This window comes from Amblyomma mixtum, chromosome 8, assembly GCF_055824585.1.
Source record: "Amblyomma mixtum isolate Tamu chromosome 8, ASM5582458v1, whole genome shotgun sequence".
Taxonomy (NCBI): domain Eukaryota; kingdom Metazoa; phylum Arthropoda; class Arachnida; order Ixodida; family Ixodidae; genus Amblyomma; species Amblyomma mixtum.
Window position 1 is genome coordinate 83,296,207 of NC_143019.1, and position 63,573 is coordinate 83,359,779.

Here is a 63,573-nt window from a genome sequence, read left to right on the forward strand (position 1 = left end):
AAACTTACGGTGCATTCATTACTCGGCCAAAATATTCAGAAAAGTGAGATGCGGGGAAAACACTACAGAGGGTAGCCTGGGGGAATAAATAGTTTGCATAGAAGGGCTTGACTTCTAAATAAAGCAAAGCGCTCTCTTTAACACGTTTTTCGTGTCGGAGGACATGATAATCATCTTTTATCTCAAACCCGCAAAAATAATTCGCGTATCGGCCCGCAGTGCTAGCCGAAGCGAGCACGACTAGTGTTGATTGTAGCGCTACCTGTCCACCAGCGCGAAGCGCAATCCCGCCAACAAGTTGCCGTAGCACTTAATATGGCAGGTAGAACAAAGAAAGTCTTCGTGACCACGCGTGGCGTCTACTAGTTCTTGGGTTCGTTGCAGGCTGTCTGCCGTTAGTGTAAGACATAAAACTCCTGACTGTAAAGAGATGGTACCTTATAGTTTTGCGTGATGCTGTCGGCATTCAAAAAAGGGCGCTTGCTTGTATTTATTATCATTATCAGCGAAGTGCACGCCAGAAGAAATGGGTGCGTTCATTACTGTATGGAGAAAATTCTCTATTTTACACAAACGAAGTGTGGGGGAGGAGGGGCCCGTTGATTACGACAGCATGCTCAATACGGGACTAAGCACAGGTAATACAAACAAAAATTAAATACAGAAATTCATTTAGCGCATTTGTAACAGTTGCAAAAAAATCATTAATAAAAAATTTGGGCTCACGGTGACGACTTTCATGTTAAAAATCCCAAATGCAGAGAAAAGTGGGAATTTGGTTTATGTTTCTTACTGCCGATTTGCAGTGGCAATCCAGCTCCCTAGTTCTAGCACGTCGTGAGGGCCACATGTAGTCGCCTGGAAAGATTAGCGTTACTGACCGGCGCCGGACAGCGTCGGGAGCTGCGGAACTTGAAAATTTTGAATTCTTAATCTACTTGTTCGCGTTCAAGAACTTGTACGCGCACGGGCGCCAAATTTCCGTTATACTATATATTAACGCGCTAGCGTTAAGGGCCCTGTGTCGCAGAAAAGCCGATGTCGCAGTCGGCGTCAGCAGCGCGGGCTGTGAGAGAAAAACCTCAGAAGCATTAATCGAACCAGGGAATCGAACCAGGGCCAGCGGAGTGCGAGACGAGCGCGCTAACTACACCGCCACGTCAGCTCTTCGTTTTCCTTTAATGATATTTATTCTACATGGTTATGTACAGAAAGGATATATACACATATATATGCGCATGTGCATACACACAAAAAAACTATTTTCGGAGCACCGAGGTCGGCGCTACGTGGCACAAACATGATAGAGCACATAACAAAACTAAAAGGCCGGCAACGATACAAAGCGCATCAGGAGAGGAAACCAATCCGGTAAAAAGTCCAATTCTTTGTAAATGTCCGTTACCTGCAGCAACAATCGCCTAAAATGAATTCTGGGCGAAACAACAGGTTCAACGCTGCTGTTTTGCATGCGCGTTTTCCAACGGCTATGAAGTCCAGTCAGAAGAATCGTATCATAGAGTTTGGAGTCAGGTTGGGAAACAACAAGGTAGTGCACACTGTAGGAATTTAAGATAAAATATTTTTGTACCGTCCTCTGCAACACATCGCAAAACAAAATCATGTCTTTGCATTCTATAAAACAATTTTATTCGCGGCAGCAGCGCGCAGCTGCTGCCGCGAATAAAAAAAGAAATAAAAAAGTGATGATAAATAAGAAAGCAAAAAAGAAGAAAAAAGTAAAATAAAAAATAACAAGGAAATAAAACATAAAAATAAATAAAGAAAAGCTGAGCATGGCGGCAATTGCACCACCTCGTTTCAAAGCGGGCGCTCCTATCCATCCATCCATCCATCCATCCACCCACCCACCCACCCACCCATCCATCCATCCATCCATCCATCCATCCATCCATCCATCCATCCATCCATCCATCCATCCATCCATCCATCAATCCATCCATCCATTTATCCATCCATCCATCCATACATACACACACACACACACACACACACACACACACACACACACACACACACACACACACACACACACACACACACATACATACATACATACATACATACATACATACATACATACATACATACATACATACATACACACATACATACATACATACATACATACATACATACATACATACATACATACATACATACATACATACATACATACATACATACATACATACATACATACATACATACATACATCCACCCACCCATCCACCCATCCATCCATCCATCCATCCATCCATCCATCCAGCGGTTATCCGCAACCTCGGCCGCCGGCTTTGGCCGCGTAGCTCGGAGCTTCTGGACAATCATCCGTTAGCGTCAGCCGCTCGTTTTGGCGACCGAGGCACGCATAAATCTCCCAGCACGTGAGGGCCCTCGTGTGGTGAGTATAATGCCATGTAAAACAAATGGGCATAACTTTGATAAACATAAGCTTTACTAAGAGCACTACCAAGACGCACCACCAGCCAAACCAGGCGCAGCCAGGGCTATTGCTTTCGCAACGGACCGGGCTTAACCAAGCTAAGCCTCTGCCAATTTTTTTCCTATCCGATTATTACAGCATTCTTGAAGGTCACCTTCATGACTATACTTCCGAACTTAGTAGTTTCTTCCAATTTTACTGAACGCCCCAGTTTACTAACCTTTATGCAGGAAGTTTATGCCTCCGTGCGTTTTTTTTACTTTTCGGTTCTCAAATGAGCACTTATATTCTCTTTCGCGCACGAAAGCATTTTTTTAGAAATTACACAGCGAAACTCTACTGTCAACACGTAGCTCGATAGTAAAAACATATTTGTTTCTTCCATAATCCACCCCGCCAGCTCGATCGTTTGGAATGAAGAAAGGCGCGTGTAGTGAATACGGTGTTGTCTTAGAAGGGTGCTTTAGAGACATGGACTGTGGTGTATATTAGTAATTATGAAAATAGAAATTACAGAAGTCGCGTTTAAGCTAGTGGCAAAGTACGTTCCCGCTTCTTTTCCTGTTCTCTTGGCGCGCACGCAGCGCCATCAGGCGGCGCCCACTAGAACTAGTCCCTCCTCCTCCTCGCTATGTACGCTACTACCCCAACAGATAGCGCGCGACGGCAGCGCCTCCTAAAGTCACTGGAACTCTGAAAGTACCCCAACCAGCAACGGGCAACAATGGGGTGTTGTTCACAGAGATGGTCCAGCGCGGCGAGTGCGTCGTCTGCTAGACGAAGAAAGTCTCCCTTGCGGCCGCCTTGCTCATCGGTTTTGCGCAAAAATTAATCAATTAAAGTATTCATGATTGAGAGCTTAGATGAGGTGAGGGTTTCGCAAGCTGTGAAACCGTCGCACGACATCGGCGCAGCCTCTCGTATTTTTGAGCCCACGGGTGTGAGCTAACAACGCAAGAAGCAGGCTTGTCCTATCGCTTCCGCGAGAGGCTCGCAAATGCATATTTTCGGGACCCGGAAAACTTCAAAGCCACCAGCGGGATATATCAAAACCTTTAGTTAATCGGTTCACATGGAGGAAGGTGCACAAAAAAATGGTAGGATGATTTATTAGTTAATTAGCGCCCTACATATCGAGAAAACAACAAAATAGCACGGAAGTAGATATAGTGAATGGAAGGGAAAACGCCGTGGACGGTAAAATAGCGAAAATAGGCAAAAGAATGAAATTAAAGTTTGAAATGAATTGAAATGTATTTGATGAGTGACAATAAATCGAAAAAAAATTGATCGGCATAGAGTAATTAGTTAATTAATTATTTGAGAGAACTATCGGACGGTTAAATAGACTGGACAGGGATATAGTAAGTGGACGGGAAAGCAACCACGGCGCCAATTTGAAAGGCCCAAATGGTTGATCGAGATATAAGAAGGTCTAATCAGTGCAAATATAACAATATTTTATGAAGGGATAATATATAGTTACGCGAATTCAGCATTTAAATTAACAAACAAAAAAAACAATAAATAGAGGCAAAGAGAGGCGACGACTGCCGATGAGGTGTCGCTGATTTCGCATTCTCCCAATGGGGCTCGCCGCAGTAATCTATAATTTCTTCAGGGTTCGACGTCCTAGCAATTATGATTGGTTCACATTCAGTACAAGCAAGATGTGTTTGCAGAGCAATGCAATATGGTCATATATAAATGAGTAGAGGGCGAGACTAGCCCAGTACCGTGTGCAGAACGCTTTGTAGTAGAAGTGTGAATGGTGAAGTAAAGGAAACGTACTAATAGCTTGTAGTCACCGTCTTGCAAACCCCAAGAATCTGTCCAGTAACTTCTCTGAGGTTTGTTATTGTTCTTGATAACAAGCTTCTAGGCCTTCTTTGGGATTGGTGATTACAAACATTCTGAAAGAAAGCTTTGACAGTTTGTGGCGAACCTCTGCCAGGCCAGTAGAAAAGTGCACCCAGACGGGGCATAAAAACGGTGGAGAGTTTGGCGCTTTTGCGATCAGTACTGTAAGAATTACTGGTTCAAACAATGTGCGGAAGGATGTGGACAGACGGTTAGCTCAGCAGGATTTCACTGTAATCACAGTGTACCTCAGCGGGGCACATTTGTGTGGAATTTGCCTAAGCCGCGATGAAGCTGATCAACCGAGTTCAGGAATTGAGCGAACATGTCTCACATCCAGATATATGCATAACTGGACGTAGAAAGTCGTGAGTGCGCGTTTAGTGCCGGAGATGTTGTCTCGCAAAAATGTGTTGGTTTTTGATTTCTTGAGGGAATGGAGACAAACTAGCGACGAAACCAAAATGATGAAAAACTTGTGTTTGCTGCTAGAAAATTAGTGCTACTGCTCACTTCTTGCGTTCGTAATCAGCATTAATAAAGAGGCGCTCAGGGTTCCCTGCTGCGTCCTAGCAGACAATGCCCTCAATGGTTTCTTGCCCATATTAGTCACGCAGAGAATGTATATAGTAACATATCCTGTTTTCGACTTTTCACTTTATAAAAAATATCCTCAAGACGGCCCCAAGTCTTGCAGCTGGTACTCTACAACGATATTCTTGCTCACCTCTGGCGGCGTATCTACTACTTTTCTAATTTACACAATAGCCATTCAGTGCTAAATGAACCACACACATTTTTATAGCTACATATTAATGAAGATTCACTCGCACTACGTACGCTCGTATTTTGGATAATTTTAGTGAAAGATAGCGAAGTCCCGGGGTTGCACAACATAAGGTCTTTGCAGAACCCCACATTCGCACGGGCAGACTAACTTAATTTTTAACAGTTTCATTGTGTAGTGCCCCAAACGCTTTCTATATTTACCCGCAAGCCTCCAGACCAATCCATTTCGCGTTCAGGGCCCATAGTGATCGTGACAACAGGAAAATGAAACTGTTTTGATTTCGTTTATAGTTTGCTCAAGACAGGCGTCACTTCGAAAAGAAAGCAAACAACTGCCTTTCTTAAGATAGCGAAGACCCGAAAGCAGCGGATACAGGATTTCCTCGAGCTCGTGGTATCTCTTTCGTAAGAAGCTCAGGACGTAGAAACGGTTCCCAGCCCTCCCTCACACCTCCTCTGCCTCGCATAACATCGTAACCTACGTGTCTCTGCGGCGCGCGTGATGTCTTCGCGCTAGGCGGGCCTCACAAAGAAGCACTGTCCCAAGTCGCCTCGCGCCATCAAACTCGAAAGGCCCAACTCCAAAGAGAGGGATATAAGTGTGAGTCTTATGGGACACCCTGTTTTGTGTAACTGGTACGCGCATTGTATGCAGAGTTCAGGCAGAGCAGATTCTTCCTACTTACCGGGACGGATAACTGTACAGAGGTGTCGCGCATACGTAGCTCCCCTGCAATTCGCTCTTTCTACGCGGACCCCAGCCTGTTAGAAAAAATATATATCTGAGCTTCTAAACTCCGACAGCAAAGTTTTGGTGGTTCGACCGCAAAAACAGGTAGGGACTTTGATGACTCTCGTCCGGACTACTCCTGTGGCACATCGTGAAGCTACTAGTTGCTGCGATACATACCTTCGTCGCCAAAGGATTAGCTGGCTTCTTGCTAGTGCCTTGACTAAGCTCTTCTCTTCGTGCTTGTGCCAGACGCCCATATTACGAATTTCCTTCTAGCCCGTAGGCATCCGTCAAAAGCTCAAGACATTAAACCACTCAGAATTACCTGGAAACATTCGTCGTCAAGAATGGCTACCATTCGCGTGGTTGCCCTAGTCTGCACTCTAGCCGTTTCATGCATTGCCGCATATCCTATGCCCAAGCTGCCCCATTATCGGAAGAAACTCATCAGTACCTGTCCGGTGCTCCAGACCTGCTTCTGCTCCACTTCGGGGGCCGGAGCTCGAGTGACATGTCGTGATTTGCCGAACGGTGCAAAAATCGAAGCAGACATGACCATGATGAAAGGCGTCACTATCAAAAGGCTCACAATTAGAAACGTCTCAGTCACCGATCTGCCAGCCGAGTGGTTTTCCAATCTGAAAATTTTTTATCTCAGTATCGTTCGTTGCCCTTTGCGCGACATCGGAGAAACTGCCATGAGTTCGGCTACCAAACTGTTCAAAATATACTTGAAAAAAACTACGCTGAACAATCTTCCAAACGGTTTGAGCGGTGCTAAGGGCTTGTATCATATCAAAGCAAGTGAAAATACCTTCAAAATTCTGGAGGGTTCTCTGTATTTGCCTGACTTATGTTCGTTGGACCTACGATACAACAGCATTGAAGACGTAGACGACCAATATCTGACTGGTTTTACCAAGCTGGAGGTCCTGTTGTTGTCGCACAACAAGATCCAGCACCTCTCGCCCATTCTCTTCAAGAAATCAAGAAATTTAAGAGACGTCCGACTAGCCAGAAACCGCATTACGGTAGTAAATTGCCTGTTTGACGGCTTGGATTACTTAGAGGTAAGCCGACTGATTTTTTTCTCATTATTTCTGGTATAGTGTATAGTGTGGAAATTTTATGTATAGTGTGGAAAGTTTTGTTATCTAATCTTACTCGGAGTTACAACGAGCTTGAATTCAGGACCCCACCGCGTCAGCTTCGAATGCAGCTTATTGCATAGTTTAGTGTGGGGCGCAGGAGAACTTTAGAAAACATCAGGTTTAAACAAGGGCTTAGTCAAGTACCCGCTCCGATACTCAGTGCTATCTTTATCATTTCTGGGAGGGACACTTTCTTGAAGGATTCCTTGGCACAGTGGCTAAGGATCAAACAGAATAAGTGGAGCGCTGCGCTTGATTAAGTATATCTTCTCTGTTCCTCTGGATCGGCCCACGACTGTGGTTCCATGAAATCACTGCTGTGCATAACATAAGAGCTCTGTACGTGGAACACAATTTGAAAATCAGCCTATACGCAGTTAGAGGGTACAACTAAGTAAACAATATTCAGCACAGTTAAACACCACTTTTGCCACGAAAGTAAAAAAAAATTCTATTCATATAAGCGCCGCCGAAAGTTTGTTGCACACAAAGTATGAATTGAAAAAGGAGTTTGCCCTTTGTCAGAAAAGTGACATAGTTATTTATAGTAAGAACGAAATAAATCGAACTATGTTGTTTACAAGTCTGGCAATCAAAGTGACTCAGGTCAGGTCAGGTCAAGCACTGACTTCCATCAATCAAATGATCAGGCGGACTTCCGTAAAGGATACTCGGAAATAGAGCATAGTCACAGTATCAATCAGTTGATAGAAAAATGCGCAGAATATAAGCAACCCCGATATATAGCTGTCATTGATTACGAAAAAGTATTTGACTCAGAGGAAACCTCCGCTGTCATGCAGGCATTGCGGAATCAGGGTGCAGAAGAGACTTGTAAAAATACTGGAAGATATATATAATGAGAGAACAGCTACTGTAGAATTCGATAAAGTCTGCAATAAAATTCTGGTGAGGAATGGCGTCAGGTGTTCCGAGGCCTAGAATGGGAAAGTTGGCGATAAGAGTTAGTGGAGAATACCTAAGCAATGTGCGATTCGCTGATGATATTGCCTTGATTAGTCATTCAGGACATGAACTGCAAAGCATGATCCGTGAGTTATACAGGCAGAGCAGAAAGGTAGGTCTAAAAATTGACATGCAGAAAACAAAAGTAACGTTCAACAGCCTTTAAAAGAAAGAGCAGTTCTCAATTCGTAGCTAAGTGCTGGAAGTGGCAAAAAATACGTCTACTTATGATCTGTATCAAGAGAGGAAAAAATCTGGAAAAATAAGAATCGGATGGAGCGCATATGGCAGATTTTCTCAGATTATGAATGGCAGTTTGCCAATGTCCATCAATAGAAAAGTGTAAGAGAGCTGTGTTCTACCGGTACTCACCAAGGGGCTGACACGTGGAGACTAGCGAAAAGGGCCCAGCTTAGGTTAAGGACAACGCATCGAGCTATGAAAACAAAAATGATAGGTGTTACGTTAAAAGAGACCCCTAGCGGGCAGGGTGGTTAAGGGAACAAACCCTAGTTAATGACGTCCTAGTCCAAATCAATAGTATGAAATGGGCTTGGGCACGGCGTGTAATGCGCAGTCGAGATAACCGCCGGACCTTAAGGATAACGGAGTGGATTCTAAGGGAAGGCAAGAGTAGCAAGGGGTGGCGGAAAGTTATGTGGTCTTTTCAGATTAAGAAGTTTGCCGCGCACGGTGGCAGCAACTTACGAAGGACAGGGTTAGCTGAATAATTGGAAAGACATGAGAGAGGCCTTTGCACTGACGTGAGCGTGGTTAGGTTGATGATGGTGATGGTCATAGTTAAAACCGGCTTCTCAATACTGTGCCTCAGAGGGTATGCACCCCTAGCATGCTAACGTGGAAAGATTTCGAGCCATGCTAAACAAATCTCAGTCAATGCTCTGGCGTGCTCGTCAGTGGACTTTAAAAAATCACAGTTTATTAAAATCAATGTTTAATCCTCTGTACCTCATATCCAAGCTAATGCGCAGATTCGGAACGTTAGCCGGCATGTACTGTGCCATGTTTTCGAGACCTTTGAGTGAGCCTGTTCTCTGGTTGAGGACTGCGTGACAAACAAGGCATGCCAAACTCGAAAGTCCTGCGCCAGCAGCGAAGCTGCATGCTTTTCTCCTTTGATTGATACCGTGACAGACGAATATTGTTGCACGACGTATTGCATGCTAAACTTGATGGACAAAAGTTCGTAGACACACACACGCGCGCGCGCACGCACGCACAGACGCACGCACGCACGGCAACGTGCGCTCACACACACACACGCACGCAGGCACACACACAGACTAGACTTCTTGATTTCAATTGTGACGTGACATTTTTGTTGGCAACGCAACTTTTATACTTCACACAAAATGTAACAGTAGGGAAGAACGAAACATTGTTATGGCAACGCTATAAATTTCTGCAAATAAATCGTATGCAACAAGAGACTCAAAAATATTAGTTCCGAAATTTCACAAAGTGTGATGTTCGAATCCCCGAAGAAGATAACATACGACGTTTTTGAACCCGATACGTTTTTCCATGATATGTAAACTTTTTGTTATGTCTTGTCTACTTTGACTAAGCTGCATGTCCGGAATTGCGGTGAACAGCTGTTTCAGGCCACATGTTTCAGTCTACAAGCAAGCCTGGCCCTTCTGAGTCGTGTTCTCCTTTTAAAACATTGACCGAGCCCGTGCACTACCCTAGAAGTGACCGCGGGTTTAGAAAAAAAGAAGCGAGTTCTATTATGGCGGTAGGCGATGGAAGTGAGCTCTTCCTCCTTCGATGGCGCATTTCCTGGGACGGCACTTGTTGTTCCATGCTATAGCTAAGGTAGGATATCGGCGGATCACACTTCATGGCTAAGGTATCTGGAGAGGAGTTTTCTTGTGGAGCCCGGGCTGGTTGGAGGTAGCCAAAGACAGGAGACATTTAAAGCGGAGGAATCATAGGGGAAACCTTCTTGCATTTACTGTGTTGGCTTCGAGACTCGGTAGTGTAAACATTTTGTATACGAGAGAAAATTCAACATATTGTAACGTAGAAAATCAGACAGCCATCTGGCACAAGTACTATCCGAACCGATTAAAGCTATTAGGTTATTTAATTCCAAGCAATATACGCGAGAAGCAAAAAAAAAACTACTATGCGTTACTTTGTTCCAATGTTTATTGCTTTGTTTTTCCGGCTTGGTGAAGTTGATTTCGGTGGCGTGCTGCTCTTGATTATTTCACTGAAATTCTTTTCAGAAAATCGACCTGGAGAGCAACTTAATAGCAGACATAAATGAACTTGCCAAATCAAGGATGCCAGGCCTCAAAGAAATCAAGCTCTCGCACAACAAGATTGACGTCGTACCTAAGTTCGTCTCATCAAATTCCGCTATTGAAGTGATCCTCATGAACGATAACCAGATACGCGTCATAGAGCCTACAGCTTTCAAAACTCTCAAAACGCTGCGTCGTCTGGATCTCAGCGAAAACAAGTTAAGTTACGTAAACTCGTCTGTTTTTAGCACTGAATCAAACTTGGAATTTCTAAACATGAAGGGAAATCAGCTGACGAGCGTGACAGAGATGTTCACGCACACACGGCGAATCAAGGAACTTAAATTATCTTCCAATCGCCTAACTCGCATCACCGATGCGCTTAGATATCTCGGAAGCTTAAAAAAGCTATCTCTCAGGAACAACCTCATCAGCCACGTTCCCGACGATAACTTCAAAGACAATACGGACCTTCTGGAGTTGCACCTGAGTGAAAACCACATTCAATGGGTTGGTAGGAACGCGTTCCGGGGGCTTGTAACTCTTCAAGGCCTGTATTTACGGAGCAATCGGTTGGTTTCTCTTAATGGTTCCGCGAGACATCTCGTAAATATGAAATACTTCGATGCCGCCCTCAATCGAATTCAGTACTTAGAAAGGGGTGAATTCGGACGAAACACGTTCCTCGCCTACATCTCCCTGATGGGAAACAACATCACCAGCGTGAAAGGCGCCTTCACAGGAACTGTGCACCTGAGGGGCCTCGGCCTCGCAGGAAATCAGATTGCTTTGCTTCGCCGGAGGGATTTTCCGCTAAGCATGAAAGCTGCACCAAACGTCACCCTGGACCGTAAGCTGTCACATTTTCTTACCTCTTTCTAAGTTGTGCTGTTTCTTTTATTGTTCGTAATTTACATCAATGATTTGCCCTATAATGTCGACTCAAAACTCACATTGTTTGCTAACGATTGCGTCGTATACCACACCATAATCAACCAACCTTGGCGTTAAACTTTTCTCAAGCTTTTAAACTCCGACAGATTTATAAAATCTGATTTTTAAAATCCGATTTCGAATAGATATTCACATCAAACAAAAAATTTGGGTCCTTTCCTCAGAATTGGCATTCCGATTCAACCTTGGAGCGCGAACAGAACATAATAAAAGTCATTCACATGTAATCTGCAGTATTAAGACTGAAGAAGGAGGTTGCGTTGCTGAGAAGGCAAAGGATTAAACGCAAACTTCAAATCACAAATTGAGCACTGATGAACGGGAAATCAGCCGAAAAGGGTCGAAAATCGGCACGCCCTTAAATTCAGAGCTCTGCCGCTCGTGCGCCTAGGATTCTACATTAACCTGAGTATGTAAGTATTGCAACTGGTATTGATATCTTCTAGTGCAAAAGTTTTGGTATTTTTGCACCTTGGTTCAGTTTATGGTTTATGCTCCAAAGTGACTCAGGTTATGAAGGCGCCGTAGTGAAGATCTCCGGAAATTTCGACCATAAAGGGTTCTTTATCGTGCACTGACATCGTACAATACACGGGCCTCGAGAATTTCGGGGACATCGAAATTCGGCCGTCGCGGCCGGGATCGAACCTACGTCTTTCTGGTGAGAAGCCGAGCGCAATAACCACTGAGCCATCATGGTGGCTTTCGCACCTCGGGTTCATAAGGCAGAACTATTTTAGGACAGGTAACACGTGGAGCAAAACGCGACGATGTGTCTTCTGGGGAAGCTGAATTAATGACAATGACATTAGTGGCGGTGACATAGAGATTCGCCATCTTTAACGCCGACGGTGGTGCCTTGTATGGCACTCGAGTGCTCTCGCTGATGACACATACAGCAGCCGGCTGCGTTCTAGCCAACATTAGGCTATGATGAAGGCGAAAGAAATCTCATCAACCACCATAACACAGCGCCGCTGAGTAGTAGTGCTGTTACTGCCAATCTAACACTCGAAGCTTTCATTTCTAGGAGAGGGGCAATAAAATGTTCATTAAACTAAAGCCTTTCATTTCTACCAGTATCATCGCTATATTTATTATGTTTCCTTGTTGCAGACAACCCTTTGCTATGTGACTGCAGATTGGCCTGGCTTGTACGGCGCAACAGTGAAGTGCGCTTAACGCGGAAACCGATGTGTCAGAGCCCACCGCGGATGAAAGGAATCTGGCTCCGCAGCTTGAGAGAGGCGAACTTGAACAAATGGCAGGATGACTGTGAGCAGGGTTGTAGCTGCACCTGCCGTGATGATGGATTCGGAAACCAAGACATCGTCGTGAACTGCTCGTCGGCGGGCCTGAACCGGTTGCCGAAAGTGTTGCCTGAAAACACGACTCATTTGGATCTGCGGGACAACCGCCTCGAAGAGCTTGATGCCTCTTTCAAAAACCTCGCTCCTCATGTGGAAGCGCTGTCTCTACAAAACAATCGGATTTCAAGCCTGAGTGCGAGCACCCTTCCCGGCGAAGTGCACTCACTCGATCTTAGAGGCAACAAGCTGAAGAAACTTCCGCATGGCCTGGTTTTGGAGCGCAACCTGACTTCTTTGTGGCTATCCGGAAATCCATACCACTGCGGATGTGATGATTATTCATTCAAGCAGTGGCTAGACGCTCACGACAATGTGGTAAGCCTATCCTCTGATCATATAGAGTAATCATGGAACGCGGGATCTTCAAAATTCCATAATCTGTCATTCTAAATTATTTGTATTTTTGCGATTAACCGGTTCTTTGCTGCATCTTGCACTTTTTTACTTCATCGGTTCTCTGTATCAACCTTTCTCTCTGACAGATTCGGGATTCCAGACTTATCACATGCGCAGAAAGCTTCAACGCATTTGTGTCAAACAGGGCAATCATCACCTTAGGGGAAAACCAACTTTGCCCTCCATCTTCTCCAGCATACCTGACGTACCTGCTGTACGCCTTCGGTGCGTGTAGAGCGGTGACGCATTTGTGGGCTTGAACCCTGTGTGGACTTTCTACATAGCTCTTGCGCCAGCAGTGCGCTACTGCAATACACCACCTTTCTTTGTCTTGCACAGTGATGCTGGCAGTCATCCTGACACTCTCAGCGGTGTACTTTTTCGGCGAACGCTACCTGAAGGACTGGCTGACCATGCGAGGTGTCTGCAGCTGGGTGAAGTGCATCAGGGAGGAAGACCTGGATGCAGAAAAGGTGTTTGACGTGTTCCTATCATACAGCAGCAAAGATGCAGGCTGGGTGCATGAGCAGCTGCTACTGGAACTAGACGCTGTCGGCTTATCCTACTGCACCTACGAGCGGAACTTCAAAGGCGGCTTCTTGCTGCAGGACATCATCCGCGACGCTGTCGCTTGCTCCAGGAGGACAGTGCTCCTCCTCACCCGGTAAACATGTTTTCTTTCATGCGCATAAGTTAGTGCACGGCTCTTACTCAATCCTAACCACTTCTCGGTCACCGCCTGCCGGAACCAAATAGTTCTGGGCAAAGAAAACCAATAAATAGAATGCATTCTTGGTCTCTTGATTTACAGGAATTCAAAGGTTATATGTCTTAATCTCTTTTCTGTTATCCCGAGAAATTTTTCTTTGAAAGCAATGGCCGCAGTGGAATGCTGTTGCTGACTAGCACTTTGCAATCGTCTGCATCGATGCGACGCCAAAGCTATGACCGATCTTTGAGGTCAAACACGTCCGGCCACTTTTGATTTCTTTAGGAGTTTGGACTTGGGCGGTTCTTGAAATCCAACTGAGGAGATTCATGACAATGGGAGTCTTTTCTACTGTACAGAAAAATTTGTCACGGCAACCCCTCCATGAAACGAAATTACTCTGACCTTTGCATACGCTTCCTCATGACATGGTTTCGACACCTCTCCAATTCCATGGTTAGGGACATTAAACCGCAGCAGGTAGCCATGCGTAGCTAAAAATACGACCCGAGGACAGGGTGTGTTCCTTAGAAGTAAGCTACATTCATTTTGATTGACCTAATTGATGGATGTACAAAATACTTCGCTAAAGGTCGCTAACCCACCCTTCGAATTTAGGAATAACGCGAGCTCTGAAACGTAACCCGCATGCAGGGAATAAATGCTGTTGGATTATTTCCCAATTGTTTAAGAAGAAAAGGCGAAGTTTACCGGTAAATGCAAATTTTGATCTCTTGCATTTGCCTGGGGACAATTAATGTAAATACATACATACAGCGTTTATTCTCAGATTGTGGATTATTTTGCATCTGCAAGGTGGTGAAAAGAAATTTATGAGGTGTTAGCACGCAGGTTTCAGGGATATTACTCTTGCCATCTTGGGTGACATAAACATGAATAAAGTTTCACGGCCAATGTTGCTAATGCGTTCTCACTGCTGCAGGAACTTCGTGGCAAGCGAGTGGTGTCGCTGGGAGTTCAGATTGGCGCATCAGAAAGCCCTGGAGGACAACGTCAACAGATTGATCATTGTGCTTGTCGACGAGGTTGCCCCTGGTTCTCTAGACGAAGACCTGCGCCTCTACATGCGGGCTGCGAATTACCTCCGTTGGGGAGAGCCGAACTTTTGGGACAGGCTCTACTGCTCGATGCCCAAGAAGGATGCCAATAAGAAGCTCATCAAGCAGAAGCCACCGCAGCCAGCTCTTGTCCAAATCGACTCTGTCGAACTTAAAGAGATCACACCTTAGAATCTTTATTTCGACTACATTTAGCATATCATTGAGACAGCAACACTGGTAAGCATTTGTTCAGGCGGAGTAGAGTGTTTCGTGCTCTGGAATGTTCCCCATAGTGTGGCTGTGTACTTCTTGTGGAACATAATAACTCTTGAACGAAAATGAGAACGTTTCCTAAAGATGTAGGGATTGCAAAGATGTAGAAACAGGATGTTTGCCACACTTCGAAAAAACTCGGGTAATAGCCACAATCAGAAACACGAGGCCCCGTGAAATAGTTGAGGCAATCACGATAGCGTCGTTAAAAGAAAAGTGCATTAGCCAGCCTTCAGTGTCGCTATCTCAGAAAGAACTCGCCTACCTGGGACAAAATTCGAGGCACTAGCATTTTAACTTCCCACCTTATGCAACCGTCTTTTTCCCGCCAACTTTATTCCGCTATTTGTTTACACAAGACTTAACCTTATGTTTCTGTGGGTTTTAACCTTTTAGCTGTTAGTTTTTTCCGCGATGTTTTCTTAATTTTAGCTGTTAGTATTTTTTGCCGTGTTACTTGTTGGCATTTTATCTTTTTCATTTCCATTGCCCTGTTAACTTTATTGCTTTTATCGCTTTTATTGGCTTTTGCCTTTTTGTTTTTATCGGTTTTTGTTATCAGTATCAATTTTCATCTTCACGAGGTCTGGCGTTTTTTTCCCTTGTTTTTTTTCCTGTTGTTTTTCTTGCCTCCATTGAAACTGGTCACCTTCACATGTTATATTAGTTAAGGTTTTTGGTTTGCTTGTGCCGCTTGTCTCATCATGACCTTGTAGATTTCACTTGTTCTTGCTTTCCCTGTGTGACACGCCTCCCTGACATGGCTGTATATATACGTTGCATCTTTACTTCCGAAATAAAGTTGTAAGTTCAGCGCTCCTGTCCGTCGTGTACCACCTTTTCTTGTCCGTTGTGTTTTGTGCGCTGGTTCCTTCAGAAGTTTCCTAAAGGCTATACTCATTACAGACTACTTCGTCTTGTGAAGGCCTCATAGCAATACAGAACGCACTCCAAATGAAGCGAAACAGTTTCAACGTGAATGATGGAGAATAAAATTGAGTAAGGAACCTCTTGACACCCAGCCGCCGCGGTGGCTCAGTGGTTATGGTGCTCGGCTGCTGACACAAAAGACGTGGGTTCGATCCCGGCCGCGGCGGTTGAATTTCTTTGGTGGAGAAATTCTAGAGGCCCGTGTACCTGCGATGTCAGTGCACGTTAAAGAACCCCAGGTGGTCGAAATTTCCGGAGCCCTCCACTGCGGCGTCTCTCATAGCCTTAGCCGCTTTGGGACGTTAAACCCCATAAACCAAACCAACCAAACCTCTTGACACACATCCACGCAAGAATATGTGGAAAAACGGGCGAGCAGCCTGAGCTGACTAGTCCGTTTCTTTCTGGGAAAATATGACAAGACACTTAGCGTGTGAGAAAGAGAAAGCGAACTTCAACGGCCACATCCTAATACTGGAAGAGAAATCTTGTGTTGAAATATATTTATGCTTCTAAAACTCGTATAGACAAATAATCTTAAGCTACCGTCCTATGCTTCGAAAAGAAGGACCACAATTTTAAACTTACGACCTTCTTTTTAAAGTCACGTAGCCCGTTATTCGTTCTTTGTCAGATCACAGTATGAATAGAATGCTTTACTACCATACGTTAACAATGTAATACGAAATTAAGCCTTTTTACACACATTAAGTGCATAATTTGTTGTTTTTATGTATGTAAAGGTGACCCCCTGCTTTAACGCCGATTGAAGAAGTAGGTACCAAATAAATGAAAAATAAGTCGTGAGACTGCGAATCTTTATGCAGAAGAGAAGTGAGGGGCGGGCAATCTGCGCAGAGCCAGCAACGAAGCGTATAAAATAAGAAGAATCCTAGGAAGCTCCCAAGGGTTTTTAGGGTACGTGGAGTTCCGAAATCTCGGACTGCAGCGATCTTCTGCGGATCCGGTCTGATATTATCCTTGTTGGCCAGGAAGGCAACAACTAGAGGTTGCCGGTTCCTAAAATGACAGTTTTTTTTTGTTCAAAAGGATTCCCGTTGAGCCGGTGCATTCAAGAACAATATGGTCTTTCATTGTGCTCTTGGAAGGTATTCCTGAAAATGATGACATCATCCAGGTAACACATGCATAATTTCCATTTAATCCATGAAGGACAGTGAACATTCAGGGGTGTTGTATATCCAAACAGCACCGCACTAAATTCGTACACACCATCTGGAGTTACGAAGCTGTTTTCTCACGGTCGGATGGATGCAAAATAATTTCCAATAACCACATCCCGAATCAATAGAGGAGAAATATGACGCCAAATACTGCACCGTCAATACGAGCTAAGGGGTACGCGTCTTTTTTTAGCGCATTTAAACGACTTCACTCAACGCATAATCTTTTTTTTTGCACTAGGATCATAGGTGGAGATCAAGGATTCGAAGATTCTCGAATGACTCCTCTCTGCAGTGTTTCGTGCAGCTGTTCTTGAATTATCTTGCGTTCTACCGGGGAGGCTCTGTAAGGTTTCTTGCGAATAGGGGCTCCGGTTCCTGTATTAATTTCATGCTGTAGTCGAGAGGCTGGGGAAATGGTTGCCCGATCCGTTGGAGGCAAAGTCGAACACTTGCGCACGATTCATGACAATTGCTTGCAGCGTACGCTGTTCACTAGACAGTAGCGGTTTGTTGACAACACGCTCAAACTCAGCACAATATTGACAGTTCCCTTTCGCAGCTCCTTTGCAATCAGAAATAGATTAAATGGTGTGGATCACATGGTTCTCAAATCTCGCGAGTCCTGAACCAGAAGGAAGACGAACAGGCTCCACTGACGCGTTTACAGTCCAGAGGTATGTGCGATCATCCATTGCATTCACGACGGCGCGTGGCACCAAAATATTTTTTTCCCGTTCGAGACATTTGGCTCGACGAGTAATAAGCTCGTGCCCACGAAATGATGGGATGATTTCACAGGCATAAATTTTGCCGTCACCGCAGGCAGCAGCGCATCTTCTCTCAGGGAGAGAACTCCTTCATGATGTTGGGACATATTATCCACTAACGTGTTGATAATGTCTGGCTTTCAACAAATTTTACCGGCACTGATGTCTAGTGTTTCACCACACTCGCGCAAAAAGTCAACACCCAAGATCACGTCATGTGCGGCGCGTCTCAATACAACGAATTCTGTTCTGCAGCACTTGTCACCAAGAGCAACTTAATATCAGCACAGACCAACCAGAACTAAACGTTCACCCATAAGTCCGCAGTAAACGTACTCATTCTGTCCCACATAAATATAACTTTCTGTCGAAGGCGGTTCTTAAATGAAAGGCTCATAACTGAAACAGGGGCACCAGTGTCAACCAAAGAATCCGTTTCAACATTATCTACACACACTGACGCTTTGTTCTTCAGCATGATGATGGGCAGAAGGTATCCACGAAGTTGACTGTCCGGTGACGTCATCTCCAACTGTCGCACAGCCTAGTTTCCCGGCGGTGGACAAACAAAGCGGCGACGTGGAGATGGCGACGAGCGTATATATCAATATTGACCAATAAATATTTGTTTACAATCTAAAGGAGCGACTACAAATTTAGATCTGCCTGGGTCACTGGAAGGTTTTGCCGGGTAGATAACAGCATGACTCGAGGAAAAAATTCAAACATACAAAAAAAGAATTATATCTTATAATTTATAATTAGGAGAATTTGGACTTGAAGATTTTCAAAAGAGAGGGTGTTGTTTCTCTGCGTGCGTTAAAAGAAACCATTTCAATAAAAAGCTTTTTTAGTAACTTGCTAAAGAAATTGGTTCAAATTTTAGAGGCTGGCAAGTTCATCGCATCTGGTTCACACTTTTTGCACCAGAAACCATTCTAGTGGTCGGATATGTCGGCCAGGTCTATAAGGGAAACAGTATTTATTACAGGATTTCAATTCAATGGTTTTAATAAAGGCCAAGACAATGGCATTCGCCGTATTCAGAGAGAGCTTACAATTATATCTATTGGTAGAATGTAAGAGAGAGAACTGAGAATATTTATTAAATTTCAGTCCACTTAGTGGATTGCCGGTTCGGTTGCGCAACCACTAATCGATTCTATTAAAATCGAAGAATAAAGATTACGCACGTTTCTGAAGCCCACCATAGAAGAGGAACTATGCTTTTCTGTTAATATAGCAACAGCAGCCGGGACAGCCTTCCCTAAAGGTATTTGCCGCTTTCTTTACATCAGAGTGTGACTAGAGCTTTTTACTAATAAAGCTGCAATTTTTGTGCCAAGATAATGTTATTGATAAATGACAGCCCAGAAAATGAACAGAAGTGAAAGAGCGGCCTCAGTACGCTTGGCAATGTTCCGACAGGATGACTTGTCTTCGTGCGGGCTAGTGTGGTCATCATTGGTAAGGGTTCATATTTTGCGTTCATATCGAGGGAGAGGATAGAAAATTGGAGAACCCGAATTTGAATGATAGTTGGCCAGGTAAGAGGGCTGGGAGATGTACCACGATGAAGAGGAAGTGTGGTTGACCTCGAAAGACTACTGTTAAGAAACACAGTGGCATAAGGCAGCCAATTACGGGAAAGTTGAAAAAAAAGGAGGTGTCAAGGAGAGAGAGAGAGGAAGCCCGTCACCACAAAAAGGCATGAGAAATATCCCGGAACACCGGAAAAATGAAGAAAGGCAAAAAGAGAAGGTGCAGCCAGTGGGGAAGCAAAAGCTCACTGAAATTCCTCAGCAGCAAGCGTGCACAATGGAAGGAAAAAATCAAGATAGCACGAAAAAAAACGGACTAAACTGATAAAGTTCTGATATAAAATACGGGGAAGGCAGCAGTAACAAACTTGGACGTCCTCTTGACCCCGGTTGATTTTTGTTTTGTACTGTCAAGAATACCTTGTTCCTGCATAATGTCAGAAATACAATTGCAAGGCAAAGATATCTTACTGCCTCCATGTTTGGGCATACCCTTGCCACTGCTAGGCTGTCAAAGTGAGAACCTACGGACAAAAAACTATAACGAATAGCCCACCAGTAATTTTTCATGCTCGCAAATAAATCCCGACACAGGTGAGAAGTTTTTAAAGAAGTACATCTAGATACTGCAACGTCATGAGTAGTAGACGGGAATAAAGATACTTATGAGGAAAGCGTTCGTACAGTTCAAGGACAAGAAAAGGAAGCCAGACTTACGGCGACTGGAATAACAACTACGGTTTACTGAAGAAAACCAGTTTCCCAGCGAGGCTAATAGATCAGACACAGTAGCAGTCAGCACCAAACATCCGACAATAGCATATGGAAGATGAACAACGAATTCATTGCAGGTGGTATAAAAGTTTACTAGAGCAAGGTGTCGGCCTAGTTGTTACTGCGTAGCGCAAGAAAACAGCGCGTAGAACGAGGACAGGGACAAAAAGGCGTACACGAGTGGTGAATAAAAAAAAAATTGTTAACAACTTTGTTGTTAGCGCACCAGTACGTATTCTTCTTCGTGTGTCTTCGTTACACGCGCTGTTTTGTCTCGGTGTGATATAATAGCGCACATTTTTTTTTCGAGCAAGCAGAGCGGAGATAGTTGAATGCAATCGCACCATGCATCCTGATGTAGCCAGCTTCGAGAATTTTCCGCTGTTCTTTGCCCGTGCCACGGAATTTCAGATTGCTGAACATCGGGTAGTGCCGCACTCATGGCAATGACGGGACAAGTTTGGTCCATCAGTAGAAGCGAAGGAAGCCTGGTGTTCTCGCAGCCTGTCATTGATGCATACGCTTGTTTGGCCGATGCGAACCTTTTCGCTTGTAAAAGGAGCCTTATCATTCCACCAGTGCGGCATGTCTTGAGAAAGTTCTCATGCTGCGTCCTACACGCAGGATTCTTTCACCTGCCGCGCAAAATCCAATCTGCCTCACCGCAGATGATGAAGTTGATGAAGACGGCGATGTGCAATGAACAGCGCCAGAGTGTGGTGCAGGTTAACACGAGGCGTGATCGGCTGCAGCGATAGCTTAATGCGGCCTTGCAGTGGCCAGAGAGCGGCAGCCAAGACGTGGTCAGGGAACCCTGCTTTACTCAGTCTGTTCACCTCGCCCTGGAAGCTTGTCCGCACCATGGGAGAGCACGATTTGAGGAGTGCTGATTCCATAGAAAGGGTGGCGATAGCCCTCTTAACAGTTTTGGATTGAGCCGAATCATACGGTATGTAGAGGGCGTGTTGGAGAGGGAAAAGGAGGTTGGTTACGCCTTCTCTATAGATGTTTTAGATCTTTTTTACTCTGTGCCCCATAGCGACCGGTTCATTGCTGTTCGACAATGTATTGAAGCAAGCGGCACTATTGCATTTCAAAATAAGGCAAGAGTGAGTGTAGATAATTTATGTATCTTTTAGAGTTTTATATTAAGTCAACCTTCATCCAGTTTGACAACCCGCGGTTCCTGCAATGGCAGGGCATTTGCATCGGCTCATGGGTCGCGCCAGTTTTATGTAACATTTTTCTCGCATTCATTGACAACATTGTGGCAGCACTAAATGACGACGGAACTGTCCTAATGATTTTTAGACATGTTGATGATTTTTCAGTGATTTTAAAGAGACATGACACAGGCCGCTATGAGGAGACTGCCATGAAAATTTTAGAAATGTTCGCAAACATGGGAAGGGGCTCGCTTTCACATTTGAGCTTCCTGAGCAGTACCGCCTCCAGTAAGTTTTTTGACCTTCATATTAAGCTGAGAGACTGAAGTGTTTGCTGGCGCTACGTGCCCAGGGAAAAGAAAGATTTCTTACCGTCTGATTCGGCTCAATCCAAAACTGTTAAGAGGGTTATCGCCACCATTTCTATGGAATGAGCACTCTTCAAGTCGCGCTCTCACATGATGCGGGCGAGCTTCCAGGGCGAGGTGAACAGACTGCGTAAAGCAGGGTTCCCTGACCACGTCTTGGCTGCTGTAACCGAGGCACTGCTGCAGAAAATTAAGGGAAACCTAAAAGGGCAACAGCGGAAAGAACCTTTCGGTGAAGCCAAACCAGTGATGATACCGTATATGCACAAGGTGTCCCACAATTTAAAATGAGTTGGCAACAAGTACGGAGTCCCCATGGTCTTCCCCACCCCCTGCAAATTCGCCAAGACGGGCTCCAAGACTAGCAGCGGTGCTAAACGAACATTTGGATGTGGTAAGAAACACTCAAAGCCCTACGTAAGGTGTGTCACGGGAGTGGTCTACGAGATCCCCCTTACATGTGGCAAGGTGTACGTCGGTCAGACTTACGGGGTTTAAAAGGGGGAGAAAAACACGTTCTCCCCGCTTAAGCGCGGCTGACTCAGTTCAAAACCGCGCGGACCCCACCCCGTGGTCGCGTACGCTACTGAGCGCACGCCGACCACGGCGGGCCGTGCTCTGCGGGAACAAAGGAACGACACAGTGGCTGACACAAACAAGGCATTTATTGCTATAGCAACAATAACGCCAGCTAGCAACAAAATACACTGAGGAATCTAGGATGTCCGACCCACCAGCACGGCTACGAGCGAACGTCCGCACACGGTAGGGCAGAGGGATAAACTCCGAGGTCGAGCGGGACGGGCTCGGCGGGAGTAAGTTCCGACCAAGAGGCGCCCGTCGACGAAGAGCGAAGCTGCGAGCGAAACGTCCGTTCGCTTCCCGGTGCCGAGGGAGAAGAGACCCTGTAGCTCCCCGCGAGCGCGCAGCAAAACGCCATCCGTGGCGCTGGTGTCGCTGCGACGCGAGCGCCCTCCCCTGTTAGTGGAAAGTCACCGAACCGAGAGGAGTGCTTTGCGGAGGAGCTAACCACAGGGAACTAGCGCGTTGAGGGAAAGCGATCGCAGGGGACGAAAGCGTCCCCACAGACTGGACGCTGCGTCAACGAGCGTGCCGGGGAACATAGAAGGTCGTTAGGGAACGCATCAGATTCGTTCGAGAACCTACCCGCCCATTGCCGCTCTTGCATTGATGAAAATAAAAAGCACTGTGCACCACGACTTGAAGAGATTAAAATTCTAACCAGAAGTAAGGATAGATTAGCTCCCGAGCTCTCAGAAGCCTTTTTTTATCAAAGAGAGGGGTGGCATGTGCGTCAGCACCCCTTCTATCTCCCTACGATTAAGTGAGCACAGATTGTTAAAAAATACGCGATTATGAGAAATTATTGTCTGTGTGTGTGCGTGTGCGTGCGTGCGTGTGTGCGTATGCATGTGTGTGTGTGCGTGCGTGAGTGCGTGTCCGTGTGTGTGTGTGTGTGTGTGTGTGTGTGTGTGTGTGTGTGTGTGTGTGTGCATGTGCGTGTGCGTGTGTGTGTGTGTGTGTGTGTGTCTGTGTGTGTGTGTGTCTGTCTGTCTGTGTGTGTGTGTGTGTCTTTCTGTCTGTGTGTGTGCGTGCGTGCGTGCGTGTGTGTGTGTGCGTGTGTGTGTGTGTGTGCGTGCGTGTGCGTGCGCGCGTGCGCGTCTGTGTGTGTGTGTGTGTGTGTTTGTGTGTGTGTGTGTGTGTGTGTGTGTGTGTGGTGTGTGTGTGTGTGTGTAAAAAATGCGCATGCGTTCACATTCTTCGCGCGATGTGTATGCAACATGTGGCTTTCAACAAACTTAGTTGGAGTCAGCGCCCGTCCTGTCTGTGTTTCTGTGTGGTTTGTGTACAATTTAGCGCTGTTTTTACTTTCCTGAACACAATTAGGCGGAAGCATGCTAACTTTTTTCATCTATCGGCCAATGAATGGCCGGCATTGATTGAACCCAGATCAGCGCGAGCAGGAAAATTACATTTGTTATTTTGCGGTGTGCTGCGGCAGAAACAAAAAAATATTTCCGTTGACGACTTCTGGTATGTTCATAGGATGAAAAGTGTGTATACTTTTGATTCCTGTTATATTTTGGCGAGGACAGACGTATCTCCGTTAAGAAACCACACAGCTGTATTTCTTACGCCACCGGATCTCCAAAGCAAGCGGATGCAGGACTTCCTTCGACTTCAACACATCTCCTTCGAATGCGGCGGAGCACGTCAAACTTTCTCCAACTCCCTCACAGTTCCCCGCTCCTCTTTTAATCTTTCTCTGCATGCTCGCAATAACACTTATCTGCTCTTCCTGTCTATCACGTGTGTGGGCGTAGCGTCTGAGGAGTTAGATTTCGGCAACCGGGTCCCAGTAGTGTTCTTCGAGACCGTCCCTTATAAAAATGGTCTATAGACTTTCTATAGACTTTTTATAGACTCTATAGACATCCTATAGACTTTTACTTTTGTCTATAGACAGTCTATAGAAAATCTATAGACTAAAGTCTATAGCTGTCTCAATTTCCTTTTGTCCATAGACTATCTATAGACTCTCTATAGACTAAAGTCTATAGCAGCCTCAATTTCCTTTAGTCTATAGACGGTCTATAGATTCTCTATAGACTTAAGTCTATAACTACCTCAATTTCCTTTTGTCTATAGACGGTCTATAGACTATCTATAGACTAAGGTCTATAGCTGTCTCAATTTCCTTTCGTCTATAGACGGTCTATAGACTCCCTATAGACTAAGGTCTATAGCTGTCTCAATTTCCTTTCGTCTATAGACGGTCTATAGACTCTCTATAGACTTAGGTCTATAACTACCTCAATTTCCTTTCGTCTATAGACAGTCTATAGACTCGCTATAGCCTAAGGTCTATAGCTGCCTCAATTTCTTTTTGTCTATAGACTCTCTATAGACTAAAGTCTATAATTGCTTCAATTTCCTTTTGTCTATAGACGGTCTATAGACTCGATATAGACTAAGGTCTATAGCTGTCACAATCTCCTTTCGTCTATAGACAGTCTATAGACTCGCTATAGCCTAAGGTCTATAGCTGCCTCAATTTCCTTTTGTCTATAGACGGTCTATAGACTCGATATAGACTAAGGTCTATAGCTGTCACAATCTCCTTTTGTCTATAGACGGTCTATAGACTCTCTATAGACCAAGGTCTGTAGTTGCCTCAATTTCTTTTTGTCTATAGACGTTCTATAGACTACAGTCTATAGCTAGCTCAATTTTCTTTCGTCTATAGATGGTCTATAGACTGTCTATTGACTAAGGTCTATAGCCTCAATTTGCTTTCGTCTGTAGACGGTCTATAGACTCTCTATAGACTACGGTCTATAGCTGCTTCAATTTCCTTTCGTCTATAGTCGGTCTATAGACTCTCTATAGACTACAGTCTACAAATATCTCAATTTCCTTTCGTCTATGCACTGTACACTAGAGATAGTCTGCTGTCTATAGACCAGTCTATAACAATCCTAATTTTATCTAACAATGTTCGATACACTGACTTTCGACTAAGTATAGAACAATGCCAATTTATTTTTGCACTGTATGCTGCGGGGACCTGCATCTGGTGATCGCAACTATGTCGGGAGTACTCCACCTCCTTCGCTATTACGGAAATTAAAAAAAGTATTGCGTGAGGACATTACAACACCCACCTGTATATTTTCAGGAGCCTTGACAAGCTCCTTTTCGTTATATCGTGACGTATATTGTCAATACAGTTAAATATTTAATGCTAACAAGTAAGCCGCGGAAAGGCAGCCGTTCTTGAAGTAAAGGCGCCGCAAACTGTACTACATCGAATGAATACGCTGTCCCTTAAAGGAATCGCTCGACACAGTTCCATTCCATCTTTCGATCGTTACTGTCCAACGCGCTGAAATCAGACACATTTCATCAACGCTTCTACATTTCTCTTTAAAACGTCCTGAAAATAAAGGGGGAAAGACGGGTGTGAGAATTCAAGGAAGCGCCCATCGCTTAGAAACACCTCAGAATAGTCTCAAAGAGCCTGGTCCTGTGTGCGATTAACATCTCCCATTTATACCTTTGCAGTTTGTATTCACGTGAATAAGTTCACCGAAGCAACAATCAGAAAGCCAGTATTTTTTCGTTCCTACCCTTGCACCTGTTGCTTCGGAGCCGATGACACGCTGATGTCGAGCATATCAGTTTTCTAAACACGAACACATGCAAAAAAGACGTTATGCTATGCAACATTATAATTATTATTTGAGAATTGTACCACATACTATTCGGTGGGAGATGCGGCGCGTATACAGTCAAGCAGTTAGATTTCGGTTCTCTTTTCACGAAAACAATATGGTTTTTAGAGGGTATGCGAAGAATTCACGCTTATAAACCAGTTACCTTCTGTGGTCTTGGATATCAGATCAAGCTGCACACGGCAAGAGTGCGAGCGATAAAGATACGACCGTGAAATGGGTTTCTGTTTCACGTTTTACCGTTTTACCACGAGACGGCGGAAAATCATTCGGGCTGCAAACAACCCTGGGCGTGGCTGCATCGGTGGAGTCGGCGTTTTTTTCGCGGATTACGTTTTCTTCAAAATCCAGCTGCATCGTCCGCTTACGGTAAGTCTATACGTTTATATTTTATTCATTTGGTCTCCTAAACCACTCTAAGCAGAGCTGTGTGTGCAGAACAGATTATGTGCGCAGTGACAAACGTCCTATCTTCGTTTCTAAGGCGGAAGCCATCGGGTTCTCGACTAATGCCGCTTATCTCTGTGCCGCTGTCTTTACTAACGCGCGGAAAGGCAGTCTGTGCGATGCCCTTGATGATAAGCCGCTCCTCGCGAGCTGTCTACTAGAGTTTTCGTGTTTCAAGGAAGACGCGCGGCCAGAAATGACGTTTAGCCTGTGAATGGCGGCCGAAATGGAACTGTGCGGTAGTTAGCGCCGTGTGAGCTCAATTTACTTTGCACCTCCGAAAACGTACTTACATACACTCTCGTTCTGTGGTGGATTACATTTATTTTCTAATCTTTGTGTTATCGCTTGTCTGGACCTTGGAGTGCTGTTCTTTTTGAGGTGTGCATTTCCTTCCTACGTATATGGACGCTCGCTCGGTGCGCGTCGTGGGCGCCGACGTTTCAGCAAAGGTGTCTTGTAACGCTACAGACTGGAGCGCGAGACGTTTGTCAAAGTTGTAGTTAAGCAGCGCTCAAGGAATTCTTTTAGTGTGATGGTATAAAATTCATTGCCCGCGCGATTGGCCGGCGTGCTCAAACACCGCGAAGAACCCACGAGCTCCATCCCGTCTCCCCGTCGTTGCACACGTACGGATTCCTCCATGTCTGTCATCAGAGCCGTTGGCCGCCCCCGCTCGCCTGCGGGCACTTCATTTTGAAAGCTGGGTAAAGGTCGGCTCGACAAGAGGTGGCTTACATTTCTTTCCAAGTGGTTCGTTCATGAATCCCGCTCACGCGTGCACAGATTTCTCTAATACCATTTGCGCGAGAGGCAAAGTATGTGTTTCTGATTTCAGACTGCTAACTTACGAAAGCGCCGATGTAATTCGCCGCTTATTTGCGCCTAAAATTAAATTAAGCTCTCGTGTTACTATAGCTGCACCTCTTGAAAGCGTTAATTGCTTCATTTAAATACTTCGTACTTTGAGCGCGTTCAATGCTTTCGTTGATTTTACTAGCAGCGTTGGGTTAGGCTACCTCCATGCAAGAAACACACCTCTTTACGGCGCTGTTGGGGCTGCACTTGAAGGAAAGACTAATTGAATTTCAGACGGTATTTTATCGTGACAGTAATTTGTTGTCTTAAACTCGCGACTGCTTTTGAAACGGCGCAGCTGCAGCCTCTGAGTGCAGTATGGGTTTTCTGAATAATGAGCGCGGCATGGAAGCGCTGCAACCCGCTTGTTTCTAAGAGCACGCGCAGATGTATGAGTATGCTGTTCCATCTTTGTGCTTCAAGTTATAGGCGCAAATCTGTGGTGAACTGGTCGCTTCTGCCTGCCGGTTTTGTATAGCTTGTGCCCGTTTGAGTATCGACTTACGTACACCCGACCAAATCTTTAACTGGCTCTGGTGTTGCATCGATAAATGAACCTTGTAAAAAAGGTGCCTTTTGGCTACACTGCTGGCATATTCATGTTGTAATTTGACACGTGAGATGGCATTTCATAGTTTCTTTTTGTTAATATAACGTTTGAGTGGAGTACTTGCGTGTTTCGATCAAAGTTATCAGAAATATTCATCGTCTGCTGCTACGAACAGCCGAAACAAGCGGAATACGCACCGATGGTTCTGGTGGCGCATTTGCACTTACTCTAGGTAAACGACTTGTCCGCCATGAAAGGAGTGGTAGTTTACCCAGAGGATGAGGCCATATGGACCAGATTCATTGCTGCGTCTGCCGCTTGTTTCAGCTGTTGTAGTGGCAGACGAATATTTCTGATAACGTTGATCTAAACACGCAAGTGCTGCACTCAAACAATATATGAACAAAAAGGAACCACTAAATGACATTTCACTCGTCAAATTACAGCATGAATATGCCAGCAGTGTAGCTAAAAGGCACCTTTTTTACAAGGTGCATTTAGCGATGCAACACCAGAGCCAGTTAAAAATTTGGCCGGGTATACCAGGCTTCACGCAGGGTATTTTGAAGGGCTTCTTCTATAACGGTTATAAGAATAAATGCTGCAATATTCTTCTTTTTGGATCCCTGTGTAAGGTGTGCTGAATCTGTATTTTATGGAGGTGGCATTCTTAACACCTCCTTCCGAGTCAATGCAGATATGTGGCACAATTGTTCAATGTCTTCTGTTACAAATAATGTAAAAGGATTGCCATACAGAAATCAGTATCAGTACTGGATTCAGAGTAGAGTGCTCCAGGGATTATGGGTCTTTGTTACAATGTTTTATGAAGACACTTATAATCTGTCGTGTATTTACTGAAATGATTGCGCCGGCGTGATAGCTCAGTGGCTATCATGTTCGTCTGGCGACCTGAAAGATGCAGGTTCGATTCCTGCCTATGCGGTCGCATTTTAATAGAGGCAAAATGCTAAAGGCTTGTGTACTCTGCAGAGTTGGCCGAAATTATTCCGCAGCCTATCACTTCAGCGTCTTGTAGCCTGTGTCGCCTTGGGTCTTCGAACCCCATAAAACCAAACCAAAAGATCAAGATTGCCTTTCTAGAATGGCATAGCCAGGATATGCCTTTCATTGTAAAGCACATGTGTAGAGATGGTATGGGAATTTTTTTTTCAGTTCCTCTGTTATTTTTTTCCTTTGTGCTGTACAGGTGAACATGCCCGGATGATTGACTGCAGACAACAGGCCGCAAGGATGCTTCTGAGGAAACTAGCGGGACTGTTACTTTCAACATTTATGTTATTGTGCATTCTTATGGTCCATGTATTGCATATTCCCGGCCTGGATAGCTTGGAAATAAAACTAAATTTGTAAGTATATTGATTGTGTCATTTGTGAACTCTGGTGACTTTTTTCAGTGGTTGTAGACTGTCTATAGGCAGTTTATAGATAATGGTCTACTAATAGTTTAGTAGACAGAGGTCTATAGACTGTCTATAGACAAAGGTCTATAGCACTGCCAGGCCACACACCTATGGAATGTCTATAGACAGTCTATAGACATATGTCTACTGGACCAGTAGACTTTTGTCTGTAGACTGTCTATAGACAGTAATCTACAGGAAGTCCATGGCCATAAGTCTATAGGTCGTCTATAGTCCGTCTATAGACAAGTGTCTATAGACAACTCTATAGGAAATGTATGACCATAAGTCTATAGATCGTCTATAGACTGTCTATAGACATGTGTCTATAGACTTCCTATAGACCTATAGACTTTCAGTAGACATTTGTCTATAGACTGTCTATAGACAAAAGTCTACTAAAAGTGTATGGCCATAAATCTATAGACTGTCTATAGACCAGTCTAAAGGATTTGTCTATAGACAGTCTATAGACTTCATAGACTAAAGTCTATAGACAGTCTATGGACTTTCTATAGAAATTTTTATAAGGGGTGTGCGCCATCAAACAAGAAAGCGCCGAACTACAAAGGAAGTAAGCTTGGTGTGAGTTTTTCGGGTGGCATATTACGGGGTAAAATGCCCGTTTATTGTGCGCGGAGTGCTAGCCGAGAAGGCTGTCGGCGCCTGCAGGGTATGTGAAGAGACGATAAGTCACGTCTTCGTTACGTTCCTTCCCGGCATGAACCATTCTGAGGTGACTTGCATTGCTTCTTTCGCAAGAACAATAATAGTACAGGCTGTGAGGACACTCGTCACCACGGTTTACCGGTCGTCATGTGAATACCATTGTTCACAGGGTGCAGCGTTCGTTGAATCTATTGCTAGAAGTAGACCAGGTGGCATACTTATCAACGCCGCGACTGCGGCCTGCACTGTGCTTTCCTCAGTCTCCGTCGATGTGCGCCTTCTTTGAGCATCGGCCTTGGGTGGGGCCAGTACATTAACAGAGGAAAAAAAGAAGGAAGTAATGCATGCGAAATTCCTTGGAAACTTTCTTTGCTCAAAATGCGTGCTTTCTGTTTCAACACACTTGCCTGCATCTTGGCGACTTCGTGCACTCTCGTGTTTGCATCTCGGTGGAGGTTAAAAAACACTACTACTTGTCCGGCGCTTCAGCGATGCACCTGCGTCGTCTCAAAGACCGGAGCCGTCGCGTCGTGCAGTCATGTTACCAACCCTCAGGAAATTGGCACAGATATGGGCGCATTGCAGGGTCTCGCTTTCAGAACACTCACGTTCCTGAATGTCTCACTGACCGAGCTGCCGGATAATTTTCTATACAATCGCACGATAAATGAACTCGATATCTTTAATTGCCCCGTGCGCGACATCAGAGAAAGTGCTGCAGGTTCTGCAAAAAAAGTTTCCAGCATACATTTGAAGAAAACTATGCTAAACTCTCTACCAAGCGGTTTAAGCGCCGCGAAGGGCTTGCGATGCATCATTGCGACGATGAACGCCTTCAAGATTCTTCAAGGGCCACTGGTATTACCTGAACTACGCAAGCTCGACCTACGATACAACAGCATTGAAGAGGTGGGCGAAGGATATCTGACGGGAATGCCCAAGCTGGAGCACCTGGTATTGTCGCACAACAGGATCCAGCACCTACCGCCAATTCTTTTTAAGAAAACAATAAATCTGAGAGAAGTGCATATAGGAAAAAACTGTATCAAGGAACTGAACGGCCTCTTTGACGGTTTGAGCTCCTTGCAGGTAAGCATCTATTTTGGACTTTTCTCTGACTTGCAGTTGCATCTAAAAGGCGAACATCTTCTAGACTGCCGATGTGACGTACCTTCGATCTTAGTGCGAAGGCAAAGGAGATTGAAGTGAGCACCTTCCTGTTTGCTTCTCCTTTTAGAATTCTTTCCGGGAGCAAGATCAAATTGGATTAGTATAGCGGAGCGATTTGTTTTTTGCACACCGCAGAAACGGAAATGGCAATGACTTAAGAGTAACTTTGCTGCTCCGAAATGATGAGGGGTACTTAGTGGCTCATGTAGTGTTTTTACGCTTCAAGTTCCACTGAGTGCATTTTTGCGAATGATTACCGATAAAACTGAGTGAGCAGCGCACCAATTTGATGCAATACCTGGCTCACTGGAACCGATGTTGATGCTTTAGAAACCTCTAAACGGGGTTGCTATGGCACATACTAAAAGCAGTGCCCCCTACAATTTCGGACCTTGTCCGCAAAGTTGCAGGGAAACGTTAAACTTGGTTTCAAAGTGAGGTAAAAAGAAATTCCAGAGTATGTTAATCATTAAATCCCGTACGATTAGGCAGCAATTTAGTGAGCGCGAATTTATTTTAATTTTTTTGGAGATTTGCCTTCCATGGACGTTGTGTTTCTTCCCGCCGTTTTAAGCTTTTTGTTGACCACAAATGACATAAACATGCTTGGAATTTGTCCGAAAACTGCTGCTTTAATTCTTTATTAAAAATACGTGTTACATGCGTTTTTCCCAAGGTGTCAATAGCAGGCATACATTCTACGTTTGCTGATGTTGTTACGCCGTTAATGGTATTTTTAGGCGTCCGGTACGAGAGCTGAACCCCCTAAGAACTTCTAAACCAAACCTCTTTGCCAGGATAAAAAAAAAATTCTTAATGCAAGAAAATCCATCTTCAGAGCACCGGACGCGTAATTCGGAGGTCGTGGGTTCGGATCCCACCGGAGGCATGTGGTTGTTTTTTCTTCTGCTTTTCTATCAATTAGCTTTAAGCGATAACATATTCAATAATATTCTAAATTGATCAACACCAAAAAATAAAAATATTGATTAAAAAAAATCCCCTGTGCCCCTTGGTTTCTGTGGCTGTTGGCTTCTGTCATATTTATAACGAGCCCTTCCTTCCCCTTTCCTTCTTTGCTTAATTGCTTAGCGAGGGCCTCAGTTCTGGCAGCCTTGACTCCATAGGAAGCATAAGAGGGTTCTCACGCAGCTTCCACCCACTCAGTTCGATGACGTTCTACGTCACATCTGCGGTAACTCAGGACGTTCTACGTCCGCCGCTTATGAACGTGGGTGGCGCTGATGAACACTCTCAAGGTTAGGTTACTTGTAAACATAGATACCCGCGAAAGCAGAAGGTTTGACAGCCGTCGCCGTAGCTCAGAGGTAGAGCACCGGACGCGTAATTCGGAGGTCGTGGGTTCGGATCCCACCGGAGGCATGTGGTTGTTTTTTCTTCTGCTTTTCTAATCAATTAGCTTTAAGCGATAACATATTCAGTAATATTCAAAATTGATCAACACCAAAAAATAAAAATATTGATTAAAAAAAAATCCCCTGTGCCCCTTGGTTTCTGTGGCTGTTGGCTTCTGTCATATTTATAACGAGCCCCTCATTCCCCTTTCCTTGTTTGCTTAAATCTTCAAGAAAAGTTTCTCCTGATGCCTAAAGATAAACAAAAAAGCAGGCGCAGGCTTTTTCGAAAGGAACATGTGAAATGCAAAATGCAAAAAAAAAGGATAATTGAGCAAGCTTAAGTTATGCGCAGCAGCTGCGCAACTCACTCAGAGCAACGTAACCCCTTATTCGTGTTAGGTAACGGTGAGTTACATATCGTGAGGCATTAGTGTCTTCATCGATGACCATCAAGATCAAAGCACTCCACGGCAGCGGAAGGGGCCGTGCATTCGAAACTACAGGCTATTGCTTCGTGTAGGAAAGGTTTAGCTTCCGATGCAGCCTTTCATCTAAATAATGGGTTGTATGGCACCTTCAGCACTTTTAAACACATGATCAACACGCGCACTGAACGGGGTAAAGTGAAAATTGCGAACGCATCACAATGCTCACAACCCTGACACACGTCAAAACATAAACAGGCGCCAAAGACTTCGAATACAAAGCTTTGGCGATCCTGGATATATCGCGTAGCCTACAACATTTTTTGTTTCAGAAGGTTAGCTGCAGCACATTTGACAGGTTTCGTTATGACTTTTGACAATAGCCCGAGTATAAGGACATTGACATTGTGAGAAGGGAGGCAGGATTCCTCTAACAGGATATACAGGCCACGTGCCGGTTCGAAAAAAGCTATTTTGCGCAGAGGCAGCGGCGCCCATCAGTGGCTTCACAAAAAGACGTTTATGGCAAAGCCAACGTTACAGCTTGGAGCACTAAGCGTACTTCCCTCCCCAAAGCATAGGGACAATTCGTAGCAACTACAAAGCGTTGTAGCGGAGCATGATTACGGAAAGTACGCTGTGCCGCAATATATTCTGCCTTGAAAGTTGGTCGCCATGATGCCCACGGAGGCCACATAGAATCATTCGTATTGAGCAGCCTGAGGTTTTCGGTAATTTCCACGCCCAGCGCTGTTTATATTTGGCCTCCACTTTTCGGCATACTGTTCATGCGATGCCAAGGACATGCCGGCACTCCTCAAGCTGACGGCGGGTGTATTACCGAAGCTCACCTGATGCAGTCGGAGGATCTACTTCGGTCGATGTGGTCACGCCCAATATTTACGCTCACTTTGTGCGTCATCATAGTGTCCTTATGTATCACCGCATGGAAGTTTGGAACACAGGTGATGAGCTCCTATTAGCAAGAAGGGGCAGATCTCCTTGTAGGTGAATTCTACCTGTGCCAGAAAACAGCTCCTGGTATGACGACTTCCACAACTTCACGGCTCTGACAAAGATCACACCGTGTGCGTATTTGTCACGATGGCTATCGTGACAAAGTAAGTACTGCTTTTAAACTGTGACTGCCGCCTCACTTTAGCCGCCACATCGCCGCATCTCTTATTTAAGGTGACAGATTTAGTGAAGACAAACCATAGCCAAGTCACTAGAGATTGTGTTCCCTCTCAGGTGTCTTCAGCATAGAGCCACTTCATTTGTTGTTAAATGTAACCGCTATACCTTATCCTCTTTCGTTTCAGACACTTTTCCTGAGGAGCAACATGATAACGGATATCGAGAAACTTGTGTCATCTAGGATGCCCGATCTGAAGTACCTCAACCTGGAGGAAAACAGCATAGGTGTCGTGCCTGTGTTCGCCTCGTCAAATCGGAATACTCAAGTTCTCGTTTTAAGCCGTAACACAATAACTAACGTACAACCTGGAGCTTTCAAAGCGCTTGATCGAATGATTCGAGTCGACTTATCTCGGAACAACATAAGTGACCTAAACGAGACTGTGTTTGCTACTGGTTCAAGATTAGAACACGTTAACTTGGCGCAGAACAGGTTAAGCAGTGTGATGGGGACATTTAAAAACACACGCCGGCTAAGAAAGCTAAACCTATCATCAAATCGCATCACTTCTATCGCCGATTCCTTTTCTGGTCTCAGGTCTTTGATGCAGCTGTTCCTAAGAGATAACCTTATTTCTCACGTTCCAGACCACACATTCAAAGAGAACACTGCGTTGTTGGAGATCGATTTGAGCCGAAACAATATACAATGGCTTGGAAGAGATGCTTTCAAAGGACTTGTGACTTTGACTAAACTTCTGCTGCAAAGGAACCAGCTTCTTTCACTTAATGCATCGTTAAGAAACCTTCCAAGCTTAGAGCACTTTGACGCAACCATGAATTCAGTACAAAATTTGGCAAACGGAGAGTTTGGAAAAAATGGATACCTAAATTCTATCCTGCTGTCCTGGAACCACATCAGAAGCGTAGAAGGTGCCTTCACAGGGACTGTGCGCCTTCGAACCCTGAAACTTTCGGGCAACCGGGTTGGGCTCCTCCGCCGAAGTGACTTCCCTCGCCGCATGGAGGTGACGCCGAACATTGTCCTCCATAGTAAGTTTTTTTTTTCAGCATGAAGAGCAAATAATTGATTTTATGGAACAGTTATTATTTTATGCAACAGTGGAACTATTTGTTGAGCTAGGCGGCACTAGACATAAGCAATACTTCAGCCCAGGTTTAATGCGTAGTTAAGCACATCTGCCTCGACATCAGCGGTAAAGCCAACTTTGCAGACGACAGTAAAGTGACCAATTCTTAGCTGCGCGAGTGCTGCTTCAGCTGTAGAAAATGTGAATTGTTTTTAGATATATTTCTGAGAAAGGAAACCTTTTTAAGTACAATGTGTAGTTACTTAAAGTGGTTCTTGCTGCATTATAATCTTTATAATTCAATCATTAGTAATTTAGTTCCTTTTTTATAATATTTCATTGCCGAATGCAAAACGTGCGTATGAACTGCAATATGCTTGCGTTATTTTCGTGGCGCCAAAGCCCGATAACACTTATCAGATTGTTAGATTTACCACACAAATACGTTAGGAAGACTGGGTATTTGTTGATAGCTGCTGTAATTTTAAAGAACTGAAAACAATTTCGAAGCTTGGAAACGCATGCTCGCCGCTATCAAATGTATGGTTGTGGTTCAATTGAGAAGCTTGCGTAGTGGGCATTTAAACTCCGTTTGTTTGAGAGCTAGTTGGTTCGTGTTTGGAAGACGGAATGCTTTTTAACGCAACACATAAAGAGGACCGGACCGGCGTCGTCCCCTTTATGAGCGGCACTAGAAGGTATTGCTTAGTGCTCGCTTCAGCAGGTTTTTTTCAACTAAAGCACTGAATATAAGGAGACAAAGATAGCGATAAATAAGTGCATGCTACTAAGAGCTTCAACTTAAGTTCAGTATTTAAGTATCTGCACGCTCGGAAGGGGAGTTGTCATAAACAGTGGTTTTTATTACCTCTATAGCATTATCCAATTTTTATTATATCAACTCATTACTATTATTATACAGCTATATTTATTATCTAAAAAAAGAAACAGGTGAACAGGATGTTCTACAATCGCTTATCAGAGCGTTTATAATTCCTTACGTCTTCCATGACTGCATGCTTTGCATGTTGACTGCATGCTTTGCAACAACCCATAATAAAATGTAAGCAGGAAACTAGGTAACAATTTGATCCTTGAAGAGATATGTGTTTGTGACTTTTTCATTAAATGTGAAAGTGTGAAATGTGACAAAAAAACGACTACGGCCGAACAGGCGAGTTGGGGCCCCTGCTCTCCTCTGGTCGTGACGTCCCGCTGTCACGTGGTCGTTCGCCGCAGCTGCGCCGTAGCGAAGGAACGACCTCCACCGACGGCAGAAAAGTGGTAGCAGTATTGCTTTCGCAATAAAAAAAGCATTCCCTTTGGGGCAATGCACGTGCTTTACTTTTTTTGCTGAGAATAGCCGTTGAAGACTAAACTGTCGAATCCGGGTAGGAATGTTGGGCGCAGTTCGTGGCAACACGTCATTGTTGGCGAACAGTCTGGGGGTGACTTTTTGCATTTCCTGTTTCGAGCTCTGCACTGCTCAATCTCAGCTCTTCCATATCTGTAAGAAAACAAAATTACGAACGCAGCAAAATTGTTTGTATATAGAGAAATACTTATGGTTTATTATGGTTTAACGTCCCAAAGCGGCTAAGTCTACGGGGGCGCCGTAGTGAAAAGCTCCGGAAATTTTGACTTCTTTGGGTTCTTTAACATGCACTGACATCGCTTACTACACGGTCCTGTAGCATTTCGCCTCCATCTAAATGCCACTGCAGCGGCGGGGATCGAACGCGCGCCTTGATGGTGAGGAGTCGAGCGCCATAAAACCACTGAAGTATCAGAGCGGCTAAAACATGCTTGTACTTGACGCGTGGGTAATATTTTCGGCTCCTTGTAATAAGAAATTCTCTTTCGTATATTTTACTTTTATGTTTTCGGCCCTGCCAGAATATGAGATGCGGCTGCAAGTTTGAGCTGTCGATAGCACAACAAACCTATTCGACCTTAGTAAGCGACCCCGGAAGAAAAACAGGAAAATATAAATCTGTGTTTCGCAACGTCGATAAATTCACAAGCTCTACACGCCTCATTATCCACAACGCAATTATGTTTTCGACTTAGAACAGTACTCCCACAACCATTGACTAATCTCTCCAGCAAAAATGCCCGTGTTCGGGACACAGTAAATGTAATCTGTTCTTAAGATATATAATTTCAGTTCAGTGACGTCTGCGTGGATGTAAAAAACGATTTAGAAGGGAGTTACTAGGCATTCGAGAACCCTCCATGTAAGCATACTACCTCTTGCTGCTTAGAGCGTTTTCTGTAGCTAATTGAAAAGGTAGTGGACCGCGATGTATTTCCGCAAAAAATACCCAAACAGCATTCAATGTTCAAGCAACGCGAGGCATTTTACTGCTTTTTAACAGCTGAAACAGGAGATCCACTGGCATTTCGCATGCAAATACAAATTGAGCTAGGACTGCTTTTCAGGGTCGCAACTGTATGATTTAAATAAAGTCGAAATACTTCAAAGATTCACGTTTTCACAACGAGGTCAACTTATCTCATAATGTATTTATACCCAATGCACCTGACGAAAGCGTTCTTCCTCCTCTCAGGAAATCTTTTAGTTGCACCAGTGACCTCCTACGCACTACCGGAGGCTTGTTTCACATAAAGTTGCTCGCATTCACGTTGTTCAGTCGAAGCTAGAAAATACATCTGTCCCCGGAAGGACGGTGCAACTTTATCGTGGTCATATTTAATCGAGCAAGTCACTAGGAGCGCCATCCTTCGTTCCCGATCTTTCTGGAGGCTGTAGCTGTATTTCAATTCGAATGTAACGGGAAACAGGTAATCGCGCCGTTGATGTTCAAGGTCTTAAGTCAGGGTCAGGGTTTTTCTATTGTTTCGAACCTAGAGAAACCAATCTGAGGTGTGGATAGTACATGCGTAAAGTTTCAACCGGCTTGTTTTTTTTTCTCGATTTTAGACAACCCCTTGATGTGCGACTGCAACTTAGCGTGGCTTGTGCGTCGTGACGGTGCAGTTCGATTGGTATGGACTGCGTCGTGTGAACACCCACCCTGGCTCAAAGGAATCTCGTTGTTGAAGTTAAGAGAGAAGGACTTGGCTGCGCGGCCAGACGACTGTCAGGCTGACTGCCGCTGTGAGTGCCGACAAGGACACGCCCGAGGCATCCTGGTTAACTGCTCTTCGAAGGCATTAACTCAGTTCCCCAAAATATTACCAGAAGGCACGACAGAGTTGGACCTGAGCGACAACCAACTTGAACAACTCCACCACACTCTCAAGAGACGTGTTCCTCATCTCCAAGTCCTGTCAGTTAAAAACAATTGGCTTTCAAGTCTGAACATATCCGTTATTCCGGACACAGTTGAGACTCTCGACCTTCGCGAAAACAGGCTGATGAAGCTTCCTGACGTCCTCGTGGAAGAACGCAACCTGACTTCCCTGTGGCTCTCTGGAAATCCATATCATTGCGACTGCGTCGATTACCCGTTTAGACAGTGGATCGAAAAACGCATCAACGTGGTAAGGCCCTTAATGAGATCGTCTAGTCGAAAATTTTGTCTGTAACGTCTGCGTGCTATCCAACTGTCTTATCTTTGCTGCCTGACAGCCATTATGCAGTTAAGGTTTTCATTAGTTTATTTTTATGTGCACATTACAGGCCATAGTTAGGTACAGGCAGGAAGAGAACAACACACAAAAACACGCCAAGAAAATCGTGTTTTACAAATGTTAACAAATACAAAAAAGCGGAGTTTATATGGTTCTGATTGTTCGGTTAGCAGATCATGATCATGTATTCTGACCAAGAAAAAAGTATTTGGTACATATTGGACCTTGCAAGGCGCAGTGTGTTAACAAATCTGGGGGATAATTTTGTGCATTTCTTGCTAGTAGATGTGAGCAAAGCAGACATTTGGGCTAGTTGGTGTGAATTCAAGGTGGAAAAAACAGCGCAAACTAAGACAAAAAACACAGAAAAGAGGGGAGACAAATAGCGCTTGTAGTGTCTCCCCTCTTTTCTGTGTTTTTTGTCTTAGTTTGCGCAGTAGAGGTGAATTGTATGTGGAAAGGCCATATGAGTTGATTCTCAACAAAAAAAGGCGCCTATAAAACAGTTCTACTGCCAACAGAAGTGGTTCAGTACTGATACCCTTCATTAATCCTCTCGCATATTTAGATGGCACGAGCGCAGGATATGTTTGGAAAAAGCAGCGCACCCCTAAGACACGGGCTGAGCAAGATAGGACGACACAGCGCTGAGCAAACAAGTCTTTATGTAGGACAAGAAAGCCGTCCTCTGTGTCCATTAATTATGTCACTTTATTTCGAAAAAGGCGTGATCTCTCGCTATAATTTGCATAAAAAGAAGACGGCTTTTCGGTCCTACCCAAAGGCTTGTCTGACCAGCACTGTGTCGTCCTGGGTTGCTCAGTCCTTGTCTTAAGGGTGCGCTGTTATTTTTTTTTTCTTAAATGTGAGCTACCAACTAGTCCGTTCGACCCCCCCCCCCCTTGCTGTGGATATGTTAACCTGATTGAAGTTATTCGCATCTTATCTAACTTCTTTACCTTTGATTTGGTTCACGGGTATCATATTATGCACATATGTTCGAACTCAGGTCCAGCCACAGATTATAGCTGAAAAACTTCATCTTTAGCGAGAACAGTTTGAAACTTAAGACTAAGCAAACGCATCAAGCTGACTGTAGGAAAACATGATATCTATACAGTAATCCTGGACAGGTTGTTAATAGGCAACACTCATAAAGATTTGGCTCCCTCCTTTATGCAACGATAGTTTTCCCTGCTCGCATACTCGTACGTAAATAACTGGATAACTGAATAGAGTTATACGCAGAAACAACATATCATTTTTCAATTCAGCATCATGTTCAGTATTGTGCATAATGCTAAGGAAATAGTGAAGGCCAATCTGATCATTCACAACAGTATTATCTCGAGATAAATTATTTCTTGATGTTAATGAACATGCTCTTAATTTTTTGACGATATTTTTTTTTCTTGTAACAGGTTCGAGACGCTGGACTTATAATATGCACAGAAAGTCCGAACACGCTAGTGTCTCGCAAGAATTTCGCAGGTTTAGGGCAGAAACAACTTTGCCCGGCAGCATTTCCTGGATACGTGAAGTACCTGTTGTATACCATGGGTGAGCTTTCAGCGCATTCTCTCTTTGCAGACAGGGCTAGACATAGGCAGGCGTTCATATCTTGCACCCTTTGCTGCCTTTTACAGGAGTACTGCTGGTCTTCCTTACGTTCTCAGCGGCGTACTTCAAATTCGAGCGGCAGCTGAAGGCGTGGATGCACGCGCAGGGTGTTTGTGGCTGGCTGCAGTGCGCGGCGGTAGAGGGAGCGGACGCAGAGAAGCTCTTTGACGTGTTCCTCTCATTCAGCAGCAAGGATGCTGGTTGGGTGCACGACGAGCTGCTCACAAGACTGGAAGCTCTCGGGTTCTCGTGCTGTACCTACGAGCGCAACTTCAAAGGCGGATTCCTGCTGCAGGACATTATCCGCGACGCGGTCGCCTGTTCCAGATGGACATTGCTCCTAATCACGAAGTGAGATCAATGGTTCTTTTATTTGTTCACTAAATCTGTCGACAAGGTTAGGTATAGCCCCGAGTTTGTCCCCTGTTCAAAGGTTCTCAGGTCTTGACTGAAAAAATGCAAAGCAAACACTTCGTACACTAAGGTCCAAAATCACCGATGATGACTGGCTTTGGGTCGTTTCCTTGGAGATTTACTGGCAATCTTTTAAGCTAATCAGAATATCAGTTAAGTTTACTGCATGCGTATTTAAGCCATCCATGGCGTCATAATCAGAAATTCAGTGTTCCTTTGAAATTACCTTGACGTATATGTAAAAACTTGGTAAACGGCATCGCTCAATAGGCCTTCTTTAACAAGCCATAAATTTTAACCTGTAGAAAAATAATAACGCTTAATAGAATTTAACTTGTTCGGTATAAATCTTATCGCAATGGCAATCGAAGTTCTGCTTTCGATTTGGGTAAATCTTGCTACAGCAGTCGCGTATAGGGGCCGAGGCGATAACAAGGTGTGTGACACCCTCTGTGGCTGATATCTTTTTGTATTTATCGCTGAGGTAAAATAATTTTAGTGTGCGGAAACACCACACGCGGTTAGGTCTCACGGAGTTGTTGCAATAGCTGAGCGGAACGTTTCCCATCCTTACCGGGCCACACTTTAAGAAAAGCAGAACTGGCCGCCCATCTGTATGCCTTTTTTTCGGATTATCTGCGGCAAACTCAATTCACGTGAACAGTAGTGGCATACTCTAAAATGGTCATTTTGAAGAACGCTCACCTCAACTATGCTATCGTTTTCAAAGAGCAGCTACCGCTAGAGGTTTAATTTTAGTGCTATTCAAAGAACATGGTACACAACTGTGGCCGAAGGCCTTACTTAAATTCAGTCACAAAGAGAGCTCACATAAGAGAAGTTTATTTGGACTCTCGATCAAAAAGGGTTCGTGCAGCCACGTTCCTGGCGCGGTGACAAGTAAATAAATGTAAGTTGTGTGAATTTCTGTTACTGTTCAACGAATTACCTTCGAGCTCCGATTTGTTGTTACCATCGAAGAACTTGCAAATTATGCCTCAGAGTGGCTATGCAGCACGGTTTAAAATGTTAGCCATGGTACTGAGGTATAGAGTACTTTCGCTCTGTAGGCAGTTCTCAATAGAAACAACGAATATTAAATAGTGCGTGAGTTAGATTTATCTGTGCGTCCTATTAGAGAACGTCATCCGATTGTGTGCTTCGTGAGTGCGAATGCAATGGCAATTCCGAGTCCTCTCTCTTCTGACGTATAATATCCTCCTTTCTTTGCTGGTATCGAAAAATTGGAATAACAGAGCTGCTGTGCAACACAAAGACTCAGAAGAAAATAGGACGCACTTCCGGTGAATTCCTGGCGCCCGCATACGAAAAAAAACGAAGGCTTTGATTGAGCCAGATCTTGCGCTGCCGTTGGTGTGCACTCGCAAAGCGTATTCTGGGGAGATCGAGGTCACTGTCTGATATTCATGACTGTTACACAAGGCATAAATAACATTTTCCTGTGTTGTAAATTGTAAGTTGAATGTGAACAACAGTACTGCTTCCATCCAGCTGCATCATTCCGTACCCTTCAAGGCAAGTAATAGCGTTTTCGTCGTGTCTGTACCTTGGCAACAATTGAAATTACAGTACCGTACGCATAAAATTTTACTACTCATTGGAGTTCATAATTGTGAAGGCGTAGTACAAACAAAATTAAGCATGCACGTTCGGCCTAGTTACTAAAACAATACAATAGAATTAGAGACAAAACTGAGAACAATGAATGCAGTGATCAACGAGATACAAAATTGCCCTCAACAGGCAACTCTCTTCAATATAAAATCTCTCTACCCCTTGCTCGCGGCTGTTTCTTCGGGGGTGCGGTCACAATTCAGAGCGTTCTCGTTCACTCGGTGGCTGCCTGGCACTCATAATTTGCTTTTTATTTAGTGCTACTCGTCTTGGAAGCTCCGCCGCCGTGGTGGCTCAGCAGTTATGGTGCTCGGCTGCTGACCCAAAAGACGCGGGTTCGATCCCGGCCGCGGCGGCTAGAATTTCTTTGGAGGAGAAATTCTAGAGGCCCGTGTGCTGTGCGATGTCAGTGCACGTTAAAGAACCCCAGGTGGTCGAAATTTCCGGAGCCCTCCACTACGGCGTCTCTCATAGCCTCAGTCGCTTTGGGACGTTAAACCCCATAAACCAACCAACCAACCAACCATCTTGGAAGCTCCGAGGTCATTCTGGCTGCTTCTCTCGGCGAGGCGAGCATTGTCGTCGCTCCTTTTGCTTCCCAAGCAGAACACATGTAGGGCCCTAGTGTGTTGCACATGAGCAGATGGGGCTGGGGCAATCGCTAGTTCATTGACGTCGCCCCCTGTGCGTAATAAGTAGGCCAACTCTAATTGAGCTTGCCCCTGTATATTTTTTTTTATTCGTGAAGTCTGCCTTGAGGCATAAGTTGAGAAAAGGGGGAGTGGAATGTAGGTTACAGAAAGTTAAAAGAAGGAGTGTAGACCAGTTTCGGCGAGGTACTCGCATAGGCTGCTGGTGAAGTGATTGTCCATAGTCCACTTCACATAGTCCCCGTCGCGGTTCCACCACAGGCCGACCTCCCTGAGGAGCCGTTTTCTAATAGGGGCCATCGCTGGGCAAGTCCACAACAGGTGCCGCACATCACAAATGTCCGGTGCAGCGCCGCAGTGAGGGCACCTGTCAGTTGCTGGCAGATATTTATCACCCCACCGATAACGGACAGATGGGGTCAGGGCCGCCCCTGATTGAATCCGGCGCACTGATACCTCCTCCTGCCGAGTTAGACTACGGGGGAGAGGGTGCGAACACGGAGGAATTAGAGCACGTGTTCGCTGGCGCAAAGCTTGTGAATCGGAGACATAGGACAGGAACGGATCTGGGGGAAGACGGGAAGGTGGCGGGTCGTCTGATGTGTCAATGTGAGTCATAGCATCTGCTTGAATGTTATGTGGATCGTGAGCATGACCGCGAATGCAGTGTATGCGTACAGGACATGGGTATTTTGCGCAGAGTAGGTGAATTGATTGTGTAATCTGGAGTGTGCGTCGAACAGCCTTAAGCTGTTTAAGAGCGGCGAGGGAGTCTGTATAAATATGAACTGCGTTGAATGTGGGAACGAGCGGAAGGGAAGCAATGGCATTGTAAATGGCTTGAAGTTCCAATGCCAGGGGGGTACATGTATCTGCGGTGTACTTCGCACGAGAGTTGAGATGCGGATGGGAGGGACTATATACAGCAGTAACTCCCCGCTCTGCAGTATGTGATGCATCGGTGTACAATATGCACCCTTCAGGCAGATGCGCGGCTGATACCGACGGGGAAACAGTGGGGCGATTGTCTGTGAGCTGACAATACGACCACGGAGGGAGCGTCTTTAAACGATGAAGCTGTAGAGACTGTTTGCGAGCTCTGTTTGCCACCCGCTGGTCGATGAGTTCACTGAGAGTACTAATTTGGGCGAACTCCTGAAGCACGGGTATGGGTGTCAAACGAGGAAAAAATGTTATTGCGCGCATAGCCTCACGATTGATAGCTTCAAGGGAGTCGCACTGTCTGCGGGTGAGACGTTGAAATTGTGCCTGATATATTATCCGTGGCTGAAGGATAGAGCACACAAGCTGGCGGGCAGTATGAGCACGTGCGGCACCAGATCGCATAGCTATGCGACGAATCAGACCTATAGTAGCGTGAGCTGATTTACGTGTGGCTGTCAGCCAAGGGGTGCCAGTCCCAGAGGTATGAAGGAGGAGGCCAAGAATACGAACAGTTTCTACCTGAGGAATCGGAGAACTATCTACTGTAAAGTTTAAAGGGACTGCTTTCTGTAAGCCGGCTTTGTTTCCAATGCGAATGAAACATGACTTAGTAGGCGAGAGGGTTAGACCCAGAGGTGGGAGGCGAGATCTAATTGGTTCCCATATGGGTGCGGTTACAGGGGCTTGTTGGTGGCTCATCTTGAAAGAACCCCACTCGACATCCATATGAGTGTGCCAGGGCTACTTGATGTTACATTTATACATCTAGCCCACATCGGTCCCTTGTCGGCTACTGGAGGGCAGATGAAACTTCCATATGGGTGCTATTGCTCGAAAAAATTGCGTTGGCTTAGCTCGGCTAGGCCAGGATATACATAGCGAAAGGTATGCTAGGCGCCGAGCATGCTGTACTTGGCTCCTAACAGCCATGGCAACCGGTTGGTATGGTTGCCGTGGTTACAAATACAGTCATGGCAACCGGTTTCTATCATTACGGTACATTCGCAGTGCTCGTCTGCGACGACCACCCGAAATGCGCCTCTGACTACCCAAGTGTAGCTTTCGCTACAAAGCCTCTGCAAGCTCCAATCGGGCGGCCCACACAAAACCGCTGTAGGCCCCACAAAGGCCGTGGTGAGGCTAAGAAACGGGTGCGCCCAGGTGCTGCCCACATCGGTTCCTCGTAGGTACACAAGGACATATTCAACGTCAATGTGGGCTTATGCTGTAGAAACCTCTGCTGGCCTAAATGGGGCTGCCCATACGAAACTGCTGTACGTCCCACGTGGCCCGTGGTGGGGCTGGAAAAAGTTCGCACCCACATGCTCCCAACATTTCCCCTGAAGGGTACCTGAGGGTAGGTGGAACATACATGTGGGCTCTTTGTGGGAAAAACTTTGTTAAGCCTAATTGGGGCGGCACACGCAATTGTTTTTGTGTTGCATCGGGCCGATGCAACACAAAAGCAACCGCTGTGGGAGACAAAACGCTGCAAGCGCAAATAAAGGATCCGGTTCATCGCCTGCTTCGTTCACCTGTTTCATGAATTGCTCGCAGGTACATAGGCTACAGCGGTGCTTAACCCACCGACGTGACTCCATCGTGTTATGGATGCATTGTTTGAATTCACAAATTTGTAGTATGCGCACTCCTGCTTCTTCTTATAGATAATTTGTGATATAATTCTCAGCAGCTTTACTCGACAACTTCAAATTACTTCGGTTTGGTTTGATTTAGTTTGGTTTATGGGGTTTAACGTCCCAAAGTGACTCAGGCTATCAGAGACGCCGTAGTAAAGGGCTCCGGAAATTTCGACCACGTGGGGTTCTTTAACGTGCACTGACATCGCACAGTACACGGGCGTCTAGAATTTCTCCTCCAAAGAAATTCAACCGCCGCGGCCGGGATCGAACCCGCGTCTTTCGGGTCAGCAGCCGAGCACCATAACCACTGAGCCACCGCGACGGCACTTTACTTCGGGCACTCGTACTCAACAAAGAGCAAAATAATCAGACTATGCAGAGGAATGGCTCTGCCATATGGAATGTCTGAGACTCTCCAAGCGTCATTATTGCAGTCCTCTGCACTTTCCTTTTCGTGCTTCATGCATTGAGTCGCAACAACAACATTCTAGTTCGGAACACGAACAGCACCCAACAATAAGATGCGCTGCCTGTACAAAGAGCAACACGGGCTCACTGTGATCTCCTTACAAAGCCCGTTTGCCCCCTTGTTTACGAAGAGAATTACAGTACGTGTGTTAAGTCAGGATTACACTATGAAAATTAGTGCATGACGTTATGCCTCGAGGGTAAAATGTGGACGTTTGAGTTAGGTCTGCCCTTAAAGAATCCACATCAAATCACTATGGGAACCATGTAGGCTGGACCCAATTGGGCTTGCCCCTTTAGAACACGTATCGGTTCCATAACATTTTCGGAGGGGTTAACTGAGATGCAAACCTAACGTTCACCCTCAGGGACAATCCGCATCTCGACAATATAGGACCGATGGTTGTGCTCGGAGGGCTACTGACATCAAGAAATGCAGGCCGGATGCGGGCCGCACCACGAGGACTACGTGCATCGATCTCGAATGGGACCTATCGGGGTCTATGTGGGCAGCTGAATGGGTACCGACTGGGGCCCGCATTGCAAACCCCACATTGGTCTCTCTGTAAAACAGCGCGCTAACACGGGACGAAGAAAGAAGACACGCACAAGCACAGCGCTGAACTTACAACTGCATGGTTTATTGCATTGCTCGCAATAAATACCAGAAACGAACCAACTCTACCAACTGGCCTGGCAATTATCCTTAACCCACATTGGTACCACCGGGGCTCATATGGGCTACTCACGTTAGATCTCCAGGGGGATTCACTTTATAGCGCACTTTGTGCTACATGGGTCGTTTTTGATCGCTGGTAAGCAATTATCCTTATTTGTCGTTTCGCTCTCTGGGTTTTTACCCGTAGATGGGGTGAGGGAACAAACGCGCGTTGATGACATCCTAGTTGAAATCGAGAGGAAGAAATGGCCTTGGGCATGGCATGTTTGCGAAGGTAGGATAACCGCTGGTCCTTAAGGGTAACGGAGTGGATTCCAAGAGAAGGCAAACGTACCAGGGGACGGCAGAAAGTTAGGTGGCCGGATGAGATTAAGTAGTTTGCGGGATACGGTGGCCGCAACTGGCAAAGGACAGGGCTAATTGGAGAGACATGGGAGAGGTCTTTGCCTTGCAGTGGGTGTAGTCGGGCTGATAATGATGATGATGATGATGATCTTGGGTTGTTTTTAGTTCTCCCTTGAGCGCTTGCTGCGATTTCTCCCAGCGATTCTTGGTCGATGACGCAATCCCTTGCAGAAACTACGCCGCATTGAAGGCACGCGCGTCGTTCTGTAAAAGCTGTATTCAGCGACGAACATCAAATTTGAAATTTCTATGCACAATGCACAATAAATGAATATGGTGCTTTCAAATGTTTTGATGCTTGAATATCCTTTCAATTTTCGGATTTTCTTTGCGCATTCCCAGCTTGCATTTACGTTCAAAAACCCAGAGAGCGCAACGACAAATAAGAATAATTGCTTACCAGCGATCATTTCAGCGTTTAAGTTGTGCGGTCACTGCAAAGCCTGTTGTCGCTTCGCTTCGCTGGCACTGTCGAAGGAGCCTCCAGATAGGCGACACTAACGACGGTTGCAACGAAATGCTGGCTACCGTCTGTATGATGAGCGGTAAACGTTCGCACGCTGCAGTGTCAAAGCGCAGAGCAAGGCCCCTCAGTGAAGTGAAGCGCTGAAGGAACGCGCGAGACAATCTACATTTTACAGTACAATAAAAGGCACACGCTATCGTTTCACCTGCGATCTCGAAACGGGACAGAACATGCGCTCTCAATAAAGTGCGAGAAACAACAAGACGGCACTATGTGCGAATGGAGAAAAGGAAAAAAGGAAATACAGCGCCAATGCACCTAAAAGTTTAGGGGCCACTAATTGAGGAGCAATGCCTCTTACCCCTACCGGCGAAGTGGCGCAACGACTAAGTGATGCGCCACTGTAACAGCTGGTAGTTTTTAAAATACAGCCACTGATGTGGCTTGGAAAACCAAGATTTCTCTTCCTGGGCATTGCGGGATCTAAGAACTCTCGCAACCTTCATTTTTGCATAGATACGCGGAGACTTTTGGGAAGCTGCCTATTTTGCACGTAGGCCTGCTCTTGTCTGATTCGTTTTCTTTTTAGCTGTTTCCAGCAAAACGAAAATTCTCCGACTGGCGTCTCGCTCCTTTCTCAAACAAATGAAGAGGGGAAGGGGAAGTGGGGGGGGGGGGTGAGACGGTGAGGGGGGTGCTGGCTGGTGGCAGGTGCATAGAAGCAATTCTCCTTAAGGAATACCTGGAGGAGGCTTCTCACAGACGCCGACGACCCCGCAGAGTTTTCGCATTCCTTGCCCTCCTGGCGCTGTCCCATTTAAAGCTGCCATGTTTTGTGACGCTTTCCTTTCCCTAATCGGGGGCATCACCGGCGTGAAGAGGTGGCCAAAGTGCCCTTCGTCGAACGCACATGCTTTCAGCGTGACGTACAGTCTTTGTCAAAGGTTTACAGCCTAAGGGGTCTACTTCTGAGCCCTGCAGCCCCTCAGAAGCTCCTTGTTGGCAACGGACCGTGTAACGACGGCCCCATTGCGTGAACAGGTACCAATGAAGGGGGGGAGGGGTAAGATATCAGGAGCGTAGGGGCACTCTTTACCAGTTTTGTCCGGCTGGGGGATGGTTGTCTGCCGATATATACAATACAAGAATTACACGCCCCTCAACCCCCCCACCCACCGCTTATTTGGCACCTGCCTACCAAGGGCCCTGACCCCTCTCCTTTATTACTCCACTGACTACAGTACGCAGCATCATACCTGAAATGGAGCCCTACAAACTACTACTACTTTCTTGAAAAGAGTACTTTTCTGCACATGCAAACGCGGTTGAGATCAGTCTTTTATTAAGGTTAACGTTCCTGCTATTAAACAGGCCAGTTACCGCTGTCAACGAAAATACTCTGCGAGAAATATTTTGCTCTTAGGCAGCTTTTCCATAAAAATATGGTTAAAAGGAGTCCGCATGAGTTTCCGGTCTAAAAAAAATTTGTCATGAAATCAATACTTGCGTTCAAGTTAAAGGTAATTTAGGCGTGAGGTGATGTCCACGTCCAAGTATCAAGGAAAATGAGAGTACGGCGAAATGAATGGCAGTAAGGAAAGGCTTTCCATACGGCCCCTTCTCTGTTCGCTTAAGTTATGACAGCTGCTTAAATTTCTAGCGCGCAAAAGATTTGCGCGCCGGTTTCAGAAGAGGTACGAATATATTGCGAGATAAAATAGGTTGGGCTATCAGCACTGACCCCTACCGTGCCTTCGTCGCTTCGCCAACAGCACGTTCGCAGTAAGATTGATTCTTGCCTTGCAAAGCTCATGCTGCCTACGCAACAATAATAAAGCGAAAATCTTTCGTAGTGAAGGTAGCGCTAGCGAAAATTGTAGAAAGTGAAAGTAGCGCTATTAGGAAGACCACAGGGCGAGCGGACAACACAACAAAGAACACTACCTCAGCTCTGAGAATCTTTCACAGCTCTTACCTTACTTCAGGAAAGCTTGAGTGACCCAAAAAGTGCGTTCAGGTCTTTCGAAATCCAGCCTTTCCTTAAACACACGGCTGGGTGTCTAGACCCGCATATGGCATACACAATGTGACCGAGAAGAACCTTCTTCTATGTCGCATTGTGGATGCCACTAGGCTGGATCGGCCCAGTCAAGCCTTCCTGGGGCCACGTTCAGGGGCTGTCCAAGACTCTCAGAGCTAAGGTAGCGCTCTTTTGAGTTGTGTTGTCCTCTCATCATGTGGTCCTAATAGGGCTTCCTTCACTTTCTAAGAACGAGCAACCCAGTTATATAGCGCCAAGTTCTACTGAAATAAAGCTAAAAGACGACGTTTGCATAAGGAGTATGCACTCGTACGCTCCCTTGCGTCACGGGTTCCTTACTATGCTACTGCGCCAGAAACATGCCATACGCTGGTCCCGCCACTTAATTGCATTTTGTCGGATCAGAGCTCCCTATCAGCCCCCAATTATACATTCCCAGCTCAACTAAATTGGTTTGTTTCCTAAGTTTTCACACGATACACGGATCGATTATTTTGCAAGACATTATGGTATTCTTTCTTAACTAGCTCTAGCCTAAACTGAAAAAAAGTCATGTATGAGATAGGAGCCAGTGCAAGACATTTATGAGGCTATTTACTTCCCATTATAAAGAAGCCTATTGTGACGTAAGAAGTCTTCGAACTCTGTTCGTAACAACTTTCCTTTTAACACACAGTCTTGAGCAGTGATGGCAAGAGCAGCAGTGATTTGATCTACATCATTAACGAAAAACAGCAAAAACGAATGAAAAAAAATTGACAGAATTTCAAAACTGAAATATAGTAAATGTGCCGAAAAAAAGGAATTTTGGAGAGGAGTTTAAGCCCGGCAGTTGTTTGGTTATCGAATGGAGCGTCACAGCCTCCACTAATAGCAAAAAACTATAAATTATGCTCCTCAGACTAACATACTCTTCACATCTGCAAAGCAATACATTGTCTTGAACAATATCGTCGCGCGGGTGATTAAAATTAGAAATTTGTAAGTTCAGGAACTAGCCGGTCCATGGCTTTTCAAAATTCTGTACGATATTGGCGTTTGATTCCAAATCACAGCACAAATTTGTCATGCCTAATGAGCCTATTTTGGTTCATAATTCTGCTGTTTTTTCTTCTGAAGCTTTTGACAGCTCCTTACCATTTATTTTGTGCCACCCCTATACGAAGAGGGTATGTTTTTCCCTGCAAAAGTAGAGGCTCTCATTAGGAGCATTCAGCCTTCTACGATCGACAAGTCCCATGCCGGAACGCCAGGTAGCATAATTTTGAACTTTCATATCTACAGCGCTAAAGACGACAGAGAAGGAACACACACAAGCCACGCAACAGAGCGCTGCTGACAACTGAATTTTTGTTGGACGGCCAGCAAGCTCGTATACTTACTGGCGACGAGAAAGGAAAGAACAGACAAAAACATGCCCGGAAGCAACTAGTGCCGGTGAAATGCGCGTGTGAAATGTCGCAATCATAATACTTCGTTTCTCTTTGCGACAATGCTATTGAAGGCGCGCTTATACAAACATCATGCAATCCTGCTGTAATATGTGCCTCCATTATTTCTCTTGTCATTGCGTCACAAATTTTCCCTATCACGCTGATTCCCCTTTAAAGCGGTTCGCAGGCTTCGCTATCACTTTCTTCCGTTCCTTGCGTTTGCAGTCGCTGCAATGTTGGACTACGAGGCCTGAAGTGACCACACGTGCGACGTTGTCAATTGTGCTCTTTTAACATTTTGTTGAGACAGTGATACGTCTGTCTAACATACTTCTTCCCACAAGAGGTGGGCAGAGAATCGACGACTCCTTCTTGACAGGTAACAATGCTTTCACCGTGCCTAACTGGACGCCAAAACTGTTCAAAATTTCTGCCATTTACCTTCTTGCACATGCCAGACAGTTTCTTTAGCGCTGAAAACACGATATAAACTCCTGCACGGTTTCCAATCCTTATTAGGTTGTGCGATACCTGATTGAGGTACGGCACGACAACAACCTTTCTGTTCTCTTTTAGCCTAATGCAGTCGCTTGTGTTCAGAGCTTTTAAGCTTTTATCAACTTCACTGCCACTCAAGCGAGAACATCGGGTGGGTAGCCTGCCTTCGTTAGGCGGTCGGCTTGTATTCGGAAGCTTCGCATCATGCCATGTTCACAAGACTTTTTTAAAACATTATCAAAAACAGTCTGAACAATCGCTTGTTTTACGAGTTTGGAATAAGGTGGTGAGTATGGAAGGATGGGCTTTGAGCTCGGGGCTCGTAGGACCAACACACGTGGGAAGGAGTGAAGTGCAAGGATATATCCAAGAACCTATATGAAATCTTGAACTTGTGTTTCATGAGTTAAAGAGAATGGCTCTAGATACTCAGAGTTAACTGCGTCAAAATTTCAAAACAGGTCCTCGAATTCGAGGTTGTCACACAGTAAAAATACAAAGTAATCATCTACAAATCTGAAAATACGGCACATGCGGAAACCTTCTACGCGATCTTGCAACCTTTTGTCACGCAAAGCGAAGAACATATCGCTGAGTACGGGGGCTATGCCTGACCCAATACATATGCCATCTTTCTGAATGCACACATACCCATTCCAATGTACGGAAGTCCAGCCTAGATAAAACGATAATAGTTTGTGGAAAGCACTGGCAGAAATTCCGCTCTTGTTCTGAAATGGCTCAACACCATGTTTTTCTGTGTGATAATTGACTGCTGACGAGATTTCGGCTTTCGGAATTGTGAGGTATAAGTTCTTAACGTCAACTGAGAAACCTTGAAGCAAACTATTGTGATCACTTCTTAGGAACTGGATTACCTCATAAAAGCTTTTTATTCTGAAATGGTCGTCAACAGCCATAGCACTGAGTTGCACGTACCTTGCTACATGCTTCTCCCAAGTCCCTGTTTCTGACACTATTGCGCGAAGTGGCCAGTCAGGTTCATGGGCTGCACTTGTTATCGTTTTCAATCATGCTCGACAACTTCTTCAAATTCAACTTTTTAGTCAGCCACTTCGCCTGACCGCTAATTTTCGAGGTTCGAACATCGGCAGGCTTGTCAAACACAGCAGGTACGCTATCAGATGCCTTCGACATATGCTGGTCTCTGCTTGAAACAACAAAGCCCCCATCTTTATCGGCAGAAAGAATTGACAGCGAGTGTTTTTTTAGCCAAGTGACAATCTTAAACAAAGGGAGTTTTTTCCCTGCCAGCCTCTATTTAGCTAAAATGTATACACCTTCAGGGATGCAACGGTCGACTTCGGTCATTTCCGCACGCCGAGAAACTTGTCTAATCATGCTCAATAGTTCAGGTCTAGATGTTTTCGGCTCGACCGCGAACTTGGGCCCCCGGCTGAGGCCCTGCCTAATGTTGTGTGGAAGGGAGACACATTCCATGATTTGATGTGGATATGTTGTGCAGTCCCTGGAGTCTCCTAAGAAAGTAGAACACGAAGTGCTGGGAGCGTCTGCTGCAAAGTAATTCGGTAGTGCTGTGAATACACCATGATAACTGGTTCCACTGGATCTTCGAATGATCAGGTCCCGCATCGAAATGTACCAGAACCTTCAGGTGTTCCCTGCACGCTCGCACTTGCTGCAGCCATTCTGACCGTAGAAGCTTGCAGAGTATTCTTCCATGGCTTGCTGAGAGTTGAACACCGCCAATTAGGCCGGAAAGGTCGAGTGAAAGGGTGCTCTTTTGAACACAATAGCCATGTGAACGAGCTCTGCATGTCGCCGCAGCGACTACTGGTACCACTAGAAAAGAATCAAGCGCACATGCAAAGAGAGGGGCGCTACAAGCCCTTTGTGCTAAAAATGAAGTTACACAATACAATATGCTGAGCGATTTGTTTTTTAACTTCTATACCTATAGCGCAAAACGCCAGACAGAAGGAAGACACGCAAGTCACACAACCGTCCTTTTTTTCTCGTATTTAGCGCTGCAGATATAGAAGTTAAAAACAAACTCGCCCAGCATATTGCGTAATTTTTTATGTCTGTCCATTGTGAACGACTTATATCAAGGTGTGGTCGGCCTCAAGGGTCGCTTCCTCAGCCATTGTCGACGGCCAATGACTTCTTCGCCCACTTTTGGATGTCTGTTTCAAAGCGCCATAACGGGAAAAAAAGCCGAGTGGCATAGTTTCAGACAAAGGAACGATCATCACTAGTGCCCAAAGGCGCTGGACACATAGTTATGTCTGGTTTATGGTGGCTGAGCAGACAAATTCTCTACTAATTTTGAAGTGCATTCTCAATGCCGCAGGAACTTCGTGGCGAGCGAATGGTGCCGCTGGGAGTTCCGGCTGGCGCATCAGAAAGCCCTGGAGGACAACGTCAACAGACTGATCATGGTTCTCGTCGACGATGTGGCCCCTGGTGCTCTGGACGAAGACCTGCGGTTGTATGTGCAAGCTGCAAATCACTTCCGCTGGGGAGAACGCAATTTCTGGGAGAGGCTGCAGCGCTCGCTGCTCAAGAAGGACTCCAAGAGGAAACTAATTGTCGAGCAGCCAAGCACCAGCATATAAACCGGCACCAGCTGCGGTTAAATCTAGAAAACCACAGAGCAGAGGGCAATCCTTGCATGCCTGCAAAAAACATATTCCCAGCATTGAACTGCGTATCCACTATTTATCTATTACTACTCTTTGTATTACTTATATTAGACGTTAGGAGAGAGAGAAAATAAACTTTATTTGATTCTTTGGAGAGGGAGGCGCTCTTCTGATGCAGGTAGGCTACTGTCGCTTGGTCACCTTGATCTCTCGACCCTGAGCGACCTGGTCAGCTCTGTCTCTGCGCAACTTTTGTTTCAAAATGTGCAAGCTGCAAAGCGCTGCCACCGGCTGCATCCTCGGTGGGAACTTAGGTCACCAAGTAGCCGTAGTTGTTTACTTGTGTGGTGTAAGCCAAATGTGATCTAAAATCGTACACAAATGACATTAGACGGACACCACCTTAGAAAAATGCATGCCCCTGAAATAAATACTCTGCGCATCGCTTGGGCGGTAACGGGTGTAGTCTGAAACGAAATTAACGATGGGCCTCGTATCACAACAAATAAAAAAGAAATTACAGGTTATTGATGCGGCTGGGAGTGCGCTATAATTATTGTCCGCCGCGGACGGCGCAGCCGCTGCCGCTGACCGGTGCAGTCCGCCCGAGCGGTAACGGAAACCAGTGCATCACTCACCGAGCGACACGCCGTACACTGCTCCACTCCGCCGGTGTAACATACCAATCACAGTTTGACAGACCGTACCTCTCTCCACTCTCCCTCAAACCCCACGCGACGCTTCCCATCTCATTCCTATCCCACATCCCTCTCTCTCTCTCCTGTTCCTTAGTGCGGAGAAGGAAATTTTTTATTGCTAAAGCAACGCTACGTGAGTCGCCGAGCCATTTCGCGAAGCTGCGGCAATGTCATACTGCGCATGCGCGAGGAGCAGTGACGTCACACGGCGCACAGCTGGCGCGCCGCCTCCGTCCCTGGGCGGTTGACTCAGAGGTGCCGCCGCCACGTTCGCCAGTTGCGCGTGCGCAGTAGCGGCGCAAAGCTAGCCTGCCGGGGCCGCGCCGCTGTCGGGCGCTCTCCATCTCCTCTCTATCTGTCCTCGTTGCTTCCGCAATCCTCCAGTTGTAACCGGAGCTTAACCAATGCCAATTTTTTTCCACACTTTAACAGCTGTGACCTGAGGCTTCAGACGGACGTTTAGACGGACATATTTATCGAGCATGAGGGTTCTAATGTTAACCCAATAAAGAATTACAAGAATTACAAAGGAATGCTGTAAGAGCATTTCATAGAGTCTCACATAACTTGAAGAAGATAGGCCAAAGATATGATGTGAATGTCCTTTTTTCTGCCCCCAGCAAGCTGTCTGGCATTTGCTCCGTCCTGTCTAGAAAGCATGAATCATGTAATAAGAAACATGCGAAAAAATATGTTGAATGCCCTACCAATATTGTTCACAGCATTCCTTTGTCTTGCGGTAGCGTATACATAGGACAAACAGGAAAGTGTGTCAACGAAAGACTGGGTGAACACAAGAGGACTGTAAAAAACAACGAAAAACGACGCCTTCCCGAGCACGTCATCAGTCACAAATGCAAGCCATTGCTTAGAGGCACCACAATTTTGGCACATGCAAACACCAAACTTCAGAGGGAAATTATTGAGGCATTTCATATCACTAACTCCGGAGATAATTGCATTAGCACTGCATCTCTCTTACTTCTAACAAAGAGGTAACTTTTCCTGACGGGCATGTGTAAATTTTGCTGTGCCTCAGATTTACATTTTATTTCGGGTCGTACTGTTGTTGGGTGGCCTAGCCTTCGATTCTTGTTTGAATTCTTTGTTGTAATGCGTTTTTTACCCTGTTCACCGGCTCTTTTTAGTGGTGTGTTCTGCCCTTTTTGACACTGCTTTTGCTACGATGATTTGTTTTTACGCCTTGACATGCCTTTGGATTGGTTTTGACACTGCTTTGCTACAATATTTTTAATGTCACCTTTCCTCATTTATCATCTCATGATTCTTATTTCCTTCTTGTTAGCAGTGCCGGGGGTTTTTGAAACTTTTGATGCAATCAGGCAGCACCTGTGGTGGCGGTATGCTGACGTGAAATGCGCATGCGACGGTTTTATCGCTGTGTTTGACCGCTAGAATATAAATGTGTAGCTCTCTGTGAAATAAACTAGTTGGAAGTTGCGCTTTGTGTTTCCTTCTTTTCGTCCCGTCTTTAGCGCAAGTAGGTACTCCTTTAAAAAAAATGTGAAGAGGTGGTATTCCTACTGCATACAGTGATGAAGTCGCTCAGATATGCAACATGGTCTTGTAACTTCTCTTTAGGATAATAGCTGTAGTAAATTTTATGCAAAAGTCGTAATAAAGCTACAGACCTGCTGTGATAAAGATATGGTAGGGACAAACTTGATTGCATGGCAGTCAAAACACTTGTTCGATGATCGCTCGAAAGTATAAAACGGCAAGCGCGATTCTTCGAACTCGGAAACGAGCCAATAAACGCAAGGGCTGCGGACAGACGCAGCATATTTTATTTTAGAGTGAACCAATGATTTGTAAAATACTAATTTCAGTGAACCGTGTGACCGAAATAAATTGCTATGAAGATGCCCAAGCAAATGGTTAGTGTTGTTATATACTCAACGGGAGTTTTCGATAGTAGATTAGAAGAAACATAAACACCGAGGTACAAATATGATGAGACATTTTCGAGAGAAACATTGTTAATGGAATAAGGAGATGGTGCATTTAAGGAATGAGAGATGCGCACACGCTTACTCTCGTTGATGTGTCATCTGCCATGTACTACGCCAGTCCAGATCCTTGTTAATGTCAAATAGAAGGCGAGAGACATCATTATCATCATTAATTGCAAGGTAAATAACAGAGTAAGCACAAAAAGATTAATTTAAGAATAAATGTTGGGTGGTAGATCATTCATATAGATTAGAATGAGAACAGTCCGAAGAACCGACCATGGGAATCATGTTGCTGGTTGTCACGAATTGTGGACGGTTTGAAAGAAATAGCGCCGCCGCTCAAAAAGAGGTGACTCTTCATGATTCCGCGGTAGCCGTGGAGAGATTTGCTGCCGCAAGCGGGAAGCGTTGCGCGGAGGCTACGCGGAGGAGGAATCTGCCAGTCCCTCGGCTCCCTAGACCTGTATCTAGAAGGCCAGAAGGTTATAGAGAGCAACGAGACCAGGATTCTGGGTTTCCGGGTTCAGAGCAACCTGAAAGCCTTCCACACCATCCAAATCCTAAGGTCCGCCACGAACCAGATCTCGAGGATGATCAAAAGGATAACAAGAAACCGTAAGGGCACGCGAGAAGAGGACACGCTCCGGTTTGTCCATGTCCTGCTGATCAACAGAGTGACGTGCGGCATGCGGCATCACCACCACTCGCTAAACACATGAGAATAAAAACAAGTCGAGTCCATTATCAGAGGCGCACACAAAACGGCGCTGGGTCTCCCCGTCACCCCGCCGAACGAGAAGTTAACGGCTTTCGGGATACACAACCCCTTTTCCGAGCTGTCGGACGCGGTTCAGCCTGCGCAAAAGACAAGACTGAAAAACACGGCAGCGGGCAGAGCGATCCTCCACCTGATCGGAACGGTACCGGAGCACCCGGCCGAGGTCAGAAGCAGGATAAAAGCGAGCGCCGTAACAAACCACATGCACCACGAGCTTCTCGAAGGTCGGCGCAAGGCAGCGTTGGCAGCCAGCGGCGACAACTGAAGGCCGAACAGCACTTAGCGTACGTGGGAGTGACGGCGTACACTGAAGGGGGCCTCTTCGCGGTAGCCGGCGTGAACGGGTGGGAACTCCTTGAGCCTCGCGGCCTCCATCAGGGCCGAGAGCCCCGCTGCGGCTTCAACCATAGCCGCTGTACTAGTCATCAACCACCACAACAGGGTGAGCAGGGAATTTCCTGTCGTCACCGACTCGCAACACGCCTGCCGGAACTTTACCAACGGGTGAGCACCGCTGCTGGCGACTCCGATTCAGGGCCAAAAACTTGAAGAATACCATCCAATCACGAGGACGCCGGGCCACGCGGGGTTCTGCATGAGAGCGAAACAGCCAAGGCCTTAACTTGAGCGTTGACCAGCCTAGCGGGGCAAGACCAATCGTGTGATCAATCCCCAACCTTTACATTCGTGCCCTTGCCATTCAAATACGGCGAACGCCTCGAGATCAAGCGGCATAACCGAAGGATTGATCTTTGCCCTCGGAAAGCCCTCACCACTGAAGACGCCGTAACTCCGAGATTTATACGAAAGAACACATTCCCAAACCTACACACATACGCTAAGATTTACCCACGAAACTATCGTGGCGCCTACCCCTGGTGCGCCGACACCCGTCCTACACTCTTTCACATCTCGTGGGGGTGCGGTTTCAAAGACCGAATCTTAAACACGCCTAGCGCATCATTTGAGCGGTAGGATACACCCGGCGATACCCTCGCGGGACAAGCGCTCATCCAGCAAGTTCATGGAGCATTCGCGACCACTGGAGCCCTGGAATGATGAAGGACGAGAGCAGTAATCTCGTTGTTCCTAATGTATGTTTCTCCTCCTTTTAACCATGCAAGTACTTTAGGGTCTGTATTAGAATCGCTTAATTTAAGTAAGATAAGCTCAGCGACAGTGTAAAACGCCTTGAAAAAGTCTAAAAATGTGCAGTCTGCCTTAGATTCGCGGACCGGGATGCAATGAATGTCATGTGCGAAGCATATTAGCTGCGTTTCGCACGAAAATTAACGTAACAATGCTCGATAGTCCTGCAAAAGGAATTCGATTTCAAAACTGTTACTAGATCAGAGTATATGGAATGTTCTATGATTTTATAGGAAATGCCAGTATTTTACAGGAAATACTAGTTCAGAAGTTATAAGGGCAATGTTTATTTCCAAGCTTATGCAGCGTAATCTCACAATAGCTAAGAATACAGCCTCTTCCAAGAGACTCATCAAACAATTAGGTAATAGTTATGGGACAGTAAAGCTCTGTATTATTTAGGAATTTAGTATTAATGTTGCCTATACCGCCTATACCGCAGGAGGAGGAAATTTTAAGATCTTCTATGATGGTCTTGATGCTTGATATGTACAATTGAATTTAATCCATGGGAAGGACGTCAAATCCAGGGCACTCGTGACAGCCAAGAGACAATTTGCTAAAAAAGGCGCAGAAAAACAGAGGCAAATTCGTTAGGTGGAATTGCAAAACCGTCAGACGATGTAAATAGTATTGTGGAAGTGTCTCGCTATCTACTCACAAATATTGTTTAGGATTGTTGACCTACATAGCAGTCAAAAATGGTAAAGAATGAATCACTAGCGTTTTTTAGCGCAGTTTTGCACTCTCCCGCCCGAAAAAGTAAGACTCCCATCGTTGTCTAGAATTCAATAACTCTCCAGGGCAGAAAAAACGCTTCTTTTTGGACAGTCTCTAAAAAAAAATAATAAAATAAGACGATTCTCTACCAAACCTAAAAGACTTGAGCGGCTCAAAAGCGTTAATGTGGCGTTCAAACGTACCCTTAAACAGTTTGCAGTTAGTGCAAACAGCACGCTGGGAAAACACTGGTAAGCAGTCGATCAGAAAAAGAGCTCGCATACTGGCGAGCCCGTTTATAACCTCGAATGCGTTTATTTTTATTGAGGCGGCTACAAGGTGAATTTCCGCACCAACCTGTAGCAAGCAACAATCACTGAGACCTTGTACGTGCAAGATTGAAGGGATAAGATTCGGTTGGTGAGAACAAAATATAACACACCAGATATGAATGAAGTAGTTTAAGTAGATTCAGACGAGCTGTGATAGGTTGCAATGCATACAATACGACAAAAACTTGCTACACTCATTCGCAAAAGTCGGTAGATAAGGCAATGGTTAGGTCGCATGACATTGGGATAGGCAGCGTCGCCTGCTAAGAAAATATGGATACTCGGAAAAAATGCCATGCAATTCATCAAAGAAGTCGTGTTCAAATATCAGTGACTGTAACATGCAACTTAAGACCAGAATCATCCTCTTAAACTTACATAAAGTTCAACCCAAATCACTTCCAGGATACTTTGAAAATTTCTAGGTGAAGCGACACAATTATCCGCGACAGCTTTTAAAACGCCTCCTCCGACCAATGACCTCTATCGAATCGAAACACGCAAGGCTTCTTCAAACAAATTCATGTTCGCTATCTTGGAAGAAAGCCACGTTTCGGTTATTAAAACGGCATGTGCATCACATGAATGAATGATAATATCACGTTCATCGTTTTCTTGAAGAATAGCCTTCTTATGTTATTAAAAAAAGCAGAAAGCGGATTTACAGAACCAGACACTCGCTCATTGCCCTTCGTGCATCGCTATGGAGCAGCATGTGTCAGGTCAGATACATCGTGGCTTGACCTCTGATTGTGGACCGGTGATGGGGCCAAACTATCAGCAGGCTCAGTAAATGATGAGCAGGACGTAAATAGATATGAGTCACTAACTTGAAGCGGCATGAGTCCTCGAAGATTTCTTTCCAAGAAACGCAATCGCGAGCAAAGTTTCAGCGGTAGCATTTGTTGTTAGTGGACAGTTTGTTTTACCTAAGCTTGTAAAGTGAGTCCAGATCCTTGAAGAACAGAAGCAACTTTTCACTGACATGGTGTGTTACTTACGAGTAGTCTTCACTTACGGTGATACTTTTATCGTGAAGTATGGGTGACTGGGATAGGATCTGTTGCTGCATTAAGTGACGGATCCTCACGGTAAATGGAGGCCACTTTTAGCCTGGAAATGCACCAATCCTAGAACCACATTCGAACGCATCCTTGGTAAGCAGCTAGAAATCAGTTTTTAAAAACTTGCCTTCCGTTTCTTACCTCGCTTCCAATGAACTGTCACCTAAGCCAAAAAGAAAACAAGATTTTCCCTTAGCTGCCTGTCTACCAGCTCAGATTCACCCGTTACTATTATTACTAGTGGCTCTTTATAATAAAATACAGTAACAATTCGTTGTGTCGAGTACTCCGTTCTGGCCGAGGTAGTGCCTCGGGCAGCCGACTAAGAACGTTCACGAGATGTTAAGGAATTAAGGTTTCTCCATGACTAGATTTTGTTTTTGGATGTTCCTCGACAACTTTCTAGTCGGGTTCGTAAGTAGCTTAGGGTATTTCTAATTGCCCCTGCATTCGTCTGATGCTTGAAATTACCAGTTGAACACTTCATAATATTTATGGTCTAAAGGTAGCGTTTCCATTTGTTCCGTGCATGACTGACTTTTAACGCAAAAATTGTACTTTCGTATCACTCTCCACATTCTATAAAGGTAAAAAAGAGGCCTTCATAAGTAGTCTTAATTTATACTCTTTACATATCCTGTATTCATTGCACGCTTTCAAGCTTCTAAAATAACGAAATTAGGTTTGCAGCCGCGGACCTTTATTTTTATTTTATTTTATTTCAAGTTCCTTCATGCCCCATGCCGATTGTAGAAAGGGGAGTCAGCGGTTGCAAGGTGGTGCATAAGAGCAATGCTGAATTGGTTTTTCCAGTATTACTGAACGCGTGTAGATTGAATATGGATGTGTTTGGTGGGACCCACACACATCTGAGTGTGTAGGAAAATTAGAGAAAATTCAGAATAGGGCTGTTAGATTTGTTCTTGGTAATTATAATCGGCAAGTTAGTATGACGGAAAGCAAACGGAAACTTAACTGGAAAGAGTTGAAGGACCGTAGAAGGTACATCAGATTGAAATTTTTCCATGAGATTTATTATTCGAAAACTGGCATAAATCGCGAACAATATATCCAGGCACCTCATTATATATCAAAGCGACTGGACCACTGCTTGAAGGTCAGGGAATTTTCTTGCAAGGTGACGTCTTGAGTTATTCTTTTTTTGTTAGAACTGTTCGGGACTGGAACAGTTTCCCATCGAGCATTGTATGTATCACATCTAATGAAGCATTTTTCCATGCACTGCAATAATTGTTCTATATCTGTAATGAAGTCTGTACCCCCTTGCAGTAATGCCCTCCGGGGCGATGCAGGTAACTAATAAATAAATAAATAAAATATGGCATCATTGTTCATTCTAAGTATGCTGCGTAATTAAGTGCATTAATGTGTTGTTGGTGAAGTATGCACTTCGCTTTTATGTTTAATTTGTACAACAGTGCATTCTGTATGTGACAATATCTGCGATGGTCTTACTCTCTTTTTCTGAGTGCAATCAGTGTACTGGGTGCGTGGGTACCGTCGGTCAGAGCACATCTGCCTTGTGCTCCCGAATCCGAGACCTTGTCTAAATAAAAGAATACCTGCCTGCCTGGCTGCCTGCCTGCCTGCCCGCCTGCCTGCCTGCCCGCCTATAATAATTCTATAAGCAGTGAGTTGAAAACACAGAAACCCTTTTCAGAAACAACCTGTCAGCCGTGGTGGACGTCAGTTACTGGGGAAATAAGTATAATACTATATATAATCCCTAAATTTCACTATTATCCTTTTGATTACCAAAGTCTCGTGGCTAGTAAAAGCAGGGACTTCGAAGCGATTGTAAATTGATGCATATCAGTTTCTTCAACGATGTAAAAGTTATCGCGTAAAGCTCTGCAGCGCGAGGAAATCGTAAGCTTTTTTCAACATAAAATCAAAACAGCTCATTAGGTCCGCAGGGAGCATGGACAGTGCTCTCTGAAAGAGAGGCCTCTGCACCCCTTCTGTGACGTCACGCACCTTGCCCGATTGACCATACCACAATAGAGTAATGCACAGTAAACTGGATTCCTCCTGTGACGTCACGCACCTTGCCCGATTGACCATACCACAGAAGAGTAATCTACAGTAAACTGGATAAGAGAAGACACTCACGCAGGCCCCTGTGGCCAACTTTTGCACTCAGCGCACCTAGCGGAGGCGAGGAAGCGCTCCAGATACCCGGCATATCACATTTTATGCTCGTCTTTGCTCTAAGCGAAAACACAGTGGCCTGGGTTGGCCTGTTGGTTACTACGCCGGAATATCATCGATATGCAACATACTGTTCCGCAGTTAAGAGATTCCCTTGTGAGAGGAGTGGGTGATATGCAAAGTATACGTGTGTTTAGGAAGATTAATGAATATTATTAGCTACAGCAGACTTGAAGGCGTCATGTGCGGTGATGAGCATGACGGAGGCGGGAAGGTTATTCTGGTGTTTGCTTCCCTTCAGAAAGAAAGATTCAAAATAAATATTGCTTCTGCAGCTTGGCACGCATAGTACTCTGTAATACTCTGTACTCTGAGAAGACATACGAAAGCATTATAGATCAGTAAGTTTATGTACCCATTGGAAACATTATCACCTTTAATAC

The 63,573-nt window shown here is 45.2% G+C and overlaps 2 protein-coding genes across 3 annotated transcripts; both read left to right on the plus strand.

The window, feature by feature from the left end:
• The first annotated feature begins 5,639 nt into the window (after window positions 1-5,639).
• Window positions 5,640-15,826, plus strand: LOC149333245 (protein toll-like). Of its 2 annotated transcripts, XM_089558614.1 has the most exons (6): window positions 5,640-6,919; window positions 10,222-11,089; window positions 12,310-12,878; window positions 13,046-13,184; window positions 13,299-13,623; window positions 14,612-15,826. In XM_089558614.1, the coding sequence occupies exons 1-6, from the start codon at window positions 6,197-6,199 to the stop codon at window positions 14,916-14,918; spliced, it is 2,931 nt and encodes a 976-aa protein (XP_089414740.1). In that variant the 5' UTR covers window positions 5,640-6,196; the 3' UTR covers window positions 14,919-15,826. The 2 variants fall into 2 exon arrangements, with proteins under 2 accessions (XP_089414740.1, XP_089414741.1); XM_089558615.1 differs by lacking the exon at window positions 5,640-6,919 and having other exon boundaries at window positions 10,043-11,089.
• A 14,037-nt stretch (window positions 15,827-29,863) lies between these two features.
• Window positions 29,864-54,214, plus strand: LOC149333246 (toll-like receptor 2). Its single transcript, XM_089556016.1, has 6 exons — window positions 29,864-31,028; window positions 34,215-35,082; window positions 38,065-38,627; window positions 40,139-40,277; window positions 40,364-40,688; window positions 53,950-54,214. The coding sequence occupies exons 1-6, from the start codon at window positions 30,318-30,320 to the stop codon at window positions 54,212-54,214; spliced, it is 2,871 nt and encodes a 956-aa protein (XP_089412142.1). The 5' UTR covers window positions 29,864-30,317.
• Window positions 54,215-63,573: the final 9,359 nt, after the last annotated feature.

Bases quoted from the DNA above. Each gene is read 5' to 3' on its own strand.
- LOC149333246 (XM_089556016.1), top strand. From the start codon at position 30,318: ATGCGTGCTTTCTGTTTCAACACACTTGCCTGCATCTTGGCGACTTCG. The intron at 35,083-38,064 runs GTAAGTTTTTTT...TCTCGATTTTAG, and splicing joins GCCGAACATTGTCCTCCATA to ACAACCCCTTGATGTGCGAC. The intron at 38,628-40,138 runs GTAAGGCCCTTA...TTCTTGTAACAG, and splicing joins TCGAAAAACGCATCAACGTG to GTTCGAGACGCTGGACTTAT.
- LOC149333245 (XM_089558614.1), top strand. From the start codon at position 6,197: ATGGCTACCATTCGCGTGGTTGCCCTAGTCTGCACTCTAGCCGTTTCA. The intron at 11,090-12,309 runs GTAAGCTGTCAC...TCCTTGTTGCAG, and splicing joins ACCAAACGTCACCCTGGACC to ACAACCCTTTGCTATGTGAC. The intron at 12,879-13,045 runs GTAAGCCTATCC...TCTCTCTGACAG, and splicing joins TAGACGCTCACGACAATGTG to ATTCGGGATTCCAGACTTAT.